Source organism: Salmo salar, chromosome 11 (genome assembly GCF_965601325.2).
Source record: "Salmo salar chromosome 11, fSalSal1, whole genome shotgun sequence".
In the NCBI taxonomy this organism is placed as follows: domain Eukaryota; kingdom Metazoa; phylum Chordata; class Actinopteri; order Salmoniformes; family Salmonidae; genus Salmo; species Salmo salar.
In genome coordinates, this window is record NC_138301.1 from 113,061,658 (window position 1) to 113,133,746 (window position 72,089).

Sequence of the window (72,089 nt, forward strand, 5' to 3'; positions counted from 1 at the left end):
CAAACATAACACTTTGTATTCAGGACAAATAGTTGCAGTAGTACTTCATAGCAGGATACACATTTTTGGAATATTATCTAAGCTTGCCATAAAAAAAGGGATGAATACTTATTGACTGAAGGCAATTCAGCTTCATTTTTAATTTGTTTGTAAAAAATTCTAAAAAGATAATTTATAGGGTTTTCTGTGTAGGCCAGTGACACAACATCTCTATTTAATCTATTTTAAATTCAGGCTGTAACACAACACAATGTGAACAAAGTCAAGGGGTGTGAATACTTTCTGAAGGCGCTGTACATTATTTGTTAACAATTACTTTGTTTACAAACATTGGAGTAAAACAAGGTTATAGTGGGTTCTGATGGGGTACGGCAGTTGAACTAAGCTCATGAGGCATTTATTAGTTATGTAATGGGTCTATGGAATTTGTTATAAGCTATATAAATAAAGAGAGTCGCACACTATATAAACTCCCAGTTATTTATTGGGTAAATTGGAATTTATTATGCCATAATAACATGTGAAATAGCTTCCACTCTAAAATGTATTTAATTACTTTTGCACTTATTTGCAGATTTTAAATAAGTAAAAATAATGTGACAATTCAAAAATGTGATAGTACAATATTGAAAATATATATACACACACAGTATAAATATGGCCTGAAAAGTTAAACAAAAATAATTGTGTTTGTAAAAAATAAATCACATATCGTATAAAAATACAAAAAGAAAATAAGTCAGATACAACAACTACAGATAATGTTCAATATAATATGGAATATGGTAAATTTACATATAACCTCTATATACTTTACCACAAGCTATGAGATAAGGATAGCATAAACAAATACAATGTTCTGTACTTTTGCCCAGAAATCATAATCGAGGGTCTTGACAATCCCAGCAGTGCTATCATAATTACAAAAATATTCATATACATATACAGGCATTCTTCACAGAATAGTGATTTTCTTCCATTAGATTGATTAAATACACTTTTCAAGAATGGCATAGTACAGACAGAGAACCTAGTACCCATAGGGCAGTGTACTGTAGTCTGGGAAAAGCCTCCGCTTGTTATACACTATTCTAAATCGTTTTGGGGCAGAGCGGTTTTTTAAAGTGAATCTCCTCTTGTCCCTGACAATCTGGGTACTCTGTGTCGATATCTCTTCTGAATTGTCCCTATCTCTAAGAAAGTCATTGACCAATCCTATGAGAGACTCCAGATGTACTAAAGTTGCATTGGAATGATGTAACGTGATCCCCTTAACTTTCATGCATTTCGTTCCATTGTGTGTTTTGTATCCATATGTCTTTGGTCCACCCGATACAAACTCCACAATGTGATCACCTGGATCTAACTCACTCGTCAGGCCCCCCAAGAACTCATTTAGCTCTGGCATCCAATCTCCAGGCCTACTCACAAATATGACACTGTCTGTGTCATGGTACAGTGTTCGTTTCTGCAGTTTTTCCATGAGGTCGTAGAGCTCCAGTCTAGCATAGGCAGTTGTGAAAGCGGCAATGAAAACATTAACAGGACCAGGAGAACTGTGGCGCTTCTCAATGTACTTCCAATTCACCATGACAACATCATCATTCAAGAAAGAGATATTAGAAACATCTTTCTCAGGAGAGAACACACAGTTCAGAAGTTCTTGCAAATCTTTAATCAAAGTTGTGTTCATTTGATTTGCTCTTTGGCCAAACTTTCCCCAAAGACTGTTCAGAAAAAGCTTAGCAATTTTTCTCATGGCCTTGTTGACAACTATTTTTTCACGGTTCAGCTTAATACCTTCCGTTTCCTCATATCTCTGAAGGTACGCTTCTTTGCTAACTTCATCAGCTGCACTATGAGGCCACCCACTGGCCTCTTGTTTGTCTTTTAGAAAGGTCTTGACATACTCAGTGAAGAGAGATTCAGACTTTTTGGGGAAATGCCACACTTCAATCAGTTTGGCAACTTTGTACCCCTTCTCAATGGCTTTAGCCATTTCAACAGTACACCATACTCCAGTTAGAGCCCTTTCCTCATCTGAATGAGTACACTCAGTCTCTTGATTCTCTGACTCAGAGCAGATTCTGCAGAGTGGAAACATAAGCTTGCCAGCAGCACGATACGGTAGCACAGGGAGATACAGACCCTTTGGGGGATATACTTTGGCTTTGACGAAACCAAAGTATTTGTCTAGTGGCTCAAATTCACGTGCAATTATGTTAGGGTGTCCGATGGGGTAAGCCTTTGCCTTATTTACAAAGGGATAAAGTGACGTGAAATCATAGTATTGGATTGTCTCCCCTGGTTGCACTTTGTAATGCAGGTGGAGTGCGTTCGTCCTACCCCCAAAAAAGGCATCTCTGGGTTCCATGGGCTCAGGCATTTCAAAGGTTTTCAAGAACGTCTGGACCTCTGGATCTGTCTTTTTGAGATCATTCCAATCATGATCCCACATTACCTTCACATTCAAATTGTGGTCCTTTTGCAACGAGCTGATTTTGTCCTGGAAACGCTGATGCATGACACCAAAGGTCATTTTGGTCTGCTTACAAAGAGCATTATAGTCATAACAGTCCGGGCAACCATGAAAATAGCAGCCAGCATACTCGTAGGCTGTGGTGCCATCATCATCCTCTGAGAAACCATCCAACGAGTACTTGCCCACCCGTTTTTCTCCATCGTTCAGAGCATGCTTTATGGATCGTTTTTCCTTGTGAGACAAATATTCCAACCATTGAATAGATGGAGTAGAAAAAGTCTTCTGACTTTGGATGTAATTGTCTAATGGGGGAATGGCAATGGTATCTTCGGGTAAGAATCTTGTGCGGTAGATTTTCATGCACAGGGATGCAAGAGTCACACATTGCAGTGGGTCAACCTTTGTAGTGCTAAGGACCTCGTCCCTAAACCGTAAGCATGCTTTCCGTAGAATGATCACATCATTCTTACAATATTCTGCCATCTCTTTCTTGAAGTCAAACTCAGATTTTGATTCAGATTTTGATTTGTGCCACTGCAGAAAGGTCTCCCTCTCTTTCTTCATCATGGTTCTGTCACCATATTCTTCAGGGGAGGGGTACTTGCCAATGTAATTCTGGTTTTGCTGTGTGTTAAACCAATGTGGAAAATATCCCTTCTTGTCATTTTCAAAGCCCATTGCCTCTGGCATGTCACTCAGCTTCATTGATAAAAAACTGAGACTATCAATGTATCTTTGTTTAAAGTCTTTGTCAATAATGCATATAAGCTTGCTGCCTTGTGCTGTGATTTTTGGTGTAATCATGTTCTCTACTAGATATTTCATCAAAAAATACCCATCATATCCCTTTGAGTTGTGGGCTATGAATGTATAGCCGTTGTACTTGTTTGTTCTGTATTTTTTATAAAAGGCTTTAACACAGTCCTCTCCCTCTGCAGTCCAGGTTTCCCCATGGAAATCCATACAGCACACAAAGTTGGGAACGTGCTCATCTGTGTCTTGTCTTGTCTCAAAGTCATAGAAGATGTACTTCTCACTAGGCTCCTCGGGTTCAAGTTTTTGAATGAAACACTGATGGCCTTCTGCTTCCATTGTAACAGCTTTACAGCAGAGGCATCGATTAGCTCCACATTTGTGCTCCTTCGGATTTGCCATATTAATATTGTAACGTCTGTTACACTGGGAACAGTATTTGGTTAGATCACACCTGGAAAACATTTTACCAGAGGCTTTATTCAAATTACGAACTTTGTGCTGTGTATGGCAGAATTTAGATTGGCAGAAACGCAAACATTCTGTACACTGGATGGTCTTCTTTGGCTGATCTGGGCACTTAGCATGATGACAGACATTGCAGCAATTCTCACACTTGTGGTCATTCTTTTTGCTATAGCCAGAATAGCAAAAGTTGCAAAAATAGCTAACTCCCAGAAACCCCTTTGGGTTTGTGATACCATAGTAATGGTCATCATGCAGGTAAAGAAACACTGTTTTGGCATGAGTTTTTTTAAAAGGTGTTTTAAAGTGTTTTATATCTGACCCTTCACGGTAAAATACCACTATTTTAACACCCAGATCCTTCTCAAATTTGTTAATGTCTGATAAAGAAACCTTAGTGAGCTCAGATAACCCAACTGAAGTCTGCAGATCTCTGCCTTTCTGCTCAGCGTCACTCGTAGTCAATCCTGGATCTAAAAGCATAACTACACAAGTGGCGAAGCAAAGGTTGTTGTCTTTGTTAGTGAGTACAATGAGGTGCATACGCTTTTTCTTAATTAGCTCACTATCGAAGATATCTGTCACCTTTCTACGTGGACCAACACCACCCTCGAGATTGTGCACGATTTGTACAACAAGCTCTAGGGTGTCATCAGTCAATATTTCTTGGTTACTCTGGACCACCTGCTCGATTAACGAAAGAAATGTGTTAGGTTCCACTTCTCCATTTGGCAAACGGGCTGAGACTGGGAACACAAAGTCACCCTCCAACTGTAACAGTCTTACATCATTAGCACCGGCCAGTTCTGTAATTTTCTTTGAAAGTCCATCTATTGCCTCTAAAATCATAACATAGAAGACGGCATAGTCGTTCACATCATCCCGACTCATGTCCAGCCGCTGTCTAATTTCCGTTGTATTGAACTTTGCTCGATTAATCACTCTTATGGATCTGTCTATGCCATCATCACCTTGCTGAAGTCTCACTAAGTACGCATTCAAAGCACCAAGAGGATCCATTTGCTGAGCATCATTAGTGGATGAATGGGCATCATTTTCACCTGCTGTAAAAGGCAGTGAAGGCAGGTTCTGAGACTGCCCATTATCTGTGTTGTCAATTTGGGGGAGGTGTGGGGGAACAAAACCAGGGGATCTGGCATTCAGTTCATGAGCTATATTGGTAGGGGTTGAGTTCATTGAATCAGAAACTGGGGACCTTTTGGGGGCTCTGTCCAATGGCTCATCACTCTGTCTTTTCTGAGCCATTTCAGTTTAAGATAAATGTAACTAATGTCTGTGAGATGTAACGAACAACCAGGGGTAATTGTTCCGGTGTGTTGGTTTCGTGTCGCTAGTTTTTTGGCTGAATTACACTTTCACAGGGGTGCACCTGGCATCTTTCAAATTACGGAAGGGGATGAGACATTTGGCCAATAGACTTGGCCGAGACTTGCGGAGAGAAGGGGGTGGAGCTAGCAAAGAGACTCCACCCTGGTTCCGCCACTAGCTTTAGTATCAAATCTCATACCTCTAACTCCAGAACCTAATCGAGAAGGGATTTTGTTTCTGTGTTGCCGAGAATATATAAATTAAACAATCAGTTCACAACTTTGTAAATTAAATGATGCATGTTTAACATACTAATTAGTCCAATGGATAATTTGTCTTTTCATACAGGTGATATTAGAAACTGCTCAAGGCTCTTGTATTATTGTCTTAGCCAATTTAAAAAATGTATAGAGTACATATCCACAATGAATTTGAGCCAGCTTCTGCAGTGCAGCACATCTTCTGGCTTCTTGTAGGTTCTCCCTCTTGATGTTTCTTCTTATAAGGATCTGCTCTCAGCTATGATACCTAGAATATAAAATTCAAACTTGTGATGAGTTTTATTAAGCAATTAGATTTTAGAACATAAAATTGTCATTTTAGTACAGTAATCTTGCAAGGAAAAGTTTTATGAAAGGACAAGCTCTTCTAATTCTTCCGTAGTGATGGGAATCCTACAATTCCTATGACAGGGTAAGAGATTATTATATTATTTAGAACAAGACATCTAAAACAGAAGTTACCCAACAACATTCAAAATCTAATTTTACACCTGGAATTTGTGAAAACACCTACAGTAGTATGCCATTCATTTCTAATCTACAATTCCATCCAGGGCACCAAAGGGGGATTCCTGACCCAGGTTAAGCGCACGTAAATGGAAAGGAATTCCCTTTTTATGTGCAGTTCAATCTACGTGTATTCTGACCTTGAACTTAAGAATGAGAATAGCATGCTATTCAACTGCTATTCGTTTGGGGTGAAGAGCATAGAAATGAAGGTGTGGCGGAGATGTGTCTACAGATACGTCATATTCTGACCTTGACTTAATTCCCTCATAATTCCACCACCTTTGTGTGCAATGAAACGATGAATAAGGTTGAGCAACCTGTTAGTTCCAAGTGGAACGACATCTACATACCGAGTTGATTTATGATTCCTAGAATGTTTTAGTTGTTATACCCAGACTTTTCACTGTATTTTTTTACAATTTGTATGGTGTTAAATATTAGCCAGTAACGGTAGCCACCGTCAGTTTTACCCACATACATTTATAACTTTCGCTTTACTGTTAGTTTTCTTACATTTTGCATCATTCCATTACATTGTTAGTTTACCTTTATTTCCTCTATCCGGTTCATGTGGTTGTTCCTCAGGATCGCTAGCAATAGTGGATCATATCAGGCTAACGTATTACAAGTTAGTCTATTTGAATCATTATGGAATGCAGACCATACACAGTATCTTAAACCTGAAGCCTGGTGCACGGTTCACAACGACTGCACTGTTGTTACCACAGTTCTACGATTAGTGAGGATTGTTCTGGTAGATTTGTAGGACTACTGTTCATCCCCTATTGTATACTTTTCTCACCTTCCAATTGTTTATGGATTGAACAATTGATTAATCAGACCACTGGATTTTTGGTTCACCAATATATTTTGTTTGTAAAACCTCTCCAAACCTGTTTTGTTTTTATTATTCATAAATACTTTCCTAACCCTAAATAATATACAAGATCAGAGTATTTTTAAATCTACCAATTGGTGCTGAAAATGAGACTAATGTACGTATTTACATGGCTTTCTTTCAATGATCCCTAATATTCTGAACCGGTCTCTCCATATATTCAAATGAGTCTGTCGAGATAATTTAAGTTAAAAAGGTACACCAAATTTAAGTGAATGGCTTTAAATAAATGTACTGAAAAAGTTCAATGAAAGGCGTACAAGTCTGAATCGGGCTAAAATTTAAATTTATTATATTATAAAAAACAAATGAAAATTATATTATTTCAAATGCTTAGAGAAAGAGATTTTGTTCAACAAGTAATACTTTTTTTCTCAAAATGATAAGGGTAAAAATGATTGACACCTCTAAAGATTCTTGTAAATAAAGTAGTCAAAAGTTTAATATTTGGTCCTATATTCCTAGCACGCAATGACTACATCAAGCTGGTGACTAATGTAACTTATTGGATGCATTTGCAGTTTGTTTTGGTTTTGTTTCTGATTATTTTGTGCCCAATAGAAATTAATGGTAAATAATGTACTGTGTAATTTTGTAGTCACTTTTATTGTAAATAATAATAGAATACAATACCAGTCAAAAGTTTGGACACACCTAGTCATTCCAGGATTTAAATTTTTTTTTTTTTTACTATTTTCTACATTGTAAAATAATAGTGAAGACATCAAAACTATGAATTAACACATATGGAATCATGAAGTAAAAAAAAAAAAAAAAAAAAAAAAAAGTGTTCAACAAATGAAAATATATTTTATATTTGAGATTCTTTAAGGTAGCCCCTGTTTGCCTTGATGGCAGCTTTGTACACTCTTGGCATTCTCTCAACCAGCTTCATGGGGTAGTCACCTGGAATGCATTTCAATTAACAGGTGTGCCTTGTTAAAAGTTATTTGGTGGAATTTCTTTCCTTCTTAATGCGTTTGAGCCAATCAGTTGTGTTGTGACAAGGTACGGGTGGTATACATAAGATAGGGCTATTTGGTAAAAGACCAAGTCCATATTACGGCAAGAACAGCTCAAATAAGCAAAGAGAAACGACAGTCCATCAATACTTTAAGACATGAAGTTTGACCCTCTAACTTTCTCACTCATCATTATTCGCAATTCATTCAGCATTATCCTTAATCATTTACAATAATAGTGACTCCAAAATAACACAATACATTATTCACCATTCATTTCAATTGGGCACAAAATAATCTGAAAAACAACAAAATCTTTTTCTCTGAGCAATTGTATTAGGATAAAATAATATATTTTCCTTTTTTTTTAGCATAGAATATAGCTTAGTATTTGATTTAAAAAAAAATCTTTATCAAGGGTGTCAATAATTTTGGATGCTGCCATTTTTAGTAATAATCCTACATTAATCGTGAATAATCATGGGTGTGAAAGTTACAGTCACAAAGACCATGCCTCTGGCAAAATTCTAACCTCTCCTGTTTTTGGTAATGGGACGAGGTTCACAGTGGAAAGGAAGCTAGGAAAGAAGCAAAGCAAAGGGAGCTAGGAAAGGAGGACAGACAAGGAGTTTGGAAAGGAGGAGGGGGAACAGGATTTAGGATTATGCGAAGGCAGTTGACATTTGAAGAATCACCATGGCCAGTAGATGGTGATAGTATTGGTTTCAGTGAGGGTCTGCAGATGGCTGCGTCTAAAAGAAAATCATACAAGACACTATCATGCCACCAGCTGTTCTCTTGTGGATGAACTCCGTCTCTTGTGGACGAACTCCTACCTTACACAAACATATAGAAACGACACCAAAAACTGTTTTGGCCATGCAAATCTTTCGCCCGGAGATGTTCTGAATGCTGGCCAAACATACAGATGATTGAAATGACTCTTGATATTACACACAGACCACCAGAACAATTGTGAGCATCCAGAGAACTGCATTTCTGTTTAATAGTAAAAGTAAACATTGACACATTGCAATGAAATGCACATCCACACTCCACTTGTTTTCTCATAGCAGAGTGCCATACGGGTCGTTCTTGAATTGTGGTAGCATTTGCGTCCCTTGCCTTTGCAACCATGAAAAACAGTTTAAAATGGTAAATAGTTACCCGGCTGTTTTTGTTTACATTGAACTGTTTATCAAAACATAAAGCAAGTCACTTACAATGCACAACTTTATGTTTAAAGTACTTAGGGAAAGAAGTGGCCCAGTGGAGTTGTACTGACATGTTTTGGGGATTTAGGATTATATATGATTTTGAATGCTAGAAAAAACCCAAAAGTATTTAATATATTCTATAGATCAATAAAAACAAAGGCTATTAAAATGTACATGCAGTGCCTTCGGAAAGTATTCAGACCCCTTCTTTTTCCATATTTTGTTATGTTCCTGCCTTATTCTAAAATGTCTTAAATATATTTTTTCCTCATCAAGCTACACAAAATACCCCATAATGGTTTTTAGAAATTGTTGCAAATGTATTAAAAATAAAAAACAGAAATTTCACATTTAGATAAGTATTCAGACCATTTACTCAGTACTTTGTTGAAGCACCTTTGGCAGTGATTACAGCATTGATTCTTCTTGGGTATGATGCTATGGGTATGATGCTATGGGTATGATGCTATGATGCTCACCTGTATTTGGGGAGTTTCTCCCATTCTTCTCTGCAGATCCTCAAGCTCAGGTTGGATGGGGAGCATTGCTGCACAGCTATTTTGAGGTCTCACTAGAGATGTTACAGTAGATCGGGTTCAAGTCTAGGCTCTGGCTGGGCCACTCAAGCACATTCAGAGACTTGTCCCGAAGCCACTCCTGCATTGTCTTGGCTGTGTGCTTAGTGTCATTGTCCTGATGGAAGGTGAACCTTCGGCCTAGTCTGAGGTCGTGAGCGCTCTGGAGCAGGTTTTCATCAAGGAGAGTACTTTGTTCTGTTCATCTTTGCCTCAATCCTGACTAGTCTCCCAGTCACTGCTGCTGAAAAACACTCCCACAGCATGATGCTGCCACCACCATGCTTCACCGTATGGATGGTGCCAGGTTTCCCAGACGTGACGCTTGGCATTCAGGCCAAAGAGTTCAATCTTGGTTTCATCAGACCAGAATCTTGTTTCTCATAGTCTGAGAGTCCTTTACGTGCCTTTTGGTAAACTCCAAGTGGGCTGTCATGTGCCTTTTACTGAAGAGTGGCTTCCGTCTGGCCACTCAACCATAAAGGCCTTATTGGTGGAGTGTTGCAGAGAGTGTTGTCCTTCTGGAATTTTCTCCCATCTCCACAGAGGAATTCTAGAGCTCGGTTAGAGTAACCATCAGGTTCTTGATTACCTCCCTGACCAAGGATCTTCTCCCCCAATTGCTCAGTTTGGCTGGGTGGCCAGCTCAAGGAAGATTCTTGGTGGTTCCAAACTTCTTTCATTTAAGAATGATGGAGGCCCCGGGTTTCTTGGGGACCTTCAATGCTGCAGACATTTTTTGTAACCTTCCAGGTCCGTATCCTCGACTCAACCTTGTTTCGGAGCTCTATGGACAATTCCTTCGACCTCATGGCTTGGTCTTTGCTCTGACATGCACTGTCAACTGTGGGACCTTATATAGACAAGTGTGTGCCTTGCCAAATCGTGTCCAATCAATTGAATTTAACACAGGTGGACTTCAATCAAGGATGATCAATGGAAACAGGATGCATCTGAGCTCAATTTCGAGTCTCATAGCAAAGGGTCTGAATACTTATGTAAATAAGGTATTTCTGTTTTTTTTGCTTTGTCATTATGGGGTATTGTGTGTAGATTGCTGAGAATTGTTATTTATTTAATACATTTTATAATAAGGCTGTAACGTAACAAATGTGAAAAAAGTCAAGGGATCTGAATACTTTCTGAAGACACTGCGGCATTGTGTTGTGTGACAAAACTGCACATTTTAGAGTGGCCTTTTATTGTCCTCAGCACACCTTTCAGGTGGATTGATGATCTTGGCAAAGGAGAAATGCTCACTAAGAAGGATGTAAACAAATCTGTGCACAAAATTTGAGAACGCTTGGATTGCGTCCTACCTGACAGGTCGCTCCTACCAGGTGGCGTGGCGAGAATCTGTCTCCGCACCACGTGCTCTCACCACTGGTGTCCCCCAGGGCTCTGTTCTTGGCCCACTCCTATTCTCGCTATACACCAAGTCACTTGGCTCTGTCATATCCTCACATGGTCTCTCATATCATTGCTATGCAGACGACACACAATTAATCTTCTCCTTTCCCCCTTCTGACAACCAGGTGGCGAATCGCATCTCTGCATGTCTGGCAGACATATCAGTGTGGATGACGGATCACCACCTCAAGCTGAACCTCGGCAAGACGGAGCTGCTCTTCCTCCCGGGGAAGGACTGCCCGTTCCATGATCTCGCCATCACGGTTGACAACTCCCTTGTGTCCTCCTCCCAGAGTGCTAAGAGCCTTGGCGTGACCCTGGACAACACCCTGTCGTTCTCCACCAACATCAAGGCGGTGACCCGATCCTGTAGGTTCATGCTCTACAACATTCGCAGAGTACGACCCTGCCTCACACAGGAAGCGGCGCAGGTCCTAATCCAGGCACTTGTCATCTCCCGTCTGGATTACTGCAACTCGCTGTTGGCTGGGCTCCCTGCCTGTGCCATTAAACCCCTACAACTCATCCAGAACGCCGCAGCCCGTCTGGTGTTCAACCTTCCCAAGTTCTCTCACGTCACCCCGCTCCTCCGCTCTCTCCACTGGCTTCCAGTCGAAGCTCGCATCCGCTACAAGACCATGGTGCTTGCCTACGGAGCTGTGAGGGGAACGGCACCTCCGTACCTTCAGGCTCTGATCAGGCCCTACACCCAAACAAGGGCACTCCGTTCATCCACCTCTGGCCTGCTCGCCTCCCTACCTCTGAGGAAGCCCAGTTCCCGCTCAGCCCAGTCAAAACTGTTCGCTGCTCTGGCACCCCAATGGTGGAACAAGCTCCCTCACGACGCCAGGACAGCGGAGTCAATCACCACCTTCCGGAGACACCTGAAACCCCACCTCTTCAAGGAATACCTGGGATAGGATAAAGTAATCCTTCTAACCCCCCCCTTAAAAGATTTAGATGCACTATTGTAAAGTGGTTGTTCCACTGGATATTATAGGTGAATGCACCAATTTGTAAGTCGCTCTGGATAAGAGCGTCTGCTAAATGACTAAAATGTAAATGTAAATGTAAATACATTTCCATACACAAAACTCTTTCTGGGGTCTGTTATTTCAGCTCATGAAACAAACACTTAACATATTGTGTTTATATTTTTTGTTCAGTGTAAACGTGGTAGCACCAAGTTACACTGAATTTAGACATCAAATTATTAACGGAATCCTCAAATGTATGACATACTGGAAGGGTGTGATGAGCACCAAAACAAAGTGTACATAGACCCCTCCCCCGATAACAGCTGGCCACTAGATGGAATGTCAAGGTCGTTGTATATCTTTGTAATGAGTGATTTTCAAGGCGGTAACACCGACATAAAACTGAGGGACACATTATTAAAAACATACAGATGTCTCAAGTTTTGAAGGAGCGTGCAATTGGCATGCTGACTGCTACAATGTCCACCATAGCTGTTGCCAGAGATTTAAATGTTCATTTCCCACCCATAGTTGCACCCCAGCCCAGTCATGTGAAATACATAGATTAGGGCCTAATGAATGTATTTATATTGACTGATTTCCATAACTGTAACACAGTAAAATCTTAGAAATTGTTGCATGTTGCATTTATATTTTTGTTCAGTGTAAATGAAGGGAAAGTACATTGTGAGCAAAATGATTAATCATATCACTTTAGTTAATGATCTGAGAATCTGTGGCCTATATACATTTTTTAAATCTTAATTGACCTAAAATTCAGGGGTTATCGTCATTGGCGTTACTACTCCTACTGGTGCCACAATGTTACCATAATGCCAGCCCAACAACCCCTGGTGGGCTATCTGGCCTTACTAGGCCGGCATTGGTGGGCTAGCTTAAATTGCATTTCCACTGCCTCCAGAATTTAGAAATTATGCTAGTCATGTTGCTAGCTTGCCAATGTGACTGTGCAGCTAGCTTCACTAATGTAGGCTGGCTAGCTAGCTAAAATTTGTAGAAAGTCATGTCTACAACTAGCTAGATACCTAGCTAGCACCCTTATCACACTTTAACTAATGTTACCCTATACTGCTGCCAGTGCCAGCTAGACACATTTTTTGCTTGCTAGCTAGCTAGTTAAAAGGTTAGCGTTGTTCCTACCATGTTTGCCAGGGCATTGGCTACTAGCTAGCTTGCAAATAGACCCAGACGACAGGTTTGATAGATGTATCTAGCTAGCTTTCAAGAAAACCTAGCTATCTTAAATCCCTGCTAACTCACATGTGCTAGCTAGCTAACTAACTCATTTCAACTTTGATTTGAAAGCTAATGTTAGCTGGCTAGCATCCGAGGGCTGACTGTTCCTAAAAATGGATCCAGCTATGGTTGTAATTCGTGTCATGTCTGACTACTGCTTGTCCATGTGCTAGCTAACAGCAACAAACCCAGACAAACTAAACATATCAGCATCCAGCAGTGATCAGCTGGTGGTTGCATAGTAACAGCATCACCTGCATGAATTCTAATCGGGCTAGCACCAGATTTCCCCTGACCTAGCTTGAATTTGAGTTTTCCATTCGAGCCAGATCGAGTTTGGCCCTAATGCAATGGAAACAGGGCTTAAGATGGCATATTAGTTGATTTAGAAGATGTACCCAAATATTTTTAAAGAAATCTAGAAAAATGTAGGTTTTTTTTCTCCAAAATGCCAAACCGAAATGGTAAAGATGCATAAAGATGTAGGAATCCACATATGACGTCATTGTTTTACCACTATCCACTGAATTTTTTAACTACAGTACGTACACGACATGGTTCAATGTGCCAACAAATCAGCACAACCTCCCTTTTCAGATTGCTAGTGTCTTGGAGCTAAAATTGGGATCATGTATACTGTGCTAATGACGATCCAAAATTGAGTAATGGAGAGCAATATTCAGTGCTGCAAACAAGTGGGCAGAGCTGGGAGGATCGTCAGCTGATGTAGCGTACCTGGGTAGGCTTGGCCTGCAGGCTATAAGGCTTCCCTGACTGGCAGGCTGGCTTCCAACACCTTACGGTTTTTTGGTCTGTTTCACCAGACAACACCCTCTCCACACACTGCATACGCTACTGATCCTACAGATTTCCACAGCTTGTGACATTTTGTATTTTTAATATTTAGTTTAATAAATGAAGAAGAAAAAATCAGAGGGGGTGCGAGTAAAAATTTTGAATATTTAAAGCCTTATTTAGATATTTGTCTGCTTATAATTCAGAATATTTGTCTGGCTATTTGTCAATCACAACTAGAAGACTATAAAGCACTACTCACAAGAATACATGGTATTAATCGATAGAATGAAGGCATAAATAATGTAGTTGGCATCTGTTATGATTTTACTGTCAATTCTGCTCTCCTCGTGGAGCGAGCTTTATAGCCTTCCCGGCATTTTTCTAATTACATCAGTTTAACTGTTTTTAAGGAAATTAAAGGCAATAGTGTCAATTGCTAAAAAATATTGGACGTTAGCCCGCGGTCAGTACCCGCCCGTTTGTAAATGCGCTAGAGAGATGCTGAAAAATTATATTTTTCCACTCCTATTTCTTTGGCAAAATGTACATTTGGTGTTTAATTTTATGCAATAAATACTTAATCATTCACAAATTAATGTTATATTAGGCTACATGTTATAGTCCGACCGACCATCAGTGTCAAGACTTCAATAAGCTATACTATTCCAGATCTAAAGTTCAAACCAGGGGTAGAACAGGGGGTGCTGCTGTCGCTGGTGACATCAGGAAATTACCTGCAGATATAGATCCATTTTCCCTTCGAATTTGACAGCAAATATTTTGAAGATCTATTTAACGCTCATAACATTTGTGTACATCTGAATAATACATTTGGATCCAACCCTAAACCTTACTACATACCTTAAACACGGTCTCTTCTGTGTATAAATGATCTTGTAGGTCCCAGTCGGCTTGGTCAGTGTAAGCCACTTCTAGATTGCCCCATGTTCTCAGATGCTGAACTGTTTAGCTGGTAGGTCTGTATAATGTGATGAAAATAAGAAACATTACATGATTTATGGCATTCACATACGGTAAACTGCAGTAGATATTACAGACATTACATAACTTAACACTACAGTCAACAGTGCCTTTTGGTAGTGAAGCAGCTAACCCACAAACAGATCTCTTACAAGTATTTCAATGATTATCAATGCAAACAATGTTACAAAAAGCTCTTGAAACAAACAGAACATAAAAGTAAAAATGCACTTACAGAGGGATTTACACACACATGAAGGGAGAGGAGAGGCATAAGCAGCTTCACTGAAGATAGTCTGCTGAAAAAGTATATGTGACAAAGGAAATGGATAGTCCAATCACAGGCTTACACGATAGTATGATGTAGCCATACTTAGGCTGTGCCAAATACCGTGGGTGTGACACATCTATTAGAAAGCACTGCCTCCTAGTTACAGTAAATAACAAGCTCTCTCTCTCTCTCTCTCTCTCTCTCTCTCTCTCTCTCTCGCTCTCTCTCTCTCTCCAATTATTGTCATGGGAAACATATATTTACATTGCCAAAGCAAGAAAAATAGATAATAAACAAAAGTGAAATGAACAATAAAAAAGTTCCAAAAGTATAAAGACATTTCAAATGTCATATTATGTATATATACAGTGTTATAATGATGTGCAAATAGTTAAAGTGGGCGGCAGTTACCCTAGTGGTTAGAGTGTTAGCCTAGTGGTTAGTGTTGGACTAGTAACCGAAAGGTTGCAAGATTGAATCCCCGAGCTGACAAGGTAAAAATGTGTTGTTCTGCCCCTGAACAAGGCAGTTAACCCACTGTTCTTAGGTCATCATTGAAAATAAGAATTTGTTCTTAGTAGTGAAGCAGCTATCCCACAAACAGATATAGATCAATTTACTGGCAGATATAGATCCATTATCCCTTTCGAATTTGACAGCAAATATTTTGAAGATCTATTTAACTCTCATAACATTTGTGTACATCTGAATAATACATTTGGATCAAACCCTAAACCTTACTACATACCTTAAACACGGTCTCTTCTGTGTATAAATTATCTTGTAGGTCCCAGTCGGCTTGGTCAGTGTAAGCCACTTCTAGATTGCCCCATGTTCTCAGATGCTGAACTGTTTAGCTGGTAGGTCTGTATAATGTGATGAAAATAAGAAACATTACATGATTTATGGCATTCACATACGGTAAACTGCAGTAGATATTACAGACATGACATAACTTAACACTACAGTCAACAGTGCCTTTTGGTAGTGAAGCAGCTAACCCACAAACAGATCTCTTACAAGTATTTCAATGATTATCAATGTAAACAATGTTACAAAAAGCTCTCTCTCTCTCTCTCTCTCTCTCTCTCTCTCTCTCTCTCTCTCTCTCTCTCTCTCTCTCTCTCTCTCTCTCTCTCTCTCAATTCAAGAGCATTATTGGCATGTGAAACAAATATTTACATTGCCAAAGCAAGAAAAATAGATAATAAACAAAAGTATAAAGACATTTCAAATGTCATATTATGTATATATACAGTGTTGTAATGATGTGCAAATAGTTAAAGTGGGCGGCAGTACAAAAAGTACAAAATGGGAAATAAATATAGGTTGTATTTACAATGGTGTTTGTTCTTCACTGGTTGCCCTTTTCTTGTGGCAAAAAGTCACAAATCTTGCTGCTGTGATTGCACACTGTGGTATTTCACCCAATAGATATTGGAGGTTATCAAAATTGGATTTGTTTTCAAATTCTTTGTGGGTCTGTGTAATCTGGGGGAAATATGGAATAACCTTAATTTCTCAGAAAATGGTCTTTGTTTCTGGCCATTATGAGCCTGTAATCGAACCCACAAATGCTGATGCTCCAGATACTCAACCTGTCTAAAGAAGGACAGTTGTATTGCTTCTTTAATCAGAACAACAGTTTTAAGCAGTGCTAACATTATTGCAAAAGGGTTTTCTAATGATCAATTATCCTTTTAAAATGATAAACTTGGATTAGCTAACACAACGTGCCATTGGAACACAGGAGTGATGGTAAATGATAATGGGCCTATATACGCCTATGTAGATATTCCATTAAAAAACAGGTGTTTCCAGCCTTAATAGTCATTTACAACATTAAATATGTCTACTATGTATTTCTGATCATTTTGATGTTATTTTAATGGACAAAATATTTGCTTTTCTTTCAAAAACAAGGACATTTCTAAGTGACCCCAAACTTTTGAATGGTAGTGCATATATTCAACCACAAGGGTATACTAATGAGCTACGCTAGATAATTAAAAAAAAATCATAATAGAGTGCTTGTAGATTGTAGATAAGGGAAGAGCAGGTTAAAATAAAAACATGACAGCCAGACAAGCCAGTGTATGAATCAAACGGATTTGCATAGGAATGGAGTGGAAATTAGCTGTCTTCATCATCTGTAAAGTAGGTAACTTCAATGTGTCAAGCAGATTACGCAATTTTCTTTGCCATTTCCGAAACGTAGCAATGTTTAAGACATGGATTTCCTATTGTAATGTTAACAAAGTACCCAAAAGTATTTCAAATTAACGCGGAAGTCAGTATTTCAAAATGTTGCGGAAGTCAGCCTTGTTTGCATAGCGATGATGAAAAGAACGTAATTTAAGCTATAATGTCATCACAGCGTTGATATAGCAACGGACGCTAATAGTTTATCGAATCTCATTGTGACGTAGAGGGGGACACTATTTGGCCGGGGGACATTATTTGGCATGACAGGCCCTCTGGATGTCAGGGCACCTGGGTATGTATCCTGCGTGATTGGGCAGTATTTGGCCATGATTACTACAAGTTTAGATAGCTGGCTACACAATTAGCTGATGTCTAATTGAGTGACTGTCAATATTTGATGCACAACCACATTTCGAACTTGCACCTTGTATATTCTACTATTTTAACTGTCAACAGTAAGTTGAGACCCAGAATGAGTTTTGTTTTGTTTGTTGGAGGCTCCCTCTCGGCCTGAGACCCTAAGTGACCACTTATGACATTTATGTATGGAGACAGCCCTGCTCCCAGACCCACACATGATGTTGGCACTGACCGAATCTTCTACCTGACCGAAAGTTTTGAAGTGTTGTAGGCTAAATGTCCATGCCAAGTTTCGGTTCCAGCGGGTCATTGCTGTAGTTTACAGAAAATCTGATCTTGGTTGTCAAGAAGTTATAAGATAAAGGATTCACATGCAGGTACATTTTTACTGCTAAAGGACAATAGGGCGTATAAATGAGTCAACAGTTGAATCATCTACTTCGTGAAATTACAGCCTGGTGCTCTCACATCGGTTACTTCAACATCAATTGCACTGTTTTCTTGTGACGCGTTTACAGCGAGGCAACTCAAATATATGCAGTCTGGATTCATTTTTAAAAGCTTGACAATGAATAACCAAAAAACTAAACCTGCAACAAAACACCATGCAAAGGAGAAACATGTAGAACTATTACAGCACCATTTGAACAGTAGCCTAGGCTAGCTACTCAACAACAAGACATTTTGAGAGCACCATACAGCAATGCTGCACTCAACTGCAGCGGTGATCCATTCAGTGCACAACATTTTTTAAACATGTTTTATTAAATGCTACAACAACCTAGCTATGGGTTTGTTATTTGGAGATATTAAATAGGTGGAAAGTAGCCTAGCGGTTAGGAGCACTGGGCCAATAACCAAAAGGTTGCTGGTTCGAATCCCTGAACCGACTTGGTGAAACATCTGTCAATGTGCCCTTTAGCAAGGCACTTAACCTTAATTGCTCCTGCAAGTCTCTCTGGATAAGAGTGTCTGCTAAATTACTCAAATGTTAAATATGAAATACTTGTTGATTAGGGTTGCAGCATATTATGCATATGCAAAGGCTGGACAAATATGATTTAACTCTTCTTTTGTTTTAATATGTTAAAATGGCAGTTTACATAATAATAAGTTATAGGTTATGTCTGGAGTTATGTCTGGCCTGCAAATTCGTTGTGTTTTTTCAATATGGCCCGTGTGCTGATTGAGTTTGTCACCCCTGCCTTAAGATATCTCAAGTAGAAATGATGCATCAATATTTAATTTTAAAGCATGTTATATTAAATGAAGGGCCCTTTAATATAGACCACAAGGAGAATTCAATAAATCAGATTTTCAATATGAATGAAGACTCAGTATTTTGACAAACATTGCACCCATTGTAACTTCTTGGACGATTTTAACCCACTTATCCCAAAAATGTCACAATGTTTTCACCATCATTGTAAAGCCCTAGTTATTTTGTGCTTTGACAAATAATTTATTTCATGTGATAAGTGATACATTTACAGTGCATTCGGAAGTTATTCAGACCCCTTCCCTTTTTCCAATTTTTAAACTTTACAGCCTTTTTCGAAAATTGATTAAATAAAAAAAATCCTCATCAATCTACACACAATACCCCATAATGACAAAGCGAAAACAGTTTTTTAAATGTTTGCAAATGTATTAAAAATAAAAAACAAAAATAACTTATTTACCTAAGTATTCAGACCCTTTGATATGAGACTCGAAATTGAGCTCAGGTGCATCCTGTTTCCATTGATCAAATCAAATCAAATGTATTTATATAGCCCTTCTTACATCAGCTGATATCACAAAGTGCTGTACAGAAACCCAGCCTAAAACCCCAAACAGCAAGCAATGCAGGTGTAGAAGCACGGTGGCTAGGAAAAACTCCCTAGAAAGGCCAAAACCTAGGAAGAAACCTAGAGAGGAACCAGGCTATGAGGGGTGGCCAGTCCTCTTCTGGCTGTGCCGGGTGGAGATTATAACAGCACATGGCCTAGATGTTCAAATGTTCATAAATGACCAGCATTGTCAAATAATAATAATCATAGTAGTTGTCGAGGGTGCAACAAGTCAGTAACACAAGAGTAAGTGTCAGTTGGCTTTTTCATAGCCGATCTTTGAGAGTATCTCTACCGCTCCTGCTGTCTCTAGAGAGTTGAAAACAGCAGGTCTGGGACAGGTAGCACGATAAAGTTCCTTACTTTTCCCCCCTTCCACTTGCCTCTTCCATTTTTGCGCTAATGCTACAATTAGTTGGTTGTAATTTTGGGTAGAGCAGACATTTCCATATATTTGTGTTTGCTGCATGTGTGACATAACTCTTCCATTCCTATTTATGATATCATTTACAAACATACATTTTTCACAATTTTATCAAAAATTAAAGCTTTTTTTTATCAATTAGTATAATTTAATTTAACCACAATATTTGATGGATTATTTGTTCTGTATTTTCTGGTGGATTAAACTGAAATTGTATGCAACTTTCTATGGCTTGTTTTAAAAATAACGATATTTTGGAGATTATTTCGTTTTCAAATAACCGAAAGTAGTCATGGCAGGTAATATTCACATTTTTGGTGACTTCAATATTCACATGGAGAAGGCCTTTTGGAGCCATCATCGACTCATTGGGTTTTGTCCAACCGGACTGGGTTTTGTCTCATTGGGTTTTGTCTCCGGACCTACACTTTGCAACAGTCATACCTTGGATCTAGTTCTGTTCGTTTGGAATAAATATTGTGGATCTATATGTTTTTCCTCATAATCCTGGAATATTGGACCACCATTTTATTACATATGCAATCGCAACAAATAATCTGCTCAGATCCCAACCAAGGATTATCAAAAACTGTGCTATAAATTCTTGGACAGCCCAAAGATTCATAGATGCCCTTCTAGACTCCCTCCACCTACCCAAGAACATGGAGTTCAAAAATCTGTTAACCACGTAACCGAGGATCTAAATGTAACCTTGTGTAATACCCTAGATGCAGGCACTCCTCTAAAAACAAAAAAAATGTATCACAAGATATTAGCTCCCTGGTATACAGAAAATGACCGAGCCCTGAAACAAGCTTCCAGAAAATTGGAACAGAAATGGCACTCCACTAAACTGGAAGTCTTCCGACTAGCTTGGACTGATAGTACCGTGCAATATCGAAGAGCCCTCACTGCTGCTCGATCAGCCTACTTTTCCAACCTGATTGAGGAGAATAAAACAATCCAACATTTATTTTTGATACTGTCGCAAAGCCAACTAAAAAGCAGCATTCCCCAGGAGAGGATGACCTTCACTTCAGCGGTGACGAATTCATGGATTTCTTTGACGAAAAGATCATGATCATTAGAAAGCCAATTACGGACTCCTGGAGACACTATCGTTTTTTTAATCCTGTATCTCTTGAAACATTCACAAAAATAGTCATGGCCTCTAAACCTTCCAGCTGCCTACTAGACCCTATTCCAACTAAACTACTGAAAGAGCTACTTCCTGTGCTTGGCCCTCCTATGTTGAACATAATAAACGTCTCCCTATTCTCCAGATGTGTACCAAACTCACTAAAAGTGTCAGTAATAAATCCTCTCCTGAAAAAGCCAAACCTTGACCCAGAGTTTTTTTTTAACTATCGGCCTATATTGAATCTCCCATTCCTCTCAAACATTTTAGAAAAAGCTGTTGCGCAGCAACTCTGCATTCCTGAAGACTGCCTTCCTGAAGACAAATAATGTATACGAAACGCTCCAGTCTGGTTTTAGACCCCATCATAGTACTGAGACTGCTCTGCCTCTGTCCTTGTGCTCCTAGACCTTAGAGCCGTCTTCGACACCACCGATCATCACATTCTATAGGAGAGATTGGAAACCCTAATTGGTCTACATGGACAAGTTCTTGCGTGGTTTAGATCTTATCTGTTGGAAAGATATTAGTTTGTCTCTATATATGGTTTGTCCTCTGACAAATCAGTTGTAAGGGTCGGTGTTCCTTAAGGTTACGTTTTAGGACAACCATTGTTTTCACTATATATTCTACATCTTGGTGATGTCATTCAGAAACACAATGTCAACTTTCACTGCTATGCGGACAACTCACAGCTGTACATTTTGATGAAACATTGTGTAAAAAAGGCCGTCCTACTCCTTTCCTCTCTACCTAATTTCCCGTCACAGTCCCTTCAGTTTCCCTTAAGTCCCGTTAATTTGGCTGCTCAGCCTACCTCAGTTATCCCTCACCCATCATTGTCCTGCCATTCCCAACCAATCAGAGGGCATGGAAATAAGCCTTGAATTGTACATCGCATCTCTTCTCATTCTATCTTGGTTCGTGCAGGTGACTGTGACCTCCTCCCCAGACCACTTGTCGGTACGCCTAGAACTTTGCCCTGGGAACCAAGAGGAGTATCTCAGTTTCAAGGTCTCAGCTTTCAGAGAAGCCTTGTCAGTAACATGCAGGAACCAACATTAATAAGTATATAAGGACTGAGAGGGAAAGCCCATCTTGCTGAATTTATCTGAACTAACATCTGAATTTCTGTCGGTGTCCATTTTGAAAGTGCTAAAAGAAGGCCTACCTCGTCGCAGCTCATTTGCTTGCACTTGCATATACTTAGAGATAAGTGTTAATGATATAAGAACAAACATTGTGAATTTACTGAACATAAATGTAATAATGTTTGTGTATGGTTCAAAAGTCTAAACTCATGTCGGCATTCATTATTATTGAATGAGAATGCAGTTCTTATCCAGTTACAGAAATCCACAAGGAGCCAGTAGAAAACATATTTATTTAGCAAGTCAGCCATATCAGCTATGGTTTTTAAAAACACACATCACGACAAGAGAGACAACACAGCACTACATAAAGAGAGACCTAAGACGACAACATAGCATGGCAGAAAAACATGACAACACAGCATGGTAGCAACACAACATGACGACAACATGGTAGCAACACAACATGGCAGCAGCACAAAACAGGGTACAAACATTGTTGGGCACAGACAACAGCACAAAGGGCAAGACTGTTTAGACAACAATACATCACGCAAAGCAGCCGCAACTGTCTGTAAGAGTGTCCATGATTGAGTCTTTGAATGAAGAGATTGAGATAAAACTGTCCAGTTTGAGTGTTTAATGCAGCTCGTTCCAGTCGCTAGCTTCAGCGAACTGAAAAGACAAGCGACCCAGGGATGTGTGTGCTTTGGGGACCTTTAACAGAATGTGACTGGCAGAACGGGTGTTGTATGTGGAGGATGAGGGTTGCAGTAGATATCTCAGATCGGGGGGAGTGAGGCCTAAGAGGGTTTTATAAATAAGCAACAACCAGTTGGTCTTGCGACGGGTATACAGAGATGACCAGTTAACAGAACATATAGAGTGCAATGATGTGTCCTATAAGGAGCATTGGTGGCAAACTTCATTGGAATGTATCTACAACTTTTTCAAAATGTAATTTTTTTTTTATCAACCTACCACAAAGTTTTGGTGAAATATCTCCAAAAGTGGTGATGACACAGGATTTTTTTTGGTTCAGCAAGAACAGTGACAGGCAGGGAAAGTTTTGGGGAAATAATTTGGTGACATCTTGTGGTCTTTATGTGAATTACAGGGGTCTAGTTTCCCCCTACTACCCTTGGCCTATGTGAATTATTAATAATACAAAAGCATGCTGGCAAAAGCCTTACGAGTAGACCATTTAGAAACCTTTTATGGATATAGGCTACTTGGCAAATGCATGGCCAGAATATGAAAAACACCAGACTCATTGCTGTTGATGCAGGGTTCATTATAGCATGGCGAGGGCATATAGCCTACATGTGTTTTTTACACACATCCAAAATAAAAACAGGAGCTGTCTAAAATAATGTAATAGCCCAAGTAGATAAAACGGGGATGTCCGCTCACTCTTACCATACCATACAGACTAATATTTATTTCAAAGTGATCTCAAGAGCCAAACCCTATTGCTAGTCTTGATTACTTGGCAAATGCATTGGGCAGGACAAAAAAACAGCCTACATTGAGAGGAGGAGAGGCTATGCTTGGTTTAGAGGTTATGGGCACAAAAAGCACATCTCCCTTGTTCCATGTTTATATCCCTTACAAAAAAAGTTTGCAGTTTTGAAACAGCTGTAAAGGTGCAGTAACTGCAGTCTACTGTGGTATTTTGGACATGGTAATTTTAGAATAACGGCAGTGTGCTGCAAAAATTACTGTAGTTAAAAAACAATTATTTTGGACGCAGTATTTGCAGCATAGTTCACTCTGACCGCAATATTTTTTTATAAGGGTGGGCATAAGACACATTTTGCTACTTTTCAGCTCAATGCCTTTTTGAACATATGAACTTTCATGTGCCTTATTAACCAAGTCATATCTAATCTGTAAAACTAAATAAAATGTGAACTCAAGAAGTTGTTTAGCAAACACAGAAAATACACCTGCCCAGCCATGATTGGTTGAGGTAGTGAGGGGGCTGGGACATTCACGAGAAAGAGAGTCCATTCTGTCAATCAATGCTTATTTTTCAAATGGCACGTCCTGCTCTCTGCTACCACGGACATTTGAAAGATCAGTCATTGGATTTAATCATATTTTTCTTCATGGACAACATGTGAAGTGTAGCTACAGCTTTCAATAACAGTGTTGTTCTGAATACAGGTGCTGGTATCGATACAGCTTGTGTCTACTGTACTGTTGGCAAAAGCAGTCTATTTGAAGCCGAGTGGGAATGATTATTTAGAAAAGGTTTCAGTCTGCCATGAATCATCATCATAATCCATACACAGCAGGTAAACTTGTTACATACGTTATTGCCTCAACTGTATCAAAAGGTAGTTTTCATTGTTAGCTATTAGTTAGTTCGGTAATGTTATACAGGTAACAGGTAAGTTATTGCCAGCTAGCTACAGTGGCTGAGCTGGCCAGTTACATTGTGCTGTTAATGTTGATTGCTGATGTGCTAAATCATGCATGACATGATGATAATCTTTGTCATGTCTGTCATGTTTAACCAGTTAGCTACCGAAAATAGGTTTACGGAGAGACTGAAAAACAGCTTCTATCTCAAGGCCATCAGACTATTAAATAGCCATCACTAACACATAGAGGCTACTGCCTATATACATAGACTTGAAATCACTGGCCACTTTAATAAATGGAACACTAGTCACTTTAGTAATGTCTACATATCTTGCATTACCCATCTCATATGCATGTACTGTATCTTGTTCTATGTCGCTCTGACATTGCTTGTCCATATATTTTTATATTCTTCATTCCATTCCTTTACTAGATGTGTGTATTGGGTATATGTTGTGTAATTGTTAGATAATACTTGTTAGATATTACTGCACTGACGGAGCCAGAAGCACGAGCATTTTGCTACACCCGCAATAACATCTTCTACCATACACTTTGATTTGATATAGCCACTGTGCTGTGAATGCTAATTGATTAGCAAGCTAATCAAACCCCATGTTAAGTGATAGGGACACATGCTAAGTTCGCTAGCTAACTAGCCACAATGAAATGAAAACTATTTAACTATCTACACTGAACAAAAATATAAACGCAACATGCAAACAATTTCAACAATTTTACTGAGTTACAGTTCATATAAGGAAATCAGTCAATTGAAATAAATACATTAGGCCCTAATCTATGTATTTCATATGACTGTGAATACAGATATGCATTTTTTGGTGACAGATACCTTAAAAAAAATGTAGGGTTGTGGATCAGAAAACCAGTCAGTATCTGGTGTGACCACCATTTGCGTCATGCAGCGTGACACAGCTCCTTCACAGCACTCTGTTGATTGTGGAATGTTGTCCCACTTTTTAATGGCTGTTCAAAGTCAAATCAAATCAAAGTTTATTTGTCACGTGCGCCAAATACAACAGGTGTAGACCTTACAGTGAAATGCTTACTTACAAACTCTAACCAATAGTGCAAAAAAGGTATTAGGTGAACAATAGGTAAGTAAAGAAATAAAAACAACAGTAAAAAGACAGTGAAAAATAACAGTAGCGAGGCTACTTACAGACACCGGTTAGTCAGGCTGATTGAGGTAGTATGTACATGTAGATATGGTTAAAGTGACTACGCATATATGATGGACAGAAAGTTGCTGGATATTGGCGGGAACTGGAGCACGCTGTCGTATACGTCGATCCAGGCCATCAAAGAAATGGTACATTTTCAGCATCCAGAAATTGTGTACAGATCCTTGCGACATGGGGCCGTGCATTATCATGCTGAAACATGAGGTGATGGAGGCGAATGAATGGCTCGACAATTGATAAAATGAAATTGTGTTCGGTGTCCGTAGCTTATGCCTGCCCATACCATAACTCCACCGCTACCATGGGGCGCTCTGTTCACAACGTTGACATCAGAAAACCGCTTGCCCACACAAAGCCATACACGCTGTCTGTCATCTGCCCGGTACAGTTGAAACCAGGGTTCTTCTGTGAAGAGCACACTTCTCCAGCTTACCAGTGGCTATCGAAGGTGAGCATTTGCCCACTGAAGTCAGATATGATGCAAAACTGCTGTCAGGACAAGACCCTGGTGAGGACGACGAGCATGCAGATGAGCTTCCTTGAGACGATTTCTGACAGTTGATGCAGAAATACACTGAACAAAAATATAAACGCAACATGTAAAGTGTCGATCCCATGTTTTGCAGTTGTCACACAACACAATGCCACCGATGTCTCAAGTTTTGAGGGAGTTTGCAATTGGCATGCAGACTGCAGGAATGTCCACCAGCGCTGTTGCAAGAGAATTGAAAGTTAATTTCTCTACCATAAGCCACCTTCAATGTTGTTTTAGAGAATTTGACAGTACCTCCAACCGGCCTCACAACCGCAGACCACGCTGTATGGCATTGTGTGGGCGAGCGGTTTGCTGATGTCAATGTTGTGAACAGAGTGCCCCAGGGTGACGGTGGGGTATATGTTATAGGCAGGCATAAGCTACGGACAATGAACACAATTGTATTTTAACGATGGCAATTTGAATGCACAAAAATACAGTGACGGTGCAGCGTTCTGAGGCACTGCATCACCAGGGTTCGATCCCAGGCTTTGTTGCAGTCGGCGGCGCACAATTGGCCCAGCGTTGTCCAGGTTAGGAGAGGATTTGGCCAGCCGGATGTCATTGTCCCATCTCGCTCTTGCGACTCCTTGTGGCGGTCCGGGCACATGCACGCTGACTTTGGTCGCCAACTGTACGGTGTTTCCGTATAGTAATGTATTTATTTAAATTGACTGATTTCCTCATGAACTGTAAGATAAAATCATTGAAATTGTTGCATGTTGGCTTTAATATTTTTGTTCAGTATATGGACATTAAACATGGACATTACATGTCCTGCTTCAAAGTGCAGGGCAGAAATAGGCTCTCAGGCTAAATGAATTTGTTCATACCTACCTCATACCCCTGCACATTGGCTCTGTACCAGTACTCCTTGTATATAGTCTGGCTATTGTTATTTTAATTTTTTTTACACTTTGTAGGGAAAGTGCTCTTGAGTAAGCATTTTATGGTAGTCTACAGCTGTTGTATTCAGTCGGATTTGATCCGGACCTGAACCAAAGTCACAACGGATCTCATTTGATAGACCTAGGGCTGTGTGTTTGTGTGTTTTACGTTTTTCCTAATTGTAGGCTTCCACCTTTAGCACATGAATTTAGTAGTCTTTTCCCCTTTTAAATATTTTGTTTTTTAAGCACTACCTCACTGCTTTAGCACATGGCCACAGTCATGTGTTCTCATGGGAATTCTCTAAGAGATCCTTGGCTTAAGAGCGTGTGAACGAGGCTAAATGGTCGTAAACACTGTAGCTGTTCAATGTTAAAGGTTATCTTTATTATACAACAATAGGCAATTTAATACTGTTAATGGTTTGCCAAATGGGGGAACTTGGTGAGATAACGTTCAGAGAATCCATTTAGGCAATTTTGTAAAAGTATTACTTTTCTAAATATGTTTCCCAGAGCAAGTGTGAAAATCGCAGCAAAATGTTTGAATGCTTTTTTCTCTTAAACGGTATTATACTAGTATCAATTTTTAAAGCAGCATTACTTTCCCATGTTTTATCCAATTACAAGGTATGATATACCATTTAGAAGTCTGTACTTTTATCTATAAAATAAATGAATAAAAATCTAATTTTGGAACATAAACCCGAAAAGAGATGGTGGGTCACATGTAAGACAGGTAAATGACCAATCATGGCGCTAAAATAGAGAACTTTCTTTAACAGGTTGAATAAGCAAACGAGTGTGCGATTGACAATTGCACTGGTTTAACGCCAGCCAAAACTAGAGCCCGGTGTAAAAGCAGGTGAGCTGGTGCTACTCTTTTTGGCAATATTCTGGTGTTTTGTGGTGGAAAACTTAGAGGGTCAAGCATAACACGCCAACCCTGTTACCTATACATAGATAGACAGGCTAGAAATGCTTTTTGTGAAGCATTTGGATTTATAGTTGATTTTACGATTAAATCGCTACTTTATTTGGCACTTATGTGGGGGTTGTGTTCATGAGAGTCATCTTTTTAATATTTTGTATATCAAACCGTCCGGACATTAGACGTTTTCGTGAGAAGACACATTTTCGGGATGTATCATGTTCTGACAAACACCACTTTAGCTCCGCCACCAATGCGTTGAATTGAGACTCTGCAATGCAAAAAAAACATATACCTTTAGCTTTATAAGGGGATTTTTTTAATATGTTAATTTGATTTCCATGGGGCCGCGGAAATTGACTCAAGGGTTAAGGGGGCTGAATTTCATCTTGGTCAGTAAGAAATGAAGCGGCCATGACTGAAACCAAACAAGAGTTGTCTTGTGGGTGGTTTGTACGTGGCAAACGTTTGTACATTCACTCTGCCAAAACCATACACCGTTACAGCCGCTCACCCATCTAGATAACTTGAAACAGCCTAACCAGGTCTTGTCTTGAAGTCGCCAAGGCCAACTTCTTTCTTCAAATCGCTTCAGCCGGCTGGTGTGCGAACAGGGCAAAATTGGTTTGACATTGGATAGCTTATCTCTGAGGCTAGTTACGGGATTGTCAATAAATTACACAATGTAAATGTGACTTTTCATGTTGCACATCTTTTAGTTGTCTCATTAAACGCATTCAATATTTATGAATATCTGCACTTTATAGTTTGTAAGGAGTTAAGTCATTTTGAAATATGGAGCTATTGACATTTTAAAATATTGTATTATGTAAACTGTGTAATTTACTGATGGTCCCTAACCAGCCCTGTACAGATATCGAATTGTCAAACCAAATTGACCATTACTTGAGCGCTGTGGGCATGTGGGCAGGATTGAAATAAACCCAACCAGAGGAACACTGTTAAAGGTACCCTTCATTCCATGAGGTACATTTTTTTTTCTTATCTCACAAATCTTCATTTTGGACGAGACTTACTTTGTGACCAAAATTATCCTATTTACACTTTGTAGTAAATTTTAACACAATAATAAATGTTTCTGACTCGTATGTCACTGGCTATTTTCAAAACGAGAAGTTGTTTTTTAGGGGCAGTCGCTCTTTAACCTCATGAGATGGGAAAACATGTTTTTTTATGAAGCTGAACAAGTGCTCTTTATGACGAATGTTAAAATGAAAATGATGTGAAATCAAGTTATATATACAGTACCAGTCAAAAGTTTGGACAGAATCTCATTCAAGGGTTTTTCTTTATTTTTTACAATTTTCTACATTGTATAATAATCGTGAAGACATCAAAACTATGAAATAACACATGGAATCATGTAGTTACCAAAAAGTGTTAAACAAATCAAAATATATTTGAGATTCATCAAAGTAGCCACCTTTTGCCTTGACAGCTTTGCACACACTTGGTATTTTTTCAACCAGCTTCCTGGAATGCATTTCAATTAACAGGTGTGCCTTGTTAAATTAAATTCTGGATTTTCTTTCCTTAATGCATTTTAGCCAATCAGTTGTGTTGTGACAAGATAGGTTTGGTAAAAGTCCATATTATGGCAGGAACAGCTCAAATAAGTAAAGAGAAATGACAATCCATCATTATTTTAAGACATGAAGGTCAGTCAATCCGCAAAATTTCAAGAACTTTGAAAGTTTCTTGAAGTGCAGTCAGAAAAACGATCAAGCGCTATGTTGAAACTGGCTCTCATGAGGACCGCCACAGGAAAGGAAGCCTCAGATTTACCTCTCCTGCACAGGATAAGTTCATTATAGTTACCAGCCTCAGAAATTGCAGACATCTCAGCATCAACTGTTCAGAGGAGACTGTGTGAATCAGGCCTTCATGGTGAAATTGCTACAAAGAAACCACTACTAAAGAACACCAATAAGAAGACTTGTTTGGGTCAAGAAACAAAAGCAATGGACATTAGACTGGTGGAAACCTCTGTGTCTTTGAGACGCAGAGTAGGTGAACGGATGATCTCTGCATGTGTGGTTCCCACTGTGAAGCATGGAGAAGGAGGTGTGGGGGTGCTTTGCTGGTGACACTGTCAGTGATTTTATTTAGAATTCAAGGCATGCTTAACCAGCATGGCTCCCACAGCATTCTGCAGCGATACGCCATCCCATCTGGTTTGATCTTAGTCCCGCTATCATTTGCTTTTCGACAGGACAATGACCCAACACACATCCAGGCTGTGTAAGGGCTATTTGACCCTGAAGAAGAGTGACGGAGTGCTGCATCAGAGGACCTGGCCTGTACAATCACCCGACCTCAACCCAATTGATGTGGTTTGGGATGAGTTGGACCGCAGAGTGATGTAAAAGCAGCCAAGTGCTCAGCATATGTGGGAACTCCTTCAAGACTGTTGGAAAAGCATTCCAGGTGAAACTGGTTGACAGAATGCCAAGCGAGTGAAAAGCTGTCAAAGGCAAAGGGTGGCTACTTTGAAGAATCTAAAATATATTTTTATTTGTTTGACACTTTTTTTTTTTACTACATGATTCCTTATGTGCTCATTATTCTACAATGTAGAAAATAGTAAAAATAAAGAAAAACCCTTGAATGAGTAGGTGTGTCCAAACATTTGACTGGTGCTGTATATATATATATATATATATATATATATATTGTTTTATCAAGTGACACTTCTCAAAAGGCACTGAATTGGTGGAACGACCTCTCTCTTTTGTACTCTCCCTCCTATGTCTTGTGTCTTATCGCTCTCTCACACACTTGCTCCTCATCCCTTCTGAAATGGTGTCTGTGTAGCTTGGCATTGTTATATGATGACAGGGCAGTATAAACAGATAGGTATCGTACGTCATGTCTGTAATCTGTCTCTGATTGTGTTAGGACATCAAAGGTTGATTTCCCTCAAGCCCTGACATGTTGACGTCTCCGTATCCAGGCTACCATCACCGTAGCAATAGAAGTTGAAGGGAAAAAAAGTGAGGGTGCAGCCTCCTCTGACATCACTCAATGACATCACACAAGATATGTTGGTCCTATTCTGGTTACTCAAAGTTCAGGAAAAACGAGTTGGTAGGCATTCTGTGTTTTGTTCCCTCCCCTTCTCACTCTCTCTTTCTCTCACTCTGTCATAGCCTCTTCTCACTGCCAGTTTTTTTTGTCCCAGTGAGATTGTGAGCTCCTCTTCAATTCTTTCTCTCGAACTCTCCTCTTGACAGTTTGGTGGTTGTGACCCCTCTATTATACCATGGGAGACCCTGTGCCTTTCTCCATCCTGAATGAGAGACTGAGACCACAGTTCACTGCCATGGAACAACTCTGCTACTCCCTGCACACCCTGGAAGATGGACACCAGCTGCCTGGCACTGTCAGTGGCAGTTCAACCACACGGTCTACAATATTGAGCGATGAAAGACAAACACAGGACGATTCAAGCTCGACCATGATCGAACCAGAGGATGACCCAGAGAAGGAGGATGTGGTCACAGAAGGGTTGACTTCGCAGACCGAAGAGGGGAACGACTGTCATGATCTGTTCACCATGACCAGTACCTGCTTGATGCCGTCTTTGACCGCAGAAGATGCTGGTCCTGATGGTTCTGGTGAGCTGACCGTGGTCAAGGAGAGTTTGGCCATAGAGAATGGCGATCCAGGTGTTTTGACCATGGTCAGTGAGGATAAGAGCCCTTTCAGACGGAGCAACGTAGACAGAACCTTACCGGACCTCATCAGGAGTGGACAACAGCTCGGCAGACGCAGAACATTAGGACCAGTCTCAGACACGGTGAGAGAGTGAGGATGGCCAAAAATAAAATGTGTGTGCTGTGCGGCCAAGAAAGTATATTGAGTGTAATTTGACGCAGTACTTGTTATGATTTTCAAAGATCTTGGACCAGAACAGATCTTTACCTCGTTCAGTACAAGTGTGTCATACTCTGCTATAGAATGTTATCAGCTCATGGAGACAGGTTTGATTTGTGGCTGAAGGGAATATTGTTGTCTCTCTTTGGGCTCTTATCAGTGTGGGGCCTGGTGTATCTGTGTGCGTGTGTAATATGAGCTGTCGCATGCATATCCAGTACAACAAGATTTCTCTGCTGTGTCTCGTCTTCCAGGAATCTGGATTAGCACTGTTTACCACTGTGCCTGAGTTTACCACTATTTATTCTTAGCTGAAGGTTGTGTGTGTGTGTGTGTGTGTGGTGTGTGTGTGGTTAAAGGCAGTGCCTCGGGAGGTGGTGTGTGTGTGCGTGGTTAAAGGTAGTGCCTCGGGAGGTGGGTGTGTGTCCAGTTGAAGGGAAGAGGAAGTTCAGCAACACCTGTAGGAATTTGTTAAACATGCTTCTTTACAAACGTGCTTTTGTGTGTAGTTGAAGGAAGTGCGTCGGGAGGTGGCGTTGTCAGTTAGACGCAGTCTGAGGCTGAAGGCTCAGGTGGACAAACTGCAGGAGAACAGAGACCAACCGGCATGGAGCCAACACAGGGAGAAGGTAACACACACACACTTCAAATACAGTCAACCATAACCAAATATTTGAAAGGTAATGCAATTGTTGAAACATACAGAAACAAGATCAGTGTGATGTATAGAGGCTGAATAACAACAAGAATCACATAACAGGGCTTGAATGGAGTCTCTGGGAGTAGGCTAACAGGAGTGAATCCTTTCTGTTTCTGTGAAGCACGTCACCTTTAGAAGTCTGTGTTTATGTTGAACTCTTTCCCCTCCCTCCTTCCCTCCCTCCGGTTCTGCTGTGGTACAGTGGTTGCACAGCCTTTCCTCTATACGGAGGCTGTGCTCACTGAGCCTGTACTTTTTCAAAGTTTTTCTAAGGTTTTAATCAGTAACCGTGGTCAAATAGTTTGCCATGGTGTACTGCCGATTTAAAGCCAGATAGCACAGGATTTTGCTTTGTGCTTGTTTTTCCCAATAGGTAATGTAGTTTTTGTTTTGACTGTGGAATTAGATTTTTTTTCTGATTGATTGGATGTTCTAGTCCTGAGGCTTCAGCGTATTAGTAGAACCGATTTGTGAACTCAGCCCCAGGACCAGCTGGATGAGGGAAATATTTTCTGGCATTGCAGGGCTTGGTAAATTATTTTAAGGGGTCACCATATTTGAGATGTTTTCAAAACTTCATTGCTCTTTTTTTTGAGTTGTTATTATTAGTGGATATTGGCCTAATTCTGCCCTGCATGCATTGTTGTAGTTTTCCTCTGGACATGTACTGTAGGTGTTTGCCCCATTTGGTGAAATCTTGTTTTGCAAGTGGACTCCACACCTCGCTGCCATAAAGTACAATTGATTCAATGACACATTCAATTAGTTTTAGCCAAACTAGACAAGGTATTTCTATTTGGATTCGTTTTTTAGTGGTGTAGAATGTCCTGCATGCTTTCTCTCTCAATTCATTCACTGTCTCATTTAGGTGTCCAGTTGAGCTTATTTTGAAACCTAAGTAATTGTAGTGTGTGCAGTATTGTGTATATTTTGTACCAATCGAGAACTTTGGTCTAATTCCCTGAGATCTTCTCTGGAAAATCATTGTTTTAGTCTTTTGGGGATTTACTGCCAAGGCCCAGGTCTGGCAGTACTGCTCTAGGTGATGTGCTGTGGGTTTCAGCAGGGACAGGTCATCTGCGAAGAGCAGGCATTTAACCTCTGTAGTGTGGAGACCAACAACAGGGGCTGAGGATTTTTCTAGAATAGTGGCCAAGAGCGCAGGGCTGAGATTGCAACCCTGGCAAAGGCCAGGGTTGGACTTTTAGGCAAGACATTGTGCTTATTAAGGAAGTTTAGAACTCTTACATTTATAATACTACAGAAAACTTTCCCCATGTTACTGTTCACACAAATACCTCTGCAATTGTTAGGGTCAAATTTGTCTCCGTTCTTAAAGATTGGGTTTATGAGTCCTTGGTTCCTGACATCAGGGAAGTAACCTACACTCAGGTTCAAATTAAACAGTTTTAATATAGCCAATTGGAATTTTGCTGAATTTGAGCATTTCATTTAGGATGCCATCAGGTCTGCATTCTTTTTTACATTTGAGGGCCTGAAGTTTCTTAGAGGTCCTGCTCAGGGGGGGTGCTGCAGCTTCTCTAGGAGTCTTTGCAGTCTGTTCTCTATGGTGCAGAACTTGATGACAGACAGCTCCTTTGCCACCTCCTCAAGCGCTGTGGTAAGGCTCTCTCCTCATGGTGGCCTTTACCTCATCAAGCGCTGTGGTAAGGCTCTCTCCTCATGGTGGCCTTTACCACCTCAAGCACTGTGGTAAGGCTCTCTCTCAGCTCCTGGACTGGTTGAACTGGTCCTGGAGGTGGTGTAGCTGGGGGTCTGCTCCATTAGATTAGTAACCCATACCACTAACAGAGACAGCCTCTCAGCAGGCTGATGGAGGTGTGGTCATGGTTAGGGTTGAACATTTTGGGGAATATTCAGAGGTGGAAACTTTCCTTGGGAATTAACACGAATATGGGAATTTATGCAAATTAATAGTAATACCATTTAAATGTAGATGTTTTTACCATATCATATGGAGACAGAAATATAAACCTTACCATAAGTAGACATAATTGCAACTTATTAAATCCTTCCAATAGAAATAAAAAAAACATAGTTAGGAATTGAACTTGAATTAAATGAGTTGACTCTTCACATGGGATGATTTCACTGAACAACAAAAGTGAATATTGAATGATCCATCGCATCTCCCAACAACATTTTCAACATACATCTGTAAAATGATAGTCTAGAAACTAAAGCTTTGGTTGTCTTCTTCTCAGGCTTCTACAGTGAGGGAAAAAAGTATTTGATCCCCTGCTGATTTTGTACGTCTGCCCACTGACAAAGAAATGATCAGTCTATAATTTTAATGGTAGGTTTATATGAACAGTGAGAGACAGAATAACAAAAATATCCAGAAAAACGCATGTCAAAAATGTTATAAATTGATTTTCATTTTAATGAGGGAAATAAGTGTTTACCCCCTCTCAATCAGAAAGATTTCTGGCTCCCAGGTGTCTTTTATACAGGTAACGAGCTGAGATTAGGAGCACACTCTTAAAGGGAGTGCTCCTAATCTGTTTGTTACCTGTATAAAAGACACCTGTCTACAGAAGCAATCAGTCAATCAGATTCCAAACTCTCCACCATGGCCAAGACCAAAGAGCTCTCCAAGGATGTCAGGGACAAGATTGTAGACCTACACAAGGCTGGAATGGGCTACAAGACCATCGCCAAGCAGCTTGGTGAGAAGGTGACAACAGTTGGTGAGATTATTCGCAAATGGAAGAAACACAAAGAACTGTCAATCTCGCTCGGCCTTGGGCTCCATGCAAGATCTCACCTCGTGGAGTTGCAATGATCATGAGAACGGTGAGGAATCAGCCCAGAACTGCACGGGAGGATCTTGTCAATGATCTCAAGGCAGCTGGGACCATAGTCACCAAGAAAACAATTGGTAACACACTACGCCGTGAAGGACTGAAATCCTGCAGTGCCCGCAAGGTCCCCCTGGTCAAGAAAGCACATATACATGCCCGTCTGATGTTTGCCACTGAATATCTGAATGATTCAGAGGACAACTGGGTTAAAGTGTTGTGGTCAGATGAGACCAAAATGGAGCTCTTTGGCATCAACTCGCCGTGTTTGGTGGAGGAGGAATGCTGCCTATGACCCCAAGAACACCATCCCCACCGTCAAACATGGAGGTGGAACCCTTATGCTTTGGGGGTGTTTTTCTGCTAAGGGGACAGGACAACTTCACCGCATCAAAGGGACGATGGACGGGGCCATGTACCGTCAAATCTTGGGTGAGAACCTCCTTCCCTCAGCCAGGGCATTGAAAATGGGTCGTGGATGGGTATTCCAGCATGACAATGACCCAAAACACACGGCCAAGGCAACAAAGGAGTGGATCAAGAAGAAGCACATTAAGGTCCTGGAGTGGCCTAGCCAGTCTCCAGACCTTAATCCCATAGAAAATCTGTGGAGGGAGCTGAAGGTTCGAGTTTCCAAACATCAGCCTCGAAACCTTAATGACTTGAAGATCTGCAAAGAGGAGTGGGACAAAATCCCTCCTGAGATGTGTGCAAACCTGGTGGCCAACTACAAGAAACGTCTGACCTCTTTGATTGCCAACAAGGGTTTTGCCACCAAGTCATGTTTTGCAGAGGGGTCAAATACTTATTTCCCTCATTAAAATGCAAATCATTTTCATAACATGTTTTATTTTATTTTTGTTGTTGTTGTTATTCTGTCTCTCACTGTTCAAATGAACCTACCATTAAAATTATAGAATAATCATTTCTTTGTCAGTGGGCAAACGTTCAAAATCAGCAGGGGATCAAATACTTTTTTCCCCTCACTGTATGTCTTCTTCCTGGACCTCCTCAATGTCCACCTCTTGAACATCAGACTCTGAGGCCTAATCTTCATGGTCACTTTCCAACCTTGTTGAGGATGGCTCGTTGTCAGGCTCAAAAAGAAAAAAAATTGCCTGGATGGCCACCAATTTTTCAACCCTTGTATTGGTCAGCCTGTTGCGTGCTTTGGTGTGTATTCCCAAACATGGACCAGTTGCGCTCTGAGGTGGCTGATGTTGGTGGGATTTGGAGGATCGAGGCAACAGAGGAAAGAGCCTCAGATCCACAAAGTCCCTTCCACCAGGTGGCTGATGATGTTGGCACGACTGCCATATTGCATCTCCATCCCAAAGCCCTTGCTTGGAAGTGTACTTACAAGACTGCCAAGAATCTTGCCCTCATCCAGGCCAAGGTGGTGAGACACAGTAGTGATAACACCATAGGCATTGTTGATCTCTGCACTAGACAGGATGCTCTTGCCAGCAGCTTTGGGGTCCAACATGTACGCTGTGGCGTGTATGGGCTTCAGGCAGAAGTCTTCACGCTCTTTGGTGTATTTCAGAACTGCAGTTTCTTCTGCTTGGAGCAACAGTGGGCAGGGCAGTACGGATTTCTTGTCTTACATTTGCAAGCAGAGTCTGAACATCAGACAAGATGGCATTGTCTCCCTCAACCCGTGCAATGGTTACTGCTTTAGGTTTCAGGAGTTTCAGGCTGCTTGCCACCCTCTCCCAAAATACATCATCCAGGAGGATCCTCTTGATGGGGCTGTCCATATCTGCAGACTGTGTTATGGCCATTTCTTTGAGAGATTCCTATCCCTCCAGGAGACTGTCAAACATGATGACAACACAACCCCAATGGGTGTTGCTGGGCAGCTTCAATGTGGTGCTCTTATTCTTCTCACTTTGCTTAGTGAGGTAGATTGCTGCTATAACTTGATGACCCTTCACATACCAAACCATTTCCTTGGCTCTCTTGTAGAGTGTATCCATTGTTTTCAGTGCCATGGTGTCCTTAAGGAGCAGATTCAATGCATGAGCAGCACAGCCAATAGGTGTGATGTGAGGATAGGACTCCTCCACTTTAGACCAAGCAGTCTTCATGTTCGCAGCATTGTTTCACCAGTGCAAATACCTTCTGTGGTCCAAGGTCATTGACTGCCTTCAGCTCATCTGCAATGTCGAGACCGGTGTGTCTGTCCCTTGTGTCTGTGGTGTCTGATTCATAATTTTCCCCTCGAATGGAAGTAGAGGGACTTTTGTCAGAGGTTGCTTGTTGTGAGCGATGAGGGAACTTTATGCACTTGGCCAGATGACTCTGCATCTTTGTTGCATTCTTCACATGATTTGGCACAGTGTTTGCAAATGTACACAGCTTTTCCTTCTACATTAGCTGCAGTCTCCACACATCAGATGGTGCCTGTGGCATTTCCCTGTAAAGATTACAAAAAAAGAGTACAAAAAATAACATACAATTCCATGTACAGATGAATAGTTAAGCAGTTGGATTACAACTTCTTTGTAAGATAAATGAAACATGTATGGAAACAGGTGAATTAACACTCAGTTAGCAGGCTCAAGCAAGCGGAAACCCACATGGTAGCAAAAACTAACTAGCAGAAATTGTTAACAAGTTAGATATGATTTAAACACACTTTGGCTGTAGGCTACTATTTACTAATTAACAAAAAATTATGCATGTCATAAAATATTCACCCCATCCAGTATTGTAATAAACTTACCAGAAAGCATGTAGTCCCTGGCTCAGACAGTGTAGTAGTGTGGGCTCTGTAGCATCTCATTAGTGTGCAAGATCTTGAGAATCAGCTGTACATGTGATGGAAGAGTGCACTGCACATGTGATGGAAGAATGCACTGTGCATGCAGAGGGTTGCAATTCCATTGGATTGGGGATAGTTTAACTAAAATATGCCACAAGACTTAGAATTTCCTTGTGTATCCCACAAAAAAAGGTTAATTGTTATAAGCTAACTTTTTTGATGAATTTAAGCAAAATTCCCCAAATTCCAGGGATTAACTTCCTAGCAAGCTAACTGACAAATTTGAATTTAGCTAGCTAGCTAGCTAGCTAGCACGATTAAGAGCTTTTTTTTAAACTCACTGTCAATCTTTTCCTCGATCTTCAGTTGTATAATTTGATTACTTATTTTGTAGCACATTTTCATCGTGATCTTAACAAACAAGAAGTTATAAAAAGTCAGGAGCTGTTCTTCTGCATGAATGCCTTGACTGTTTCTCTCTAGGTTACAGAGGAGGTTCAGTCCGTTCTGAGGTTGTTGCTTCCTCTGACAGAAGCAGAGTCCAGCACAGTAGAACCATCTGTTCAGGAGAACAGTCTGGATACAGCGCTGGTCCTGCTGCAGAACGTCGCACGCAAACTAGCCCTGAGCCACACAGCACAGGTGAGTCTAAACTAGCCCTGAGCCACACAGCATAAGTTAGGCCAGGGTCCTCAAAGATGCATTTAGTTCCTCAGTTTTTAGTGAATGTGACCCAGGCTTGCACTCAGCCACTCACACCTCTTAGGTGAGCTTAGATCCCACCACCACAGGCAAACCCATAGAATACAAAGATGAGTAAATCTGTGCCTATCCAACAGTAGCTCAGAGGCTAACGGTTCATGTCAGGTGAGTTTAGACACCGCCCCTCAGGTGAGCCCAGACTGGTTCAGTTCAGGTATATGTGACCTGATGGGTTCAGTTAGCTCAACCTTGTTTCAATGGAATTTTAATTACTCGGTGGCATTTAAATGACTCCCAGGCGTAATGCATCACCACATGACTCCCAGGCGTAATGCATCACCACATGACTCCCAGGCATAATGCATCACCACATACACGGAAGGTCAGAATACATCAGCAAACATTTTATTCCAACTAGCAGAAGAACTGATGTCATCAAGAGTAAGAAACACCATTGTCAATGTATTCCATAACTGTGTGAATATAAATAAAACAAACCTGCCTTTTTTACCCCCAACCACTCTGTTTTCCCCAGGATTCCCAATTCTGGGTTAAAGGGAATGGTGTGGATGACAGTGCTGTTCTACAACAGGCATTACGGGACAGAGACGATGCCATGGACAAGTGAGTACACACATTCACAGCAAAGAGAAGTGTCAATGCCTCCTAAGAGGGAACTGCATTTTTCCTGTAGAAAAACGACACATTGATGTTTTGTTTAGTTTTTTTTCCCCCTTCCTGTTGAACAGGAAGAAGGCCATGGAGGCGGAGCTTCTCCGCAGTAAGACAGAGATGATGTTACTGAACAACCAGCTGTTGGAGGCTGTGCAGAAACGACTGGAGCTCTCACTGGAACTAGAGGCCTGGAAGGTACTAAAAGATGGTGGGAGGAGAGAGCGAGTCGGAAAAATGGATATGTCTGAGACATACAGTAGCAACATATGGGCTCAGCTGGGGAGAGGTTACGGTGGAAAACAAGGGCAAATTACCCATGGTTTAACACACGGTATAATGCATCCAGCCGGTACATGTCACCAGCTGGTATCCTAGCATGATAATGGAGTAATAGAGCCTGGGGCCATCTGGTGGTGAGGGACCAGCTTCCTCTAATGGTGCAATATGACATACACTAAAGTGACCAAAAGTATGTGGACACCTGCTCGTCGAACATCTCATTCCAAAATCATGGGCCTCCAGTCTTGTGGGAAGGCTTTCCACTAGATGTTGGAACATTGCAGCGGGGACTTGCTTCCATTCAGCCACAAGAGCATTAGTGAGGTCAGGCACTGATGTTGGGCGATTAGAACTGGCTCGCAGTCGGCATTCCAATTCATCCCTAAGGTGTTCGATGGGGCTGAGTTCAGGGCTCTGTGCAGGCCAGTCAAGTTCTTCCACACCAATCTTGACAAACCATATCTGTTTGGACCTCACTTTGTGCACGGTCATTGTCATGCTGAAACAGGAAAGGGCCTTCCCCAAACTGTTGCCACAATGTTGGAATCATCTAGAATGTCATTGTATGCTGTAGCGTTAAGATTTCCCTTCACTGGAAGTAAGGGGCCTACCCCGAACCATGTAAAACAGCCCCAGACCATTATTCCTCCTCCACCAAACTTTAGTTGGCACTATACATTTGAGCAGGTAACGTTTTCCTGGCATCTGCCAAACCCAGATTTGTCTGTCGAATTCCCAGATGGTGAAGCGTGATTCATCACTCCAGAGAATGCGTTTCCACTGCTCTAGAGTCCAATGGTGGCAAGCTTGACATCACTCCAGCCGACGCTTGGCATTGCGCATGGGGATCTTAGGCTTGTGTGTGGCTGCTCGGCCATAGAAACCCATTTATGGCCTCCCGAGTGGCTCAGTGTTGGGGTGTCACAACAGCCTGCGGTTCGATTACCGGCCGTGACCGGGAGTCCCACAATTGGCCCAGCATCATCTGGGTTAGGGGAGAATTTGGCAGGGGGGGGGCTTTACTTGACTCATCGCACTCTAGCGACTCCTTGTGGCGGGCCGGGCGTCTGCAGGCTGACTTCTATCGTAATTTGAAAGGTTTCACACATTGGTGCAGCTGGCTTCCGGGTTAAGTGAGCGGGTGTTAAGAAGCGCGGTTTGGCGGGTCATGTTTTGGAGGATGCATCACGTGACTTTGACTCTGCCGAGCCCGTTGGGGAGTTGCAGCGATGAGACAAGTTCGTAATCACGAAATTGGAGAGAGAAATAAACTAAGAAACTGATTTCATGAAGCTCCTGAAGAACAGTTATTGTGCTGACGTTGCTTCCAAAGGCAGTTTGGAACTCGGTAATGAGTGTTGCAACTGAGGACAGACGATTTTTACGCACTTCAGAACTCGGCGGTCCCGTTCTGTGAGCCTGTGTGGCCTACCACTTTGTGGCTGATCTGTTGTTGCTCCTAGTAGTTTCCACTTCACAATAACAGCACCTACAGTTGACCAGGGCAGCAATTTTATGAACTGAAAGGTGGCATGCTATGACGGTGCCACATTGAAAGTCACTGAGCATTAGTGATTTCACAAATTTTTTACCACTACATCACTGGTCAGAATGTGTAGCAGGTTTGGTGTCGATCACACCAATAGCGTCATTGTATTTTCGTACACTGGAAGTGCCTTCATTTCCAATGTAACGCTGCATTTGTTGGATTTATCGAATGTATGCGTAGACGGTTTGACAGAAATGGTAGCAAAGGGTGAATGTTGAACTTTTGTTGCACACACATCTAGATAACGCTGTAGGTGTTATCAAGGCATCAGAGGTAAAAGTTGCAGCAGTGGGCAGAAAATGATAAACATAAATACAATACTGGATTGCCATAATGAGAAATAATCCATCAAGTGTTTTTTACCATTAGTCAATAAAGATGTCAACAAATGTATTTCCGTGTGTCAGGACGACGTCCAGAGGATCCTGCAGCAGCAGCTCCAGAGCCAGCAGGCAGCAGAACAAGCCCAGAGGAAACCCTCCCGTCTGGGGCTGCTGAGGAGGACTAAAGAACCCCCACACCAGAGGCCAGCCTCCACCCCTACCACCTTAACCCACACCCCTGCCCCCTCGCCGGCCCCACAACGCACCCCTGTTACCTGGAGGGACAGGCTGAAGAGGGGGAAGACAGGTCGTCATGGTGACCAGGATGCAGCGCAGGCATCACCGGTGTCGCGGTCGTCGAGTAGCAGCAGCAGACCGGAGGGGTTTCATACCATAGACTTATAATACAACATAACATGAGAGGGACAAATCATAGCTACTTTCTACATTTTTCAAACTGTTGATTCCTACTGGGAGAGATACATGGATTGAGCTGATAGTTGACATGAATTACACACATTCACAGGGAGATTAATTCTCTACTTGAGGAAAACATTCTTCAGTGTTAATGGTTGCCTTCATACTAGGACATTCTGTGTCTTGGTTGCCTGCATAGTACATTTGGGTTGTAGAGTCCCTCCAACTGTAATCATTCATTTAACTATAACGCGTGTCTTTGATTAAAGTAATTTAAACGTCCTTCCAAATGCTGAGCGTTCTTTTTATTCGAGTTGAGGATACAAGTCCACAGCTAAAAACAGCCACAATATCCCAAACTTCCCATTCTCCTTAACCCATAATATTTACCAAGTGCAGACTAACCGGTATTATCTGAGACAGGAAGACAAGACATTCATTTTTTTCCCTTCAATTTTAATATACATCAGTAATACATAATTTAATATACTATCTCAATTATTCACCCAATGTATCTCACAACTACATAACATCTTAAATTCATTTCTTGACATTGAATGAAGGTTACTGTGGCAAAGTTAAAATGCATAGGCCTATCGACAACTGAACGAGAGGATGAAAAGGCATGCTCTTAGTAAAAGACTAAATTACGGTTTGTCAATTTCAACATGGCTAAATAAATTAATCATTTCACCTCATACCTGGGTTCAAATGGTATTGGTTTTCTTTCAAATACTTTAGGTGTGCGCTTGATTGAGCTTGTACAGTGTTAATGGAACCAAGGAAATAGTCCCAAAAGTGCAAACCCCATCAACCCAGGTTCAATATCTGTACAATCTTTCCCCTCGACACATTCTTGACCAACAGAAAGCCAATATGAACCCTGGGGTCTGAGTATGATTGGTAGGGCATTGCCTAGCTACTCAACCACCAAACTATTTTAGTTAAAACAAGGGTAAGCTAGCTCAGCACAAACCATTCTGATATCTTTAGTTATTCAAACCTGGCATCCAACAGAGTACATTTTTTAAAATTTATTTTTACTTTCAACTGATCAAAATACTTTCAACTACAAAAATGATAAACACACTAGAACCCTTTTGGGGCTATGAGTCCCTGTGATAAAATATACATAACTGGCAACACAGAGACCAGTCTCAGAGCTGCTGGTTAACTGGAAAACTTGTTATAAATTTTACAGAGATGAAAAAAAGATCAAAACAAAAAAAGCCTGAGGCACAGACAGACTTACTGAGCTGCAGTATCACTGTTTGATTGTACTTTTCCCCATACACACAAGCACCAAAACATTTCACTGAAGAACAAACCCGACCACAATAGAGGAAATCTGATAAGATTAAGAACAATATGAGTTAGATATTTTTGCAGCATATCTGACATACCCATGAACACTAAAACATGGCAGCACAATTCTGATCTTTTGCCCAATTATTCACGAAATATCTGATTGGTCAAACGACATATCAGAATTGGGCTGTCTGTGTAAATGCAGCCTTCGTCTACAGACTTAAAGTGATTCATATACTTGAATAAATGACCATTGAAACAGACGCTAGTAGATTATCACAGAGTACACAGTTAATTTTTACAAAATGGCCACTCACAACACAGAAGAGTAGAGAGAATCACCCCAGAGTGTAGTATAGAGCATTGGGTTTTCCAACTCCAGTCCTAGAGAGTGAAGGCTTTTGTTCTAACCCTGCACTAACACACCAGTTTCAAGTAATCAACTATGCATGGTCTTCTGTCTGGAACTTGATTAGTTGAATAAGGTGTTAGTGTTGGGAGTCAGGACCCACCGTCCTAGGGATCTCCAGTGTGTTAGTGTAGGACTGGAACAAAACCCTGCAGGTCCAGTAGATTCCTCAGGACCAGAGTAGGACCCCCTCTGCTGTAGAGTCTAACCTGGGAGATACAGGAGATAATACAGTACCTGGAAAGATATAGCTTTATTAGCGCTTAAATGGCATAGAAAGGTAGCTATTTAGCTATCTGAATGACATCGCACTATAAAAAAGGTCAAACAGAACGTGTTACATTACATGTAATCTAGTAGTACGACACAAAAAAAAAAACTACCTTTACACATTGAAAAAAATACTGAAATTAATTCCAAAGACTAAGGGTCAGACTTACTAAGCGTTTGCATCAATTGCAACACCTTTTTTCCCCAGCTGAGGATAAGATACCAAAAAAAACAGCTTTAACACTAGACTACACTGTGTGCTTTCACTTAATGTCTTACTCCATTCGGTAACAATCATTTCACCCCTTTGTTCTCCTTTCTGGCTAATTCCCACAGGCTTAGTAACATACCGCACACAAAAACACACAAATTAACACCATGTATAAAAGCGATTGCACACAGCAACACAACAGCCCCGATCTCTCTGGGGAGCCGTAGATGTTCCTTCACTGACATCAGGTGCCAAATCCACATGTCAGTTCAGACAGAACCAGAGCACTTATTCATAAAGCTTCTTAGACTAGGATTACTGACCTAGGATCAGGTTCACCCTTTGTTCATATGTTATTCACCATGATCAAAAAAAATAAAAGATCCTAGATCAGCACCCTAATCTCTGGTCCAGAGCTGCAGTTGTACTTTACATTCCCTCTGCTTGAGTGGTCCTGCCTTTAGTCCAGACTTCTAATATAAAAAAATGAGGGCCCGTATTCATAAAGCATTGTAGGATTAGGAGTGCTGATGAAGGATACATATATATATTTTTTCCCCCAGGGGTTGCCTGGCTACCCTAGCTCCTTGCTCCAGCCGAAAGCTGCACCACACCCACGGGTGTTAATTTCTTCTCCGCAATGAGTCTAAATCTGAGTACTTCCACAACGATTTCTAGAACGGAAAAACATTCTAACCGTTCTGATTGGTCCCGGAAACAGATGGGTTGGGCCAGAGCCAGAACACACACGGTTAAAGTAGAGGTTTAATTAGAGATGAGCCAATCGCTGATTACTTTGTTTTGTACAACACCCCCCATTTTGATATCACCGCAAACGACTTCAATAGCTAGGTTTCCATCCAATTGGCGTCAGATTTCCATGTGAATATAAAAAATAAAAAAATCAGAGATGAGTTTCCGTCAAATGGACTTGTGGATAAAAGGCTGTGCGTGATGACGTAGTGCACATAAAAATACCTTTTGCGGATTCACATGTACCAAATAAAAAAAGTTAAATGGGTTTCCATGGCATTTTCAACACTTGAACCTACTGATGGTTTTGTCACAAAAACATGTTGCGTTACATGCGAATGTGGCCACTCTCGTATTGGCTTGTGCGCTTTAGTCAACAGCTCAGATCAGTGGTCACCAACCTTTGAGTCAAGATCACTTTCAGTCAAAACGCAACACGAGATATACCGCTCAGGATTATTATTTTTAAACATGACTGAAGAAAATGTAACATTAACCCAATAAAAACAGTTGTAAGAATGATGTTTGTGCAGTAGGCCTAATATATTATCACAGCATATTGGCTATATGCCTAGCCTGCCAATATTTAAAAAGTTGAGATTTGATTACAATATAGATCAGTTGGTGTAGCTCTTGCAAGGCACAGCTGAGCATAGTGCTGAATACATATTTTTTAACATGAACTCGCTCATAAAATGAGCAGCTCTTTGCTTTATTCTTTGACAGTCTCTCTGTGGTAATGGTTTTACATCTAAGTTAGGCTAGTGTCAAACTTTGCTATGGCCTGGGGTCGTGGAAGCTCTGTAGGCACTGTGATTTGATATATCAGATTGGCCACCCCAGTAGGCCCACTCGATTTAGCCACAGAGCTCCCGGTCCCCCAGTTTAACTTTTCAGACAACTGAAATGGTTCAAAATGGGAACTTTGCTTACCCGGTGCGCAGTGCTTCTCAAATCAAGCGCACCTCTCACCAACAGCTCAACATGAATTTAAAAGGAGCGCAAGCCTTTAATGTTGGATTTTTTACAGAAATGTTTGGTGATAGACTAGGAATGCCTTGAAGATCAACCGGTTGGTGACAACTGGCCTGCATGATTAAATTATTAAGAGAAATATTATTTTTATTTGTCAAACGGCAGCCAAACATCAATCATCATGTCACTAGAATAAGACCCTCGATATTTATTGGAAAGCAGCAAGATCATCACCTTGCACTTTCACCACCATGTGAAGTTCCTCATAAGTTATTTCATATTAAGCCTAATAAACTGCATGCTTTCCCGAGTCGTAATGGGAGGACCCCCAGTTCTCGCATAATACATTTTACGACACAAAAAGATCCCACCTTGTCTAGCGTATTTTGTTTTGTCTACATTTGGAAAGTTCACTGACAAATTTGCATTTTCCATCAAGGCTATCGTGGCATTTTTTACCTAACATGTACTTTACTCGCATAAAAAAAGGTTGGATGGAAACATGCCTGGTTAATGATGGCAGTCAGACTGAAGTATGTAGCGAACGATAGAGCAGCGGAATAATTCAATTTGAGTCATCAGGCAAAAACAGGTGCACACCGATCCTAGATCAGTACTCCTACTCCGAGATGCTTTGTAAATAATGCTTTAGCTGTGCTTTACATTCTCTCCGCTTGGCTCGTCTTCAGGCCAGGCTTCACTGTCAGTATTATGAACCAGGGTTCCAACCACAGAACTAGAATGAGATTATATCGCCAACCCTCCTGTTCTGCCAAGCTCCCTGCTGAATCACCCCTCTAGTCTACCCATCCCAGAGACACACAGTCTGGCTGCTTTACAGATCACACCATATTCCCCATACTGTAGGGTTAGAGCTGCGATGCATGTCAGGCATTGTCTCAAATTAGACACCCTATTTCCTTGTTTCACTACGTCACACGTGTCAAACTCGTTCCACATAGGGCCACTCCTCCTTTGTACTTGATTGATGAATTAAGGTCATTAATTAGTAAGGAACGCCACTCACCTGGTTGTCTAGGTCTTAACCTGCAGACACACGGCACTCAGTTGAATGAGTTTGACATCCCTGGACTACATAGTGCACTATATTAAGGCTATTATGACACCCTATCCCCTACATAGTGCACTGCTTTTAAAGCTGCAATATGTAAATTTTTGGGCGACATGACAGAATTCACATAAAAATGTGAGTTATAGATCTGTCATTCTAATTGAAAGCAAGTCTAAGTGGTAGATCTGTTCTATGTGCTCTATTTCTATGCTCCCCGTGCTTAAGTTACGTTTTTGCATCTTTTACTTTCAGATTTGTACACCAGTTTCAAACAGCTAAAAAAATACAATATTTTAGGTTATGGAAAAAATATTTCACAGCAGTTGAGATGGTACAATGATTCTCTACACTATACTTTTCTGTTTGTCACAAACTCAAATTAGGCAAACTATTAGGATTTTTGCAACCAGGAAATGGCACAGCAGTTTCCGCATAGTGCATCTTTAACTAGTGCACTATATGTGATACAGGGTGCCATTTGAGACATAGCCAGATGCATACAGAACATGTCCAGACTAGACTATATAAGACCTGGCTCGAAGCCTTTCCTCAATGCTGATTTACATCAACCTGATTAGAGTAGAATGGTACTGTGCAACAATGACGAGAGGATCTTTGGATTAGTAACTCATACCTAAAACAACTCCCTCATTTAAAAACAAACTGTCAATCTATCTACTTTAAATATAATCTCAACCTCTGACTACCCAACTACCTACTTTTCTTACTATTTACATACCTATTAAGTATGGTAATACATTTACACAAATCCTTGATTGTATTACAATATGGCGGTTAAAGGAGCTATATGTAACTCGTTGTCAATTTCACAAGAGATGGTCCATCTTTTGTTGACCAATAAGAAGGCTGCACCATTAGAATGCAATTTTGTGTGAGCCCAATAACCTTTTTTGGGGAAGAAAATATGATGAAACACTATCATTCCACTATTACTATAGATATATTAAGGGCATTTTCCATACAGCTCCTTTAAGCGCAAGATAAACAGCATGGAAAGAAAGTGAGTTTGGTCCAGGGTTAGCAATATTAGCATTGTCTACTAAGATGGCTGTGCCTCCTCTGGTTTGAAGCTCTACCTACTGGCTGTTTTAAGAGGTGGACCCCAGTGTGAGTGGGCGGAGCCTAACAGGCCTTTCACATTATTCGCACAAGGCGTTTTGCTCACAGCGAGAACACCACGCACATGCGTTGGAAAGGTCAAACAATTATTTGAACTTTGATGAGTGCAGGCAACAGCAGTGACAGACACCCTCAGAGCCTTCGCAACACAGCATGCCCTTTGGAGCTTGTTCTTTTCCGCCATTGGATAACAGTGGCTTTGTGCTGTGCCGTACAAGTGTGAATAATGTTAAAGGCCAGCGGTTGTCCTGTAATTAGGTGGTGGTGGGTGGAGAGGGTTGGAGCAGGGTAGGGTTAGTAATTAGGTGGGTGAACAGGGTAAGTTAGGGCTGCAGGAAGGAGCTGATGGAGCTGATGAAGTCCAGGGGTTTGTCTGCGTGGATCCAGTGGCTGGCGTCTGGGATGTACTGGATGTCTGCACAGGGGAACAACCGCTGGATCTCTGGATAGTCCTCAGAACTGAGAGGGAGAGACCAGAGCGAGAGCAGAACGAGAGAGGGAGCGCAGAAAGAGAGAGGGAGCGCGAGAGGCAAAAGATGGAAGAGAGAAGAGTCAAAGTAGGGAAACAGAAGACACCAAATCATAGTTGAAATATTACAAAGCAGTCTTACACCAATGACAGCTATTAAACTGTAGAACAGATGACATCTTATACCTAATGTAGGCAGAACTGGCTCCGCCCAGGAAGAGGGTGGGGCCCTCGTATGTGGTTTCGAAGGTAGGGAAGCTCATGATGTCATCAAGGTGTGCGGCGATGGCGTCCAGGTTGACTCTCCAGGCGTAGTGTCCGTTCTGCTCCACCAGGTTGGTCAGCAGGAACTGGCGCACTGAGCGCTCCTGAACACAGGAAGGAACACGACACCATTACTAAACAAACTATCACCGGGTATGTCCTCCAAATGCCTTCTCTTTGGTTACAAAAGAAAATACATTTCAATGGAAAGCATTTACAGTATATAATATTGCTTTTTACTCAATTCCAAAGCCCTTTAGATGGTGCTTGGGAATTAGTCAACAACCAATTGAGTGCTTTATATCCATTTGGTTTCACAACGCATTCATTCATTCCAAGGACTAGAGATGTTAACAGTTAGCTGCCAAAAGTACATTTAACTGGTCATGTTGATCGGTCAATAGGTTAATTTGCATAATTTACTGGAATTGCATTTTGGCAATAAAATGGTATTATGTTTTACATTCGCTACTTCATTACAGTAGTTATATGTTCAATAACATAGCCTTTCAGCTGTCAGACGATTGGCTTGCTACTGTTGTAGTGAAATGATAGTGACAGGTTGTGTGAACCCTGGGTGGTATTAACAGTAGTATTTGTATTTATTAAGGATCCCTATTAGCTGCTGCCTTATGGGTTCCATTAACATCAGAGAGATATAGATATAGATACACACACACACCTTAAAATATTACATAACACATCGTGTTCCCTCAGGCCACTAGTCCACTGTCACATACAGTTGAAGTCAGAAGTTTACATACACCTTAGCCAAATACATTTAAACTCAGTTTCACAATTCCTGACATTTAATCATAGTAAAAATTCCATGTTTTAGGTCAGCTAGGATCACCACTTTCAGAATAATAGTAGAGAATGATTTCAGCTTTTGCTTCTTTCACATTCCCAGTGGGTCAGAAGTTTACATACACTCAATTAGTATTTGGTAGCATTGCCATTTAAATTGGGTCAAATGTTTCAGGTAGCCTTCCACAATAAGTTGGGAGAATTTTGGCCCATTCCTCCTGACAGAGCTGGTGTAACCGAGTCAGGTTTGTAGGCCTCCTTGCTCGCACACGCTTTTTCAGTTCTGCCCACAAATTTTCTATGGGATTGAGGTCAGGACTTTTGATGGCCACTCCAGCACCTTGATATCCTTAAGCCATTTTGTCACAATTTTGGAAGTATGCTTGAGGTCATTGTCCATTTGGAAGACCCATTTGTGACCAAGCTTTTAACTTCCTGACTGATGTCTTGAGACGTTGCTTCAATATATCCACATAATTCTCCTTCCTTATGAAGCCATCTATTTTGTGAAGTGCACCAGTCCCTCCTGCAGCAAAGCACCCCCACAACATGATGCTGCCACCCCCGTGCTTCACGGTTAGGATGGTGTTCTTCAGCTTGCAAGCCTCCCCATTTTTCCTCCAAACATAACGATGGTCATTATGGCCAAACAGTTCTATTTTTGTTTTATCAGACCAGACGACATTTCGCCAAAAAGTACAATCTTTGTCCCCAAGTGCAGTTGCAAACCGTGGTCTGGGTTTTTTTTTTTTAATGGCAGTTATGGAGCAGTGGCTTCTTCCTTGCTGAGCGGCCTTTCAGGTTATGTCGATATAGGACTTGTTTTACTGTGGATATAGATACTTTTGTACCCGTTTCCTCCAGCATCTTCACAAGGTCCTTTGCTGTTGTTCTGGGATTGAGTTGCACTTCTCACACCAAAGTACGTTCATCTCTAGGAGACAGAACACATCTCCTTCCTAAGCGGTATGGCGGCTGTGGTCCCATGGTGTTTATACTTGCGTACGATTGTTTGTACAGATGAACGCGTTACCTTCAGGCGTTTGGAAATTGCTCCCAAGGATGAACCAGATGTGGAGGTCTACATTTTATTTTTTTCTTCCTGAGGTCTTGGCTGATTTATTTTGATTTTCCCATGGTGTCAAGCAAAGAGGCACCGAGTTTGAAGGTAGGCCTTGAAATACATCCACAGGTACACCTTCAATTGACTCAAATGATGTCAATTAGCCTATCAGGAGCTTCTAAAGTCATTACATCATTTTCTGGAATTTTCCAAGCTGTTTAAAGGCACAGTCAACTTAGTGTAAGTAAACTTCTGACCCACTGCCTTTAAACAGCGCTGTCTGTAAACAATTGTTGGAAAAATGACTTGTGTCATGCACAAAGTAGATGTCCTAACCGACTTGCCAAAACTATAGTTTGTTAACGAGACAATTGTGGAGTGGTTGAAAATGAGTATTAATGACTCCAACCTAAGTGTATGTAAACTTCCGACTTCAACTGTATGTACTATGCTTATTGGTCATAGTATGGATATAGTTAGTATGCCAAAAGTTCCCGGATGTAGTACTACATTCGCCAAAATACTAAGTATACAAGCAGTGGACACTATTTCCGTGCTTTTAGGGCACATAATGCAATTCTTCAGAAAATGGGCGTGGCTTCACAACATCTGCAGATTTGAAGAAAATGGCAGAAAATATGCAGCCCAAGTTCAATGAAAGCAGATACAAATTCATTGCTTTAACCAATTACAACAAATGTTAGGAAAATGTTGAGCAATTTAGTAAAGTAATGACTTTTCAAATACATTCCACGTTATGTTGACTGACAATTTGTTAGCTACGCTATCCTTTACGGGCCGCGTAACATATCAATACAGCAGTATATACCGTATGTTAGCTTGCTACCTAACGTTAGTTGGCTACTAATACATCGAACTTGCAAGTATATTAACTACATGCTAACTGTCCAACATTTATTGACTTGATTATTCACGTCATTCTTGGCTAAGCGGGATAGTTGTTGTGCGTTCCATGGACATTGTTAATTCAGTGCAGTTGTAAATTCACTCTGGCCATTTCAGAGCACTCGAGTCTGAGTGTGCCAGAAAGCTCGGATCAACCCTACTCCTTGGCCAGAGTGTCCAGTGTGCGCTCTGAACGCTCCGAGAATGAAACGCTCTGAATTTACAAATGCTCAGAGCACATGCTGGCACTACAGAGTGAATTTACAAACACACCCAAAGTCATAAGATGTCTAGCTAGTAATTTGTTACTCTAACAAGCTAGCAAGAGGTTGCATAGCAACATAATCAACTTCAGGTAGACGGCGTAGCGCTAGTACGCTCAACTGAAAGGATAACAGTTTACAGTATACTAAAATGAACCAATAGTATATAGTCATTAAGTGTGTAGTATACAGTATTCGAACACAGCTCTGGTGTTAACAGTAGTGTGAACCCTGGTGGTAATAACAGTAGTGATAGCCAGTGAGGAGCTTGCACTAACCTTGACCAGTTTGCGTAGCTGGTCCTCGGCCATGCGGCGGGCGGTCGAGCGAGGGATGTCGCTAGAGATCTTCACATCCTTCATGGCCTGGATGTAGGAGTGGAAGTTGGTACGGGTGGTGGTCTGGGCTGGACTGATGTCCACCACCACCAACCTCTCCACCAGGCCAGGCTACCGGAAGATATATGGGGAAAGCAAGGAGAAGGGGGAGAGTGATGAAGAGACAGGTAGGAGGGAGAGAAAAGGAAGAGGGAGAAATCAGAACCGGAAAGAAAAAAAAAAAGTTCTGCCCCCTCTATACAATGGGAAGGTGTGACCACATCAGTTTCTAAAATCTTCTTAAGAGGCATAGAGTACAAGTAAATTAACCCACGAATGTGAATATCATTTTATATACCGTATACAGTGAATTTGAAAAGTAATCATACTGACTTTTCCCCAACATTGTTATGTTACAGCCTTACTCTAAAATGGATTGTTTTTCCTCAATCAACACCCCATGACAAAACGAAAACAGGTTTAGACATTTTTGCAAACTTAAAAATCAAACAGAAATACCTTATTTACATAAGTATTTAGACCCATTGCTATGAGACTGAAAATTTATTTCAGGTGCATCCTGTTTCCATTGATCATCCTTGAGATTTCTACAACTTGATTCAATTGATTGGACATGATTTGGAAAGGTACACACCTGTCTATTTAAAGTCCCACAGTTGACAGTGCAAAAACCAAGCCACGAGGTTGAAGGAATTGTCCATAGAGCTCCGAGACAGATCTGGGGAAGGGTACCAAAACATTTCTGCAGCATTGAAGGTCCCCAAGAACACAGTAGCCTCCATCATTCTTAACTGGAAGAAGTTTGGACTCTTCCTAGTGCTGGCTGCCCAGCCAAACTGAGCAATCAGGGGAGAAGGGTCTTGGTCAGGGAGGTGACCAAGAACCTGATGATCACTGACAGAGCTCCAGAATTCCTCTGCGAAGATGGGACAAACTTCCAGAAGGACAACCATCTCTGCAGCACTCCACCAATCAGGCCTTTATGGTAGTGGCCAAAGGGAAGCCACTCTTCAGTAAAAGGCACATGATAGCCTGCTTGGAGTTTGCCAAAAGGCACCTAAAGGACTCTGACCATGAGAAACAAGATTCTCTGGCCTGATGAAACCAAAATTGAACTCTTTAGCCTGAATGCCAACCATCACGTCTGGAGGAAACCTGGCACCATCCCTACGGTGAAGCATGGTGGAGGCAGCATCATGCTGTGGAGATGTTTTTCAGCGGCAGGGACTGGTAGACTAGTCAGGATCGAGGGAAAGACGAACAGAGCAAAGTAAAGAGAGATCCCTGATGAAACCTGCTCCAAAGCGCTCAGGACCTCAGACTGGTGCGAAAGGTCATCTTCTAACAAGACAGCGACCTTAAGCACACAGACAAGCGAACGCAGGAGTGGCTTCCGAACAAGTCTCTGAATGTCCTTGTGGCCCAGCCAGAGCCTGGATTTGAACCCGATTGAACATCTCTGGAGAGCCCTGAAAATAGCTGTGCAGCGACTCTCCCCATCCAACCTGACAGAGCTTGAGAGGATCTGCAGAGAAGAACGGGAGAAACTCCCCAAATACCGGTGCTCCAAGCTTGTAGCGTCATACCCAAGAAGACTCAAAGTTGTAATCACTGCCAAAGGTGCTTCAGAGAACTGAGAAAAACGTCTGAATACTTATGCAAAAGTGTATTTCATTTTTTTACATTCAAAAAATAAATAGATTTTTTGAAATGTTTGCAAATGTATTTTTGCTTTGTCATTATGAAGTACTGTGTGTAGATTGATGAGGAATAAGGCTGTAAGGTAAAAAAAAGTGGTCCGAATACTTTCCGAATGCACTTTATATCCTAAATGACTGCGTTTCCGTGAATTTGATGATATAATCTAAAAGTGCATTCAAAAAAAGTATTGTGACTGGATCCAGGAAGTAAGGCGAGATGGGCAGTCACTTTCCCATGGTACAGTGAAGCAGTAATCATTGCAGGTTTCTAATGTAATTAGTGCAGCTTCAAGCGGCACAGAGACCACAGTGTAGTAAGGATTCATATTGATGTTCCGGGGTCGTTCGTTTGTTCACCTGCAACAGGGCCGTAGTCATGGCGACCTTGCCCCCCATGCTGTGGCCAATCAGGACGCACTTCCCGATGTGCAGCTGGGCGAGCAAGTGCGTCAAGTCATTGGTCATCGCCTCATAGGTCAGATCGGCGCTGTGTGTGCTGGTACCGTGGTTACGGGCGTCGACCGTCAGCACCTGACTGGACAAAGGACAGTTAGGACACTAGGGAGGGGTGGAGAGGAGGGAGATGAGGGGAGGAGAAGAGGGAGGGCACAGGGCTATAGGCTAGATGGAAGACTACAGTCCAGTCCTCTGTGATCACTCATTGAAAGGAAGGACAGTAGAGATTCATTGGGGTGAGAGGAGAGGGAGAGTAGGCTGGTATTCATTTCTCACTGGCACTTAACTGCATTACGGTCACTGATTGGTACACATATCTGGTTTCACAACCCTCACCAAATAGAAAGCATGAATAAAACAGCCACCCTCGAAGACCAGAGTGGTGCATAACTGGCTGCATGTGAGAGAATAACTGAGCCTTATCAGCATGGCGTCAGATAAATTCTATACACTAAATTCAGATGTATTATTTACCTGGTTGTTTAGAGAGAAAGATATCAGTTGAGACCAAGGCATACATAGCCTAGTGTGTCCCCCCCTCCTCGTGTGTTAGCCATCCTGGATTTACAGTCTAACATTAACATGTGTTGCTCTTTGTGATAAATAATTGTACATTTACATTTTAGTCGCTCTTATCCAGAGCAACTTAGATGAGCAATTAGGGTTAAGTGCCTCGCTCAACAGCACAGTGACCAATTTTTCACCTAGTCGAACTCCTTTCGGTTACCTGCCCAACGCTCTTAACCACTAGGCTACCTGCCGCCCATGTAATATTTCTGAAACAGTTGTCTGCCTTGTGAGACTATGCGTTACCTTTCGGCCTGTCCTCTGCACCAGGGACTTGGCTATAGAGTGGAAGTTGGACTTGCTGCCAAACAGCCCATGGAGGAACACCAGGGGGGTGCCGTCCCCTGTCCCGTCAAACACGTCATAGGTTAGGTTCACAGGGCTGCAACAGATAATAGAATAATACATTGTTAGAGTTAACATACACAAAAGTATGTGTAAATGCCTTCAAATTAGTGGATTCGGCTATTTCAGCAATACCCGTTGCTGACAGGTGTATAAAATCAAGCACACAGCTATGCAATCTCCATACAGAAACATTTGCAGTAGAATTAATTTACTGAAGAGCTCAATGACTTTCAATGTGGCACTGTCATAGCATGCCAACAAGTCAGTTCGTCAAATTTCTGCCCTGATCAACTAAGTGCTGTTATTGTGAAGTGGAAATGTCTAGGAGCATAGCTCGTCTGTCCTCGGTTGCAACACTCACTACCGAGTTCCAAACTGCCTCTGGAAGCAATGCAGCACAATAACTGTTCTTCGGGAGCTTCATAAAATGGGTTTCCATGGCCGAGCAGCTGCACAGAAGCCTAAGATAACCATACAATGCCAAGCGTCGGCTGGAGTGGTGTAAAGCTCGCCGCCATTGGACTCCGGAGCATTGGAAATGCGTTCTCTGGCTTAATGTACAAATGACCTCGACTAACCTGTACCCCTGCACATTGACTCGGTACCCCCTGTATATAGCCTCGTTATTGTTATTTTGAGTTACTTTTTACTTTAGTTTATTTGGTTTTTTTTTTTAAACTATTCTTGAACTGCACTGTTGGCTTGTAAGTATGCATTTCATGTGACAAATAAAGTTTGATTTGATAAATCACGCTTCATTATCTGGCAGGCCGATGGATGAATCTGAGTTTGGCGGTTGTCAGAAGAACGCTACCTGCCCCAATACATAGAGCCAACTGTAAAGTTTGGTGGAGGAGGAATAATGGACTTGGGCTGTTTTTCATGGTTCGGACTAAGCCCCTTAGTTCCAGTGAAGGGAAATCTTAACGATACAGCACAACAACATCCTAGAAGATTCTGTGCTTCAACTTTGTGGCAATAGTTTGGGGAAGGACCTTTCCTGTTTTAGCATGACAATGCTAAAACAGGAAACAGTGCACAAAGCGAGGTCCATACAGAAATGGTTTGTTGAGATCGGTGTGGAAGAACTTGACTGGCCTGCACAGAGCTCTGACCTCAACCCCATCGAACAACTTAGGGATGAATTGGAATACTGACTGCGAGCAAAGTCTAATCGCCCAATGTCAGTGTCCTACCTCACTAATACTTTTGTGGCTGAATGGAAGAAAGTCCCAAACATCTAGTGGAAAGCCTTCCCAGAAGAGTGGAGGCTATTATAGCAGCAAAGGGAGAGACCAACTCCATATTAATGCCCATGATTTTGGAATGAGATGTTCGACGAGCAGGTGTCCACATACTTACGGTCATGTCGTGTATTTGATAAGAAATTAGCTATCTTCAAAAGGGGTGCAACAGAGGAAAGAGGCAATGACGTGAATGAATTGTTAACGTATCCTTGGTAATGAATTCGGCTAAGCAATGTAGTAAACAAAACAAGTAGCTGACTCTGTCAAAATGATGTTCTCATTGAACGATGTAACTGATTTACCATAACGTTACATTGCTAACCTAGGGTAGTTGAAAAAAATACTGAGTAGGGCCGGGGTCATTGTTGGAATGCTGGCCTAGTTGGTTAGCTGGCTAGATAACATGCTAGTAAAATATTGGGCTTTAGATTTGACAACACACAATACAATCAATGTAAGCAACATCGCATGGGCACACATTGCTTGTCATACAACAGAAAATGTAGAAATATATTAATTTAGTCCGCAGCCAAGTGTACTGCTAACGTTAGTTAGCTAACTAACATTTGCTATCCATCTAAATAAAATACCATAGCTACCCCTAAATAACACAAATAAAGACCGATGATTGCTTGAATAATACGATAACCAATTTCTCCTATAATGTTGTTATTCGGTGCATTTACATGAACGTTACGTAGCTAAAGAAGATAGCTAGCTAGAATGTGAACTCGCTGTCAATTTATTAGCCTGGACTGGAGCAAGTAGAGGGCATTAACATTACCTGGTCGAGCCAACCGCCGGAGCCATCCGCAGCCCGCCACCGCTGAAATCCTGCTGTCCGGTTACAAACCGACATGTTGCCCGTCCGCAGAGAAGTCCTCTCGAGAGAAAGCGACAGAAAACACTCATGACAAGGTATGCTCGTTTAGTTTTCTTCCAGGCTGACCGACAACATGCGCTTTTTATTCTGCAGATTTCGGAGCAGAGAAAATCATTCTCTGACTGACATTAGAAGAGAATGAGTCGTCACTAGTTACCACAGCCACAAAGTCCTAAACCCCGCCTATTTTTACAATTTCTCTTCTTAAATGTAACCCTAACATTAACCACATCTAAACCTACCCTTAAATTAAGATCAAAAACCAATTTTTTTCATACATTTTTACGATATAGCCCAGGTTGACTTTGTGTCTGTGTTATCTAGTGGAAAGCATGTGTGGGAGGAGCGCAATTGGCCTAAACTGACGCTCTTCGTCATGACGCAAAACGCAGGTCTGGGCTGACGTTTTCGTTCAGTAGTCAGCACGTAACACATGTGGACAAGGAGATGGCGCCAGATCCTTACAACTAATCAAACAAAGCATAAATTATATTTTCATTTTGGTCAATCTCATCTACTAGCGTCGAGCGACTTCCATTAAACTCAGGTAGATAAAAGTTACAACAACCACATATCACAGTCATTGCAATTCAAAACGTTCCTCAATAACACATTTCCTCTGCAAAAGCAGCTTGTAGAAGCTGAGTGCGACTGTGTTAGGTAAACAGTGATTGAAGTGTTGAAGAAGAGGTCACCAAGAAAAACTACTGACAAAACAAAAAATCATTCATACCCCTTGATTTATTCCACATAAAAGTGAAATAAATAAATAAAACATTACAGCCCGAATTAAAAAATGATTAATATATATATATATATATATATATATCACCCATCTACACACAATACCCCATAGTGACAAAGTGAAAATATATTTGTAGAATTTTGAGCACATTTAATTTAAATTAAATACATAAATATTTAATATACTTAAGTATTCACATGCCTTTGCTATGACGCTCCAAATTGAGCTCAGGTGCATCCAGTTTCCTTTGATCACCCTTGAGACGTCGCTACAACTTGATTGGAGTCCACCTGTGGCCAATTGAATTGTTTGGACATGATTTAGAAAGAAACACACCTGTCTATATAAAGCCCCATAGTTTACAGTGCATGTCAGAAAGTCTTGCTGTATGTCCTTCTCAAAGAAGAAAGTTGTTGATAATATACAGATGTTTCTGTATGGACAGTCTATGGTTCAATGATATATGTGGGAAGATCGTGTCATAAATGTTGAAACAAAGTGTTTAGAAGGTGATGAATCTTATGCACTCGGGCTCTGGTTATGAATGGGGTGCTGACAACACAATCGTTGATGGATATTTATAGAGTTCTGATCAGGACGACAATTGATTTAGGGGTGTATAGTTTATGGAACAGCAGCGAAGACTTGGCTTCAGAGGATGGACAGAATCCAGTATATAGCTTTAAGGATATGTATTGATGCTTTTAGGCTCCCGAGTGGCGCAGCGGTCTACGGCACTGCTTCTCAGTGCAAGAAGCGCCACTACAGTCCCTGGTTCAAATCCAGGCTGTATCACATCTGGCCGTGATTGGGAGTCCCATAGAGCGGTGCACAACTGGCCCAGTGTAGGCCGTCATTGTAAATAAGAATTTGTTCTTAACTGACTTGCCTAGTTAAATAAATAAAACATGTAAATCAACAGGTAAGATAATCAGCAGGTAAGATGCCTTGGATATATACACATTTTCGTTAGCTTATTGGGTTAGGATGATAGTCTTTGAGGTTGACCATCCCACTGCTACTGTTCTAGATGACTGTTGGGAATATACTAGTAGACAAGGCAGTGGTTTTGGTTGGAAAGCTTGCTGATGAGCGTGCTTTGAGGGAATTGGAGGATGGCCCTACTGTGGTGGTAGGGGATGTTCCTCCATGGTTACTCCCAGATCCTGTTGTTGATCTAACCTTGGTAGAGAAAAGGAAAGATTGGTCAGAAGTCTGTGATATAGGGAAACTGGTTGACAATTACAATTTTATTTATTTCACCTTTATTTAACAAGGTAGGCAAGTTGAGAACAAGTTCTCATTTACAACTGTGACCTGGCCAAGATGAAGCAAAGCAGTTTGACACATACAACAAAAGAGTTACACATGGAGTAAAACAAACCTACAGTCAATAATATAGTAGAAAAATAAGTCTAAATACAAAGTGAGCAAATGAGGTGAGATACATTGGTAGGTTTATGCATTTTTACCAAGATAGTGTGTGCACAGGAGCAGATGTTTATGTTCCTGAATGTGATGTGCAGATATGTAGAATACTAACAGATGAACTGTCAGTATACTCAGTTGCCCTCTAGTGGGTGGAGGACGTACAACCTGTTAGAATTATAGTATGCTCAGATTCTCTGTCTGTATTGAATAGTTTATCATTTAGTAAATCTAAAAGGAGTGACTTACTATTGGAGCTATTCATGTTATTATGGAGAATTGAGAGACTGGGTGTAGTAGTAAGATTCTGCTTGATCCCAGACCATTAAGGTGTGGAAGGTAATGAAAATGTGGACCAGTTAGCCAAAAGAGCTTAGATTTAATTGATATTAATGTTCCACTGGGTAGAGGTGAGGCCAAATGTAAGATCAGAGCCTTTTTGACAGATGTGTGGCAGAAGAGATGGGACTATGAGCATTTATATGTCGTCCAAAGAAAGGTTGGTGGACCAAGATTCAAAGGTCAGATTTGGAAGGAAGAGGTGGTGTTTGATCGATTGCGCCTAGAAAATTGTACATTGAACTTTTCATTACATCTGGTTGGCAACCATGTGAATGTTTTTGTCTGGAGTGTATGTTCAGGGGAGTGGTGGAGCATCAATTATTTTGTTGTAAGTATGTTGAAGAGAGGAAAGATTGAAATGTAAGGTCATTGAGGTTGGATGGGGTTGGGGGTGTTTGGAAGAGTTTTGGGGGGTGGGGTAGGGTCTATTAGAAGTTAGTAGGGCTCTTTTTTATTTCCTCAGAAGTAGTGAGTTAGGTGGGAGGAATTAGAAATGTGGAGCTAATGTTCTGAACCCTGATTTACCACACACTCCATCACAGTAGGTGGTGTCATGCACCTTTAACGTTCATTTGCGGACCACCATTATATCATAGAATAACTGCATGTCAAAGCAGAAGCTATACCATGAAGTCCAAGGAACTGTCCATATATTGGCAAGATAGAATTGTGATGAGGCATATATCTTTTCTTTGTGTGTTGACTGTGTCCAAGAGCACAGTGGTCTCCATAATTAGGAAATTGAAAAAATATGGAACTGCCTACAGCTGGCCGTCCGACCAAACTGAGAAACCGGGCAAGAAGGATCTTGGTCAGGGAGGTGACCAAGAACCCAATGACCACTGACAGAACTACAGGGGTCTTTGGCTGAGATGGGAGAACCTGCCAGTCTCTACAACTCTTCACCAATCTGGGCTTTATGGGAGAGTGGCCAGACGGAAGCTACTCATGAGAAAACATTTGCAAACATTTCTAAAAACATGTTTTGACTTTGCCATTATGGGGTATTGTGTATAGATGGGTGAGGAAAAAACATATATTTAATCCATTTAGAATTCAGGCTGTAACGCAACAAAATATGGAATAAGTCAAGGGGTATGAATACTTTCTGAACGCACTGTATGAGCGCTAGCATTACAGTACAATGGGTAGGCTACATGAATGGAGAAATGACCAGCTAGGCTACATACCCAGCCTGTATATGCAATAAAATTAAATTCCCCAATCCAATTTGACTGAAGTGAAGATGAAGGTTTTGCGGCAGTACTATTGTTAAGAGCTGAATAGTAAGGCAGACACAATTATATTAAACACTCAACAACTCTTATCCAACAGTGGCTGAGATCATTGAATAGATCATTGGGCTCCAGAGTGGCGCGGCGGTCTAAGGCACTGCATCTCAGTGCTTGAGGTGTCACTACAGACACCCTGGTTCGAATCCAGGCTGTATCACAACCGGTCGTGATTCGGAGTCCCATAGGGCGGCGCACGATTGTCCCAGCATCCTCCTAGTTTGGCCAGGGTTAGCCGTCGTTGTAAATAAGAATTTGTTCGTAACTGACTTGCCTGGTTAAATAAAGGTTAAATAAAAATAAAAACTATTTAAACAATTGAAGCTACAGTTTGTGAGAGGCAGGCCAGGCAGAACTACAGTATGTAGTAGGCCTATCTACCATCATCAGTTGTACTATAGCCTAGGCCCTAAACAAGACTAATCTCGTCCACCAGCCGGCACTCTTTCTACATGCATCAACAGTTGAGCTGGGGATGAAGCTAAAACAACACGCTCTAGTAGTAAGATGATGCATGCAGGTCCCTTCTCCCTCCCTGCCCCTCATCTGAGGATTGTTAAAGTTTATTTAGGATTAGGTTTTTTGTGCCGTGTGCTCTCTGTGGCCCCTGCTGCCATGGTCTGATCTATGACGAGCTGAAACCAACAAAGAGAAAAACACCATCAGTTTAGAGAAGTCTGAGCTAAGGTCCTGTCTCTCTTTTATTGGTCCATTGCTATGGGAGGCATGTTTACCAAGATAGAGCAGGCGATGCATGCCGTCACCATGGTGATGACATGACACAGAGGCCCAATGGGAGGAGGAGGGGAAGCAATCCAACCGAAACTCTTGGTCAACTCTCTCTCCCCCCGCCTCTCTCTCATTTGCTTTCTCTCCTTATCTCTCTCGCTCTGTGTTTGCAGAGTGTGCTATGTATCTTCACACACTGACAGAACACAAATTCAGTCCCAGCCAAGATCTGTTCTATGTGCTCTATTTCTATGCTTCCCATTTTGTTTGTGTCTTTTACTTTTGGTATTGAACACCAGTTTCAAACAGCTGAAACAACAATATGTTTGGTTATGGAAAATATATTTCACAGAGGTTTAGATGGTACAATGATTCCCTACAGTGTACTAGCTTATTTTGTCACATAAATGCCAAATCCTGATTCTGCCATCAGCATGATGCAACAGGAACAGATTTTCCATTTCTCAATAGCCGCTTCTTCTTGTTTTTAGCTGATAGGAGTGGAACCCGGTGTGGTCGTCTGCTGCAATAGCCCATCCTTGACAAGGACCGAAGAGTTTGTGTTCCTTGATGCTGTTCTGCACACCACTGTCGTACTGCGCCTTTATTTGCCTGTTTGTGGCCCGCCTTTTCGCTTGCATGATTCTTGCCATCTCTCATCGAGCTGTTTTCACCCAGAGGACTGCCACTGACTGGATGTTTTTTTGTTTGTCACACCATTCTCTGTAAACCCTAGACACTGTCGTGTGTGAAAAGCCCAGGATGCCATCCGTTTCGTAGATACTGGAACCGGTGCACCTGGCACCGACAAACATACCACGCTCAAAGTCACTTAGGACACTTGTTTTGCCCATTCTATCGTTCAATCGAACAGTAACTGAATTCCTCGATGCCTGTCTACCTGCTTTATATAGCAAGCCACGGCCACATGAATCACTCTCTGTAGGAGCAAGCCATTTTCGTGAATGGGGTGGTGTACCTAATAAACTGAGAATACATGTGAACAGGAGTAATAGTGACCCGTAGCAGGATAAAGGGCCCTGTGGTCGAGGGCGGTGCAGTTGCCATACCAGACAGTAATGCAACCAGTCAGGATGCTCTCCATGGCGCAGATGTAAAAGTTTCTAGGGATCTTAGGTGCCATGCCAAATACTTTCTGAGGGACAAGAGGAAGTGCCATGCCTTCTTCACGACTGTGCTGGTGTGGGAGGACCATGTTAAGCTCCTGACCCTCTCCACTGTTGATGTGGATGGGGGTGTGCACCTGCCCCTGTTTCCTGAAGTCCACGATCAGCTCCTTGGTCTTGCTGACGTTGTGGGAGAGGTTGTTGTTCTAGCACCACACTGCCAGGTCTCTGACCTCCTCCCTGTAGACTGTCTCATCATCGTTGGTGATCAGGCCGACCACCGTCGTGTCGTCAGCCAATTTGATGATGGAGTTGAAGTCGTGCGTGGCCACAGAGTCGTGGGTGAACAGGGAGTACAGGATGGGGCTAAACCCACACACAAGGGCCCCCCGTGTTGCGGGTCAGCGTGGTGGAGGTGTTGTTGCCTACTCTTACCACCTGCGGTTGCCCCGTCAGGGAGTCTAGGATCCAGTTGCAGAGGGGGATGTTCAGTGCCAGGGTCCTGAGTTGGTGACGAGCTTGGAGGGCACTATGGTGTTAAACGCTGAGCTGTAGTCAATGAATAGCATTTCACATAGGTATTCCTCTTTTCTAGGTGGGTGAGGGCAGAGTGGAATGTAATTGAGTTTGCGTTGTCAGTGGATCTGTTGGGGCGGTATGTAATTTGGATGATGGAGATGATGTGTGCCATGACTAGCCTTTTAAAGCACTTCATTATTACAGATGTGAGTGCTACAGGGCGGTAGTCATTGTGGCAGGATGCCTTAGTGTTTTTGGGAACAGGAATGATGGTAGTCAGCATGAAACATGTGGAGATTACAGACTGACACAAGGAGAGGTTCAAAATGTCAGTGAAGACACCTGCCAGCTTGTCTGTGCACACCCTGGAATACCATCAGGCCCAGCGGTCTTACGAGTGTTGACCTGTTTAAAAACCTTACTCACGTCAGCCTTGGAGAGAGATATCGGGGGACATGCAGGGATCTTTGTTGTTTTTGTGGAAGCATGGATAAAATGCATTGATTATGTCTTAAAGTCTGCATCAAAAATAATAATTAGGCCAAGACAGGCCCACTGGGCTAAAGATCAACCAGCCCATCTGGCATTTGCCAGATCTGCCCTGTGACCAGTCCGTTCCTGAAGAGGAATGTCTTCTTTCCCTTTAGAAAGGCAGGCAGAACACTTTACTGTCTTGTGAGGCTTTCAGTCAGTGTCCTCACAGTAGCCTTAGTGGATGTTCTTATACCTGTTCAGTTAGTCATTTAAGTTATGAGTGTCCTCACAGTACCCTTATAGTGCCCAGTTGTCTTGTCTTGTATGTCTTGGGATGTGATGTCTATTGTCTGTATACCGTACTAAATGAGGGGGATGTTGATATTTCTAATCTGACTATGCCTTCCTTAATTTCCCTGAGGGCATAAGAGAGTTGTATTGAATTGAAATGAGTGTGCTGTGTGCACTAGCCTTGAGAAGTAACCGGCTGTTGACAGTTGGGTACCAGCTAGAAATACAGTAGCTATTCCAGCTCAGTATTACTGTGGAGGTGGAGGTGGGATGGGGCACTGTTACTATGGAGGTGGGATGGGGCGCTGTTACTGTGGAGGTGGGATGGGGCGCTGTTACTGTGGAGGTGGGATGGGGCTCTGTTACTGTTACTGTGGAGGTGGGATGGGATGGGATGGGGCACTGTTACTGTGGAGGTGGGATGGGGCGCTGTAACTGTTACTGTGGAGGTGGGATGGGATGGGGCACTGTTACTGTGGAGGTGGGATGGGGCACTGTTACTGTGGAGGTGGAGGTGGGATGGGGCACTGTAACTGTTACTGTGGAGGTGGGATGGGATGGGGCACTGTTACTGTGGAGGTGGGATGGGGCGCTGTTACTGTGGAGGTGGGATGGGGCGCTGTTACTGTGGAGGTGGGATGGGGCGCTGTTACTGTGGAGGCGGGATGGGGCACTGTGACTGTGGAGGTGGGATGGGGCGCTGTTACTGTGGAGGTGGGATGGGGCACTGCGTCACTGTGACTGTGGAGGTGGGATGGGGCGCTGTTACTGTGGAGGTGGGATGGGGCACTGTGACTGTGGAGGTGGGATGGGGCACTGCGTCACTGTGACTGTGGAGGTGGGATGGCACACTATGTCAGTGTGACTGTGGAGGTGGGATGGCGCACTATGTCAGTGTGACTGTGGAGGTGGGATCTGGCACTGCATCAGTGTGACTGTGGAGGTGGGATGGGGCACTGCATCAGTGTGACTGTGGAGGTGGGATGGGGCACTGCATCAGTGTGACTGTGGAGGTGGGTTGGGGCACTGCGTCAGTTCGACTGTGGAGGTGGGATGGGGCACTGTGTCAGTGTTACTGTGGAGGTGGGATGAGGCTCTGCTCACTTTGAGGCCATAGTATTTACAGAGGGTCACACCAAGCCACGTGTTCTGAAGGACAGGGGAAGCATAGCGACCATCCTTGCTAGATAAGTTAGGAGCACATTACAGCACATTTACAGCAGTGTTGTGGTCAATTCAATAAATTGTTTTTAGAATAAATAGTTTATATTTTCAGTTTGTCACTGAAAGTAGATGCTATTTTTTCAATTATTAAATGAGACTATACAAATTACTACGAAATGACTCCAACCCTGAAATGAACCCAACTCTGAAATGACCCCAACTCTGATTTCCAGAATGCAATCCAAATTCTGTGTGATGCCAAGGCCCTTCATCTATTCTAGAGGACGTCCTGCATGATGTAACATTGTAGAGTCTTTGTCACGCCCTGGCCATAGAGAGGTTTTTATTCTCTATTTTGATTAGGCCAGGGTGTGACTCGGGTGGGCATTCTATGTTCCTTTTTCTATGTTTTGGTATTTCTTTGTTTTGGCTGGGTATGGTTCTCAATCAGGGACAGCTGTCTATCGTTGTCTCTGATTGGGAACCATACTTAGGTAGCATTTTCCCACAGGGTTGGTGTGGGTAGTTGTTTTCTGTTTGGTGTGTTCACCTGACAGAGCTGTTGTGTTTTGTTCCACTTTGTTTTTTTGTTTCAGTGTTCAAGTATAATAAACATCATGAACACGTACCACGCTGCGCTTTGGTCTACTCCTTCTTCCACAGACAACAGTCTTCCCTACAGTGATGCAGAAACAACATGGCCCACTGTTTCACCCCAAAAGGCCAAAAACCCTGACCAGGGTTGACATTTTGGTTGAAACTGTGGATCGGTTTTACGAAGATTAAGTAAAACCAGGAGTAGGTCGGATTAACAGTCATCTCGAAATCCCTTGTCCATAAAACCGTCCCTGAGAGAGTGTTTTCTTTCAAACGTCTGTTATCTTGTCCAATGGTACATCCATAGTTGTGTGTGTGTGTGTGTGTGTGTGTGTGTGTGTGTGTGTGTGTGTGTGTGTGTGTGTGTGTGTGTGTGTGTGTGTGTGTGTGTGTCTGCCCCCTATCGCCACTGTGAAGGGAATAGAGTTCTATTTGGGACGTAGAGTTTGTAACACTGCTATGCCCTTCAACCACACCTGATGATCATCTCATATAGTCCAGATATTTACAGCCTGCTGGCGGAGTCAGTTGAGGTGTCAGGATCAGATAATCCAATGGGAGTTATCTTTCTCACACAAACAACCAATATTTCCTCTATAGGGGTTAAAGGATCTTTGATAACCTGCTGTGGATGGGGATCCTTGAGGATTATTAAATAGGCGACCCAATCAGATGCATGTTGGACTTTGCTCTCTGTTCTTCAGATTGTGTGAAAATCAGCCACATGGCAATGTTGCCGGCCAGCCATAATTCAGTTTCTCATCATTTACAAACACTCCATCTCTTCTTCCTCCTCCTGCTGTCCTCCTGTCATACCTCACTGTTAGTTCCCTGTATGTTGTCATACCTCACTGCTAGTTCCCTGTAAATATAACAATAGAAATACAAAATGTTGGGATTGGACAGGCCAGAAAATCCGGATAGGGCTGACATGGTCTGTCTGTCTGTCCGTCTGTCCACATGTCTGCATGTCAGCCTCATATTCCAACTCTTTAAAGTCAGCTGCTTGATGATTGTCATGACGAGAGCATTTGTATAATCCTGTTTTTTTTTTTTTTTTTATGTACACAAACCAGTTTGAGGTTACAGTAAAATGAAAGGTAATGAATGCAATGTGAAGGTACAGAGCATCTGTATGGAGTTTGAATTTGAAATGCATCGGTTGACATTCATTACAATTAGTGTGAATCCTTGTGTTCTCTAACACCAGTTGAGAGAGCAGAATCTCCCATCCCGCCTCTTTAGGTGAGACATGGGTGTGTTGCTTCCCTGGAGCAATGTTCCCATGGTAACAGTAGTGAGGACGGCTGCAGACATCAGGTTACTAGGACCAAGGAAGCTCAAGATGTTACAATTTGATGATTAGAGTGGAGGGCAATAAGTTGAGAGACCTCACTAAGTATGTATGTGTGTGTATGTTTGTGTGTGTGTATGTATATATGTATGTATGTATGTATGTATGTATGTATGTATGTATGTATGTATGTATGTATGTATGTATGTATGTATGTATGTATGTATGTATGTATATATGTTTGTGTGTATGTATGTATGTATGTATGTATGTATGTATGTATGTATGTATGTTTGTGTGTTTGTGTGTTTGTGTGTGTGTGTGTGTGTGTGTGTGTGTGTTTGTGTGTGCGTGTGTGCATGCAAGCTGACGTGACAGGTGGTGTACAGTGAGGGAGAATTGTGACACGCTGGTCTGGACAGGAGTCCGTTGTAAATGCAGTATTCGTGCAGAAAGGGGCTGAGCTTTGATTGGCTCTCTCAAATATATATGTTTTCTTTCCTGGGTGGTTAAGACTTGACATTGTTTGGATTTGAAAATCCAATAGCTGTACTGGTAGGGGGCAGAGCTTGGGGCTGTGTGTGGTTGTGCATGTTGGTGTTTTAGTGAGAAAGACAGAGTAGAACCAATTAGTAAAAAATCACAATGGTCTTGGGTGTGTGTTAGTACTGATAATGCTTAGAATATTGATCATTTCTGACACACTGGGTGCTAGGGTGGGTCGAGGTGAGATAGAGTAAGCCCATCTTTGTTTAGGAGATTAGTAATGTCATGTTCAATGATGAAGTGAGCTCTCTGCTCTGCCTTGTTTGAACTGACATCGTTATAACCAAGGATTTATGGTGTCCTTATTGACCAGTCTAGGGCCTTTAGGAAATGTGACAGAGTTTAATGAATTGTATGGCCCAAATAATGGACATTGGTAAGAACACCCCAGCAGCTTTGACGAATTCCCAGAAATTACATTCTCAGAAATGTGTTGTATTCATAGGTGGCACTCGTACATCCATCACGCGGTCGTGTCATGCCGCTCTTATGAACGTTCTCAAGCCGCTCTCTACCGTCAACGCAATAGTGGTGCCCAAAAGTCGTGATAAACCCAGCCATTTTGTACAGACACTAACGACTGTTTAGTCTAAATTACACTATAGTGCCTGCAAATACAATGACATTGCTAAAGCATTTGTATTAAGTCTTTGCCAGCGTTAATGCAATTAAAAAAATTCTATGTTGAGGGAAATTATTGAAAAAATGTCAACATATGTTTTCATGTGGTATAAGCACTCGGAAGACAACCTTCGTTGGCGTTAGCATTCTCATAGACTTTGACTGGGTGGGTTAGCTAGTTAGCATATTAGACTGTATCTAATAATGGTCGTTATCCATACAGGCTGCAGGACTATCCCTTTTCAATCAAAGATCAATGCTTGAAATGGCAATGTTGTTAGAAACAGAAGATCAATGACAAAAGACAGAAACGGTGCCAACGTCTTTATATAAACATTAGGATATTTGTTATCTGTTGTGCTACAAAGCTAACTAGCTAACCCTCCCAGTCAAAGTCTATGAGAATGCTAATGCTAACGAATGTCGGCTTTCGAGTGCTTATAATTTAATTTAATTAAGATATCTTTCAAATTCTGTACATGTTATTTAGTAGTTTTGACCAATGTAATTCATATTAACAATGTTTTGCTTGTTTGTGAATGGGCCTGAAGTAGGAAAACAAAAGCAAGAAATTAGAAACGCCCTTGTTTTTTAAAATATTATTTTAAAATGTAACCTTTATTTAACCCTTGTTGCCAGGCGTCATGAGGTGAATACCATATTCATACCCTATTCATGAATCAGCGAGTGTGTGCTATGTGTTCTGTGTGGAATGACACTCATATAATCTCATAAAACTCACATCAAGAGACTGACCCAGAAAACTTTCTAAGGGCATTTCGTCTGCCTAGTGTTTCTGTTTATATTCTTATTCCATCCCTTTACTTAGAGTTGTGTGTATTAGATAGTTGTTGTGGAATTGTTAGATTACTTGTTAGATATTACTGCACTGTCGGAAATAGAAACACAAGCATTTCACTACACTCACAATAACACCTGCTAACCATGTGTATGTGACCAATAAAATGTGATTTGATTTGATAGCACTATAATCAAATCAAATCAAATGTTATTGGTCACATACACATATTGAGCAGATGTTATTGCGGGTGTAGCAAAATGCTTGTGTTCCTAGCTCCAACAGTGCAGTACAATTCACAACAATACACACAAATCTAAAAGTAAAATAATGGAATTAAGAAATATATAAATATCAGGACGAGCAATGCACCATCCTCTGGAGAGCCCTGCAGTTGTGGGCGGTGCAGTTGCCATACCAGGCAGTGATACATTCCGACAGGATGCACTCAATTGTGCATCTGTACCCTTTTCCCTTTATAAGATTGTTGTGTAGCGCTCTATGTCAGTCATATAGTAAGACAAACTAGGGCTGTGCATAAAATGGCACCCTTTTCCCTATATAGTGTACTACTTTAGTTGAGCGCCCTGGGCTGGGTTTCCTATAAGCATAGTAGCACTAAGATCATCTTTCATCCATTTAGTTTCAATGGAATTAAGATGATCTCAGTGCTACGATGCTTTTGGGAAACCCAGCCCTGGTCAAAAGTAGTGCATTACAGGTAACTGCCAAAATAAAGGAAACACTTGAGTTAATTAGGGATACAAAGTATACAAAGTATATTGAAAGTATTTGCTTCCACACAGGTGTGGTTCCTGAGATAATTAATCAATTAACATCCCATCATGCTTAGGGTCATGTATAAAAATGCCCAGTTGCTTATTACTCAAAGGAGTATAGGGGGTTTAAAGGGCGTGTCTGCGTGCGTGCGTGCGTGCGTGTGTGTGTGTGTGTGTGTGTGTCAGTCACCAGGTCTCAACCCAATTGAACACTAATGGGAGATTCTGGGGCGGTGCCTGAAATTGCGTTTTCCACCACCATCAACAAAACATCAAATGATGGGATTTCTCATTTTATGTATTTTAGTCATTTAGCTCTCATCCAGAGCTACTTACAGTGTATTCATTTTCAGATAGCTAGGTGGGATAACGACATATCAAAGTCATAGTAAGTACATTTCTCCTCAATAAAGAAGTTATCAGCCAAAGTGCTAGTAGGAAAAGAGCGGGAGCTGACTTCCCGTAGGGGTGGGACGGCCAGGAGAAGAGCGGGACTGGACTTCCTGTAGGGGCGGGACAGCCAGGAGACCAGAGCTGGCAGAACTGAGTGCTTGGGTTGGGATGTAGGGTTTGAGCATAGCCTGAAGGTGGGGAGGGGCAGTTCGCCTTACTGCTCCATTAGGGAAGCACTATGGTCTTGTAGTGGATGTGAGCTATGACTGGAAGCCAGTGGAGTATGCGGAGGAGCGGGGTGACATGGGAGAACTTGGGAAGGTTGAACACCAGACGGGCTGCGGCGTTCTAGGTGAGTTACAGGGGTTCGATGGCACAAGCGGGGAACCCAGTCAACAGTAGTCCAGACGGGAGATGACAAGTGCCTGGATTAGGACCTGTGACGCTTCCTGTGTGAGGAAAAGTCGTACTTTATGGATGTTGTAGAGTATGAACCTGCATGAGGGAGTCACTGCTTTGATGTTTGTAGAGAACGACATGATCACGCCAAGTTTCTTTGCACTCTGGGAGTGGAAGAGTGGTATTGAATTCCTGCAATATAATTCCAGACACTTGTAGAATCAATGCCAAGGCACATTGCAGCTTTTCTGACGGCTTAATAGGGCCCAGCGCCCTATTAAGACACTTTATGTTGGTCTTTCCTTTATTTTGGCAGTTAACCTGTATACAAGGGATAGGGTGTCATTTCAGACGTAACCCAACTCAATTTTCCTCTCACCATAACATTAGCAGATCAGTGTTTTCAATTGTGTTAATATGTTAATTTGGGACAGGTTTATTCAGGTGTTGTGCCATCAGCTGTACCAGAGGAAGTTCTACTGACAAATAATCATAGAAACACAATACAGATACTCTGAACAAGCAGTATCACTTCCCCATAGAGTGTTAGTAGAGAGAGAAACATGCGGAAGACACATTTCAGTTGTACAACTGACTTGCCTAGTTAAATAAAGGTTAAGAACAAAAAAAAATGAAAAAATGCGGAAGACACGTTTGAGTTGTACAACTGTAATGTGTCTTCTGCATTTTATTTAACCTTTATTTAACTAGGCAAGTGTCACGTCCTGACCAGCAGATGGAGCTAGTGTTTTAGTTTTGGTCAGGACGTGGCAGGTTTGTGTTTGTTAAATGTTGGGTTGATGATTGGGACTTCCAATTGAAGGCA

General features: G+C 41.7%; 2 protein-coding genes and 1 long non-coding RNA gene across 4 annotated transcripts; 1 reads left to right on the plus strand and 2 right to left on the minus strand.

Annotated features, from left to right (window-relative positions):
• Positions 1 to 466: 466 nt before the first annotated feature.
• LOC106563771 (uncharacterized) lies at positions 467 to 15,243 on the minus strand. Its single transcript, XR_014379481.1, has 3 exons — positions 15,131 to 15,243; positions 14,776 to 14,893; positions 467 to 5,557 (listed from the first exon to the last, which is right to left on the minus strand). It is a non-coding gene; the product is annotated as an uncharacterized LOC106563771 (long non-coding RNA).
• A 9,001-nt stretch (positions 15,244 to 24,244) lies between these two features.
• Positions 24,245 to 42,557, plus strand: LOC106563772 (uncharacterized). Of its 2 annotated transcripts, XM_082958288.1 has the most exons (8): positions 24,255 to 24,516; positions 31,064 to 31,252; positions 31,399 to 31,964; positions 32,551 to 32,670; positions 38,814 to 38,972; positions 39,568 to 39,656; positions 39,782 to 39,902; positions 41,943 to 42,557. In XM_082958288.1, the coding sequence occupies exons 3-8, from the start codon at positions 31,428 to 31,430 to the stop codon at positions 42,261 to 42,263; spliced, it is 1,347 nt and encodes a 448-aa protein (XP_082814414.1). In that variant the 5' UTR covers positions 24,255 to 24,516; positions 31,064 to 31,252; positions 31,399 to 31,427; the 3' UTR covers positions 42,264 to 42,557. The 2 variants fall into 2 exon arrangements, with proteins under 2 accessions (XP_082814413.1, XP_082814414.1); XM_082958287.1 differs by lacking the exon at positions 31,064 to 31,252 and having other exon boundaries at positions 24,245 to 24,516.
• A 1,673-nt stretch (positions 42,558 to 44,230) lies between these two features.
• On the minus strand, positions 44,231 to 58,051 carry abhd11 (abhydrolase domain containing 11). The gene is made up of 6 exons (XM_014129624.3): positions 57,626 to 58,051; positions 55,493 to 55,628; positions 54,581 to 54,754; positions 52,464 to 52,634; positions 49,069 to 49,250; positions 44,231 to 48,872 (listed from the first exon to the last, which is right to left on the minus strand). The coding sequence occupies exons 1-6, from the start codon at positions 57,751 to 57,753 to the stop codon at positions 48,737 to 48,739; spliced, it is 927 nt and encodes a 308-aa protein (XP_013985099.1). The 5' UTR covers positions 57,754 to 58,051; the 3' UTR covers positions 44,231 to 48,736.
• Between the last annotated feature and the right edge of the window lie 14,038 nt (positions 58,052 to 72,089).

Excerpts from the sequence above, each read along its gene's own strand:
- abhd11 (XM_014129624.3), bottom strand. The coding sequence starts at position 57,753 with ATGAGTGTTTTCTGTCGCTTTCTCTCGAGAGGACTTCTCTGCGGACGG. Across the intron at positions 54,755-55,492 it reads TGCAGAGGACAGGCCGAAAG|GTGCTGACGGTCGACGCCCG; the intron begins GTAACGCATAGT and ends TTGTCCAGTCAG. Across the intron at positions 48,873-49,068 it reads GCCAGTTCTGCCTACATTAG|TTCTGAGGACTATCCAGAGA; the intron begins GTATAAGATGTC and ends TCTCCCTCTCAG.
- LOC106563772 (XM_082958287.1), top strand. The coding sequence starts at position 31,428 with ATGGGAGACCCTGTGCCTTTCTCCATCCTGAATGAGAGACTGAGACCA. Across the intron at positions 38,973-39,567 it reads CCCTGAGCCACACAGCACAG|GATTCCCAATTCTGGGTTAA; the intron begins GTGAGTCTAAAC and ends TGTTTTCCCCAG. Across the intron at positions 39,657-39,781 it reads AGAGACGATGCCATGGACAA|GAAGAAGGCCATGGAGGCGG; the intron begins GTGAGTACACAC and ends CCTGTTGAACAG.